This window comes from Rhipicephalus microplus, chromosome X, assembly GCF_043290135.1.
Source record: "Rhipicephalus microplus isolate Deutch F79 chromosome X, USDA_Rmic, whole genome shotgun sequence".
NCBI lineage: Eukaryota > Metazoa > Arthropoda > Arachnida > Ixodida > Ixodidae > Rhipicephalus > Rhipicephalus microplus.
Genome location: NC_134710.1, coordinates 325,535,053 through 325,607,141, shown reverse-complemented (window position 1 = coordinate 325,607,141; position 72,089 = coordinate 325,535,053). Strand labels below are relative to the sequence as shown.

Sequence of the window (72,089 nt, the reverse complement as noted above, 5' to 3'; positions counted from 1 at the left end):
GTTCTGAATAGACATAGTCTTTTACAAATTCTAGTGAACTAATACCTATCTTGAAGCGCTGTACTATTCCGAGGTCGTTGTAGACTACTTTCGTTTTCTGCGGATTAATTTTAAGACCTGCCTTTCTGCTCTCCTCATCTAACTCCGTAATCATGAGATGCAATTCGTCTCCGGAGTTACACAGAAGCGCAATATTATCATCGGCGAAGCGCAGATTATTAAGGTACTCTCCATTAACTCTTATCCCTAACTCCTCCCATTCTAGGCCTCTGAAAACCTTCTGTAGCACGCGGTAAATACCTGTGGGGAGATTGTACCTCCCTGTCCTACACCCTTCTTGATTGGCATTCTGTTGCTTTCCTTATGAAACACTATAATATCAGTTGATCCCCTGATTGATTGATTGATTGATTGATTGGTATATATGCGGGGTTTAACGTCCTTAAACTACCATATGGTTATGAGTGACGACATAGTGGAGGGCCCCGGAAATTTTCGACCACCTGGGGCCCTTTAAGGTGCACTCAAACTGAGCACACGGGCCTACAACATTTCCTCCTCCATCGGAAATACAGCCGCTGCAGCCGGGATTCGATCCCGTGACCTGCATTCAGCAACCGAGTACCTTAGCCACGAGACCACCGCGGCGTGACACAGTTGATTCCCTGTGGATTTTTTCCAGGATGTTTCTATATGCTTCGTCGACTCCCTGATTTCGCAGTGTCTGCATGAAAGCTGATATTTCTATTGAAATAAACGCCTCCTCGTAATCTATGAAAGCTATATGTCTAGTGGTTGGCCGTATTCTGAATATTTTTCAATTACCTCATCGATAGTATGACTGCGGTCGATTGTTGGGTAGCCTGTTCGAAATCCTGCTTGTTCCTTTGGTTGATTGAATTGTAATGTTGCCTCAATTTTGTTAGCAATTACCTTTGTAAGTAGCTTGTATATGACGGAGAGCAAGCTGATCGGCTTGTAATCCTTCAAGTCCTTGTCATCGTCTTTCTTATGTATTAAGATGATGTTAACATTCTTTCAAGGCTCTGGTACTCTTCCCGTCAGGAGACACCTCGTAAACAGGGTGGCTTGTTTTTCTAACACAATCTGATCTCCATATTTCAGCAGATCTGATGTAACCTGATCCTCACCAGCAGCTTTGCCTCTTTGCATACTCTCCAAGGCTTTTCTGACTTCTATCATTGCTAGTGGAGTGACATATGGGTAACTGCTAGTCCTTATAATAAGGTCTTCGTTGTTCCGGCTGCTATACAGATCTCTGTAAAACTGCTCCGCTATTTTAACTATCCCATCCATATTGGTAGTTATTTTGCTTTCTTGTCCATTAGTGAATACACTTGATTTTTGCCTACCCGAAGTTTCCTCTTTACTGCTTTGACGCTTCTTCCATTCTTCAGAGCGTGTTCAATTGTCTCTATGTTATACCTTCTTACCCTTCTTACATCAGATACCTTACTCTTATTAATGAACGTTGAAAACTCTTCCAACTCTATTTTGTGTGTTGTACTTCAGGCTTTCATGCTTTGACGCTTTTTAATGGGATTCTTCGTTTTCTCGAATGGCTTGCCAGTGTCCTGTCTAACTACTGTACCTCCCACTTTCACTGCACACTCCGTAATGATCGCCAGACTATCATTCATTGCGTCAATGCTAAGGCTGGTTTCTTCGATAAGAGCCAAGTACCTGTTCTGAAAGGAGACTATGAATTCTTGCACTTTACCCCTCAGTGCTAGCTCAATGATTCGCTCCTTGCGTACAGTTTCTGTCATTCTTTCTTCAAGTCTTCGAATCTTTGAAGCGACCGTGATTGATATGATTCATTCTGTTGTTAATCATATCAATCTATGGTTACTGCATCGTACCTTTTCAATCACTTCATCCTGCATGATGCCTGGTTGTGCACTCAATATAAAGTCTATTTCGTTCTCATTTTCGCCATCAGGACTCCTCCATGTCCACTTACAGTTTCCTCGTTTTCGGTAGAAAGTAAGCAAAATCCGTAAATCATTCCGTTATGTGGATTCTACTAGTAGCTCTCCTCTGGCATTTCTAGTACCGATGCCATAATCTCCTAGTGCCTGGTCTCCAGCCTCCTTCTTTCCTAGCTTTGCATTAAAGTCTCCCATCAGTATATTATACTGTGTTTTTACCTTACTAATTCCCGATTCCACGCCTTCATAGAAGCTTTCAACCGAAGCGTCATCAAGGCTGGATGTAGGCGTGTAAGCCTGTACCACCTTCATCTTGTATCTCTTATTGAGTTTAATTACAATACCTACCATCCTTTCATTATTGCTATATTAATCCTCTATATTTACAACTATGTTTCTGTGGATAAGGAATCCCACTCAAAGTTTCCTTCTGTTAGCCAAGCCACGATGGCACAGGACGTGCCCATTGTGCAGCTCTGTAAAGGCCTCATTGGTCTTTCTATCCTCACTGAGCCCTATTACATCCCAAATAACACACTCAACTCCTCGAATAGTACAACTAGACTTGCCTAAAGAAATAAGGTTCAAGCGTTAAACGTTGACAAGTTCAGGCTTCAATGGCGGCCTGTCCGGATTCAGAGATTCGTTGCACCCGCTGCTGCGTTGCAGATCTGACCACCACCGTGGTGAGTTGCCTCTCAGCCGCTGGGGACTGAGGGCCGTGAGTTCATTGACGTATGCATGGGAGAGGTAATTACACCCATGTTTCAAATTATCAAAAGGCATTTACTTCTTTCTTTCTTTCTTTCTTTATTTGTTTCTTTCTGTGCCAGTACAGAAAATGGAGCGAAGGCAAAAGGCTGAAAGCCTGACAAAGGGCCTTCGCTCCAAATAGAGTGAGGCAGACAGGCTGACATAAGAATTTTGCAGGATACAGAAAAAAAATACAAAAATATACATAAATACATAAAGTACATGTGCAAATACTGTAACACGTACAACAGTAATGAAGTGTTATTTATAGTAAACAGAAATATACATAACCATCTCAATGTTTTAAATACCAATAGATATATGTTGCGATTTCTCATCGCTATTGCAAGAGATATACAAAAATAACAATATACCTAGGGAAGCATAGGAAAAGAACACACGCATAAAAAGCATCAGATACAACTTAAGCAGAGAGGACACATAGAACGATAGTCAAGAAAATTCAATGTTGTTCTCGATCAGTACCATCCTGATTGTATGCTTCGAAACCGTACAATTTATATCTAGGAGGCTGTCGATTTTGTTTAAAAACGTGGGTATCTGAAAAGATGAGTGTTGTCGTCCGTAGATCGTTTGAGTCTTCCGAGTCCTTCTAGCGTAAGCACGAAAATCGTACAGAGAACCACGAGAATCCACTGAATGATAGAGTCTATTACGTTTTATGTACTGAAATAACTTAAAATAGTCCACCTGGCTTGCTTTGAGCATGCGATATTTCGAAAATAGCGGTTCTGTCCGCAAGTCACGTATAGGGCCACGAAAGTCTTCAAAGATTCTCAGAACCCTCTTTTGTAGAATAACCAATTTAGAATAGTTTGTTAGTGTTGTAGTCCCTCACACAAGAGCGCTGCAAGAAAGTCGTGAGTAGAAGAGAGTATAATAAAGGATGTTTTTCAGCCACAGTGGTATGAGAGAATTAATCTGTATAAGCAGCCAATACTTTTACTTAGTTCTGACTTTAACTTTGCTATGTGCTCATTCCAAGATAGGTCTTCTTGAAACCAGACACCAAGGAACTTTTGGCTGTTAACTTGTTCTAATGTGTGTCCCTGGTAGGTAATAGTCATATTAAAATTTCTTGGTTTATTCACGGGCGCAAACAGAATTTACTTGGTCATATTTGCGTTTAAGTACAGCTTATTAAGTTTTAACCATGACGAGAGTCAATTCAAAAGAACATTCACGTTCTCTTTAAGGTCGACAAGTGAAAAACCCTCGAAAAAAATGTTTGTATCGTCCGCGTACATTACTAGTCTGGGGCAATCTGGAATGTGGCAAAGATCATTGATATAAATTATAAATAGGAGGGGACCCAGAATGGATCCCTGCGGCACTCCTTTCTTGACCACGACGTAGTCTGATTGCACGTTATTTATGCTCACAAATTGGTGTTGATTTGCTAAATAGCTTTTCAATAGGTCGTGTGCAATTCCTCGTATTCCACAGGAGCTTAACTTATGCAAGAGGATGTCATGACATACGGTATCAAACGCTTTGCGCAGATCTATGAATAGCCCAACTGTATATAATTTTTCTCAAAATTTCCTATTATGTGATCTTTTATTTAAAGTAATGCAAGCTCTGCTGACTTATTTTTTTGGAAGCCAAATTGCGCATTATTTATAACAGTGTATTTATCAAAAAAATCCTGGAGCCGCTTGTTTAATGTACTTTCGTAAACTTTCGAAAGAACAGGTAGCACTGATATGGGCCGATAATTGGTCATGTGTTTCGAATTGCCGCCTTTAAATATCGGACATACGCGAGCAATTTTCAGCTTATCTGAGAAAATGCCCGTATAGAAAGAAAGAAAGAAAGAAAGAAAGATTGATAATATACGCTAAGGAAGCAGATAACACATCGGCCACGTATTTTATCGGCACAGGTTTTATTTCATCGTATCCTGCTGCACATTTTTTTTACTTTCCTAATGCTTTTTTCAACTTCGGTGCATGTGACAGGTGGTAACAGAATTTTATTGGGAATACTGTAACTATTTGTCAACAGATGTAGGACCTCACTATCGGTGTAATCTTGGGTGTCACAGCATTTTACGAAATACTTGTTGAATGCTGTTGCTGCATTAACATCACTAAGGACACCCGCTTCTGTCTCTATGGAAGTTACATTGCTGCGAGGTTTGTGGCCCAGCAGGTCTCTGACCTCATCCCAGATTTTCCAAGGTCATTACTTATTCTGCTGAAAACCTCTGCGCAATAGTTTATTTTGGCCTGTTTCAACTCATAATTAAGTTGATTTCTGTACTTATTGTATTCCTTCAGCATATTCATGTCGCGGGACTTGACAAATGCATGGAACATGCGGTGTTTCTTCTTTATTTTTTTATGCAAGGCATTTGAAATCCAAGGTTTTCTTATTTTTTTGCTCTGTTGTTTTTTCATAACCTTCGGAAACGCAATATCGTAACATTGTTCTAGTTTTCCAAAGAATATCTCATATGCATCGTTTGGGTCTGCTACCTGAAGCACACACTCCCAGTCCTCTTCAATAATTCGTTGACGAAATACCTCCAGCATATGGTCATTGATTTTATGAAATACCACCTTTTCATTATTATTAGCTTGATAGCGATCACGTGATATAAGAAAGGCTAAAAAATGGTCAGATGATCGCTTATTTCTAAAGAAAGTGTCCCAGCGACACACGATAAAGAGCATACGTTCGTGATGCAGATATCAAGCAGAGTTGCCGTTTCAGCTGTCACTCACGTGGCTTTTGTGATAACGTTTTCACAAGCGAAATAGTTCATAACCTCTGTTAGCTGTCGAGCTGAGGCATCCAGTGAAAGCATATCAACGTTGACGTCACCCATGATCGCAAAATCTAAACCCGAAAGGCAGGAATAATTCAGCACATTTTCAATCGACTCCAGAAATGCTGGCTTGCTACCTGTGGGTGGCCTGTAGACCACGGTTATAAGTGCCCTAGGCAGGCGCATCATTAAGCATTAAATGTTTTCGTTCACACTGAAAAATTGAGGAATAAGTTCATGGTTAATTGTATCCTTCACGTAAATGGCCACACAACCTCCTCGTCCTTCAGTACGCACAAGGCCATTATAAGTATAACCTTGAAAATAAGGAGGATGTTCGCCACTCGTTAGCCAGGTTTCCGAAAACATAAGTACATCAAAAGCAAAAGAAAGCTGAGAGAAGTAGTCATTCAGCTGATCTTTTTTATTACGTATGCTGCGTACGTTCACATAAAACAATGTTAATCACTTGTGAGCGTCTTGCAGCAGTGAATTGAAAGAGTCAAGCTCATAATAGCACACTTTTGCCATTTCAGTAGTGTTTCGGCAACATAATAACCCCTAATACAGTTGTCATTAATTTATTCTGCGATAGCTGTACTGTCACTGACAGCCTCTGCTGTCATTTTACTTAGATCGTTAGTAGTGGCTACTCTGAGCACCTGCGAACTTTCGTTTCGACGGGCGAACACCTTCCCATTTGTTGTCCAGACAAACTTCCACTTCATCTCCCTTTTACGTTGTATTGCGGCCCCAAGCAGTCGTTTACCATTCCTTGTCAAGTGTTCATTAACGTACACTGGGGATGACACTTGACTTCCCAGTACCCCACTGTCGATTTTAGCTTTCTTTGCCTTGCTTAGCAAGGCATTCCGTTTAGTTCTTATCACAAAGCGAACAACTATGTTGCTTACATCATGCCGAGAAGTGGGCACTCTATGACATGTGTCAACCTCATCCTCAGAAATTTCTTCATGCACAATAACTCCAATTTTCTTAACAGCCTCGAATGGTTCTATTTCGGCAGGAACGCCCTTGATTTCCAAGTTATTGGAACGCTGGTACTGCTCGACCTCTTCGACCCTGCTCCGCAGTTTGGCATTTTCCACTTTTAGCTTCTCGTTTTCTTTCAGTATCTGACGAAGGCCGTCTTTGAGGTTCTTTACTTTTTTCAAACGGTCCCTAATCTCTCGGAGCTCTTTTCTTAATTCGCGGCGTAGGTCGTCGATGGCCTTTGCCGTGTCACGCGAATCCTTCGCCATCGTAGGGTGGGAACAAAATATATGCAATGCACTCAGACAGAGCTGTAATCCGTAGAAAAACAAAAAACAATGAACTTTGTCCGGCGGCAGTGCACAAAGGTAAGAAAAAAATAGCGGCTGCAATATTGCCGTGTACACTTATCTCACCTGCAAAAAGGTGTATCTTTTAGTGCATAGTTCCAGCGTGCACTGCTGCCGGACTGCAGAAGATGCGATGTTCCCGCAGGCTTTATATCTCAGATGGACACGATTCCGTCTGGTGACGACGTTCTTGCGATGACGAGATCTTGCAATCTTGATCACAGAGCGGGCGACAGTTTTCTGCCAGGTCATCAACTTCCTTGCTTGCGGCGATGTCAGAAGCTGGCTTGCGCAGATGCTCGCAAGAAGTGCCTGCAAAAAGGTGTATCTTTTAGTGCATAGTTCCAACGTGCACTGCTGCCGGACTACAGCTTTTGAGCATCAACTCTTCGCTTTCGAGCATCACTTCTAGCTTTCGAGCATCAACTCTTCGTGAGATAAGTTCTTTACATAAATTTCAAAGAACCTGTTGAACGAACCACTCTCATGGTCATTATAGTTATATGTGCTTTTTGCTTTTTATCTACAGCTTTCACATAGCTGAGGTTAACAGGATGCTTGCAGTATATGCTGCTGAGGTCGGCGATGACCTTTCCTATCAATAAATCTTGCCTGCTTTCAGCTAGTTTGAAAAAAAAATTTGCGCTATTGCACCTAATGTGCCAACCTATTTTGACAATACAGCATTATGCAGTACATTATTAAGAAAGCTTGGATATCAAAGCGTGTTCGTGTGCCTCTTTTTTTAGATCTGCACTCTATAAAACCCACCCGAGGTAACATTGTTTGATACTCAAATGAACTACGCCCACAATATGCACCAGTCTTTGTGTGTTCTTTTTCTGAAGTCATCTTTATAAGGTTCTTGAGATGAAAAATCGGTGACAACACCGCTTGAGCGCTACTGCATATGCCTTTTCACAATTTTTCTCATAAGCTGGCAACTTGGAACGCACGTGGCAGCTGCACCACGGGTGTCGATGATCGCGATGTCGATGAAGCAGATGGGTCTAAGTAATGCCTTGCCTATATTATGAATGGATATTGATATCGAGTGCTTCGCTAGACGTTCCATCAGTTGCCTAGAGTCGGGCCACTAGCCTGCTTTGTAGCCACGTGGCTGCAAATGAATGCATTAAAAAATAACGTAGCCTGTTAAATACAACTGCTGAGAAAAAAATGCTAGCGCTAGGATCTGGTGAGAAATGTTAAATACGGCACATCTTGAACATTCTGTAGGCTGAATAGCAATATGATTATTATACAGGTAAAGAAAAAATACTTAAATACGTTTTCTATTCATTCACTGAAAACAAAGTTTCTGAAATAGAACCACCTGGTGGTAGCACCTTGCGAGGAATTAGTGACATTGCAAGATGTTTCAGCGCGCGAACAAAGGAAAAAGGACAGGGTAGACAGAAAGAGCGCGGACAGGGACAGAAAGAGCGCGGACAGGGTAGACAGAAAGAGAAAGAACGCACAGCGCTCTTTCTGTCTACCCTGTCCTTTTTCCTTTGTTCGCGCGCTGAAACATCTTGCAATATGACTACGCACCAACTAGCCCAAGTTTCCACTCTTGTGAATTAGTGACGTTTGGAAAACTTTAGACACCAAATTTCGCAATCGTCGAAGCACAAAAGAGCGAGCTTGAAGTTGAGCTGACATACGAAATGAAATACTCTTCAACTGCGAAAATATGCATTTGAAATTCAGCGGCAATCTTTTAAAACAAGATTTTGCTTTAATGCTGAGAGACACTCAAGAAGAGAGGAGTAACGGGCAGAAAACCTTGGTGAATTGTAAAAATTAGACATTTATTTTTATAGTAAAGTTGCAGCCTCGGGTACAGAATACGTAGGGGGATCTTAAATAATAGCCCACCTGAAAGCAAAAAACCAGCAAACATCTTATAAAGTTTATTTCGAATATTTGAGATATATCCGAAATACCACAACAAAAACGAGTTTTATTTTATTGAGATTGAGTGTTTCCTTTATGGAACATTGCGTTTGTATCACGATTGTACTTTCAAACACATCGCGTCCACTCCACGTTTATTTATTTAAAAACGCTCCTCTTAAAGCATGAAGCAACGGTTTCTTCGAAATAGTAATAAAACACATAACGAAAGCTACTTTTCTTTTAAATAAAAAAGAAATTGAACCAATACAGAATAATGCATAAGTCGGCAAAAAAGTGCAATTCAGCACTACTCATTCATGAAATATGTTTTGCCCATATGGCTCACTTAGACTCAGGCTCATTGAAACTTTCAACACACACACTTGCTAGAATGCAGAATTACTAAAGTGTTTTAACCGGACTTACTCGGGCTCAAACTCACTATAACATCAGTCACTTGGACTCACTCAGGCTCACGGTTCTATCTGGGTCCGAGTGAGTCGACTCATGAGTCTGTAAGCATGTGATTACCTTTTTTATTATTAATATGTTATATAAAGAACTGTTAGTGCACGAGACGCTGGCTATAGTGACTAGCCCTTGAGGAAATATTGAACGCAGATCACAAACAAAAGTAAAGAGCAATACATAGAAAATAAAACACCCGAGCACACATATGTGATAACACACCCAGACATATCAAACAACAACCACACAACGAGATGAAAATGTTTGAATGTCAATGAATAATATCTCTTTTAACGCCTTCACTTAAATTGCATCCAACTGCCACAAAATAACAGTCAACACGTCCGGTTCTTACGGGCATGTATTCGCTCATGTGCACATAATCGTAGACATGTCATCCACTTCAGCACCCACATATGATGGGTCTCATATAATACTGCACATAACAAGTACAACATGCGTTCCACGAATATTAGTTGGTTATTTCTTAGTATTTTTCAGCAGTTTTACTATGTTCGAAAAACCAATTTAAGGATTTGAGTGCGTACATCTGTAAAGCTCCGGTTGGCCGTGGGCCCAGATGTTTCCTTATACTGAACGGTCTGCGGTCTAATGCCAACAGTTCCGATTTAAGACGACGTCTCGGCATGCCATGATGTGGCCAGTCAACGAGAAGGTGATATATGTCTTTATCTATAAATTCGCGTTCGCATTCAGTAGTTTCAGCTCTGCCGATTTTGCGTAAAATGTTTTGTGTATGCGGTGCCTAGCCTTAACCGGTGAATAAGTATTTCCATACTTCTATCTAATGCTAACGTAATTTTGAATTTGATAAAGGAATCAATACAAGATAAACCACAGCACTTTGTAGTTTGGCCCGATTAACCAAGTAATTTTTCTCATTAGGAAAGTTTTTGTCTTTTAGCACCATGCAATGCATTTTCCAAAATAGGTAAAGAAGCAGTTACATCTTTACGTTGTGATTGTCGTGCCGCTTCATCGGCACCTGTGTTACCAGAAATGCTTTAATGGCCAGGCATCTACTGGAATTGATTCTCATGTAGCACCTGGTTTGCTTTTCTCATCTCATTAAGTGTTTCGTAAGTTACACTACCACTGAATACTGTCCTGTTTGTACCGGCGAGTGATGTTATTGCGGCCTGTGAATCACTGAATAATGCCCATTTTCTCGCACTGCAGTCGAGTTTATAAACGGGAAAACTTACAGAATAGCAAATAATTTTTTTGTGTATTGTGCAGTGCTCTTAAACAGAAATATTTGGCGTATTCGGTGCTTTACTTGGTACCTTTTGATTTCGTACCTTTAAATAGATGTCGTAATCCCCTAAGGACATTCTTTCTGAAACGGATCACTCATGCGATATTCAAGAACCCCACACGAAAGTGCTAGCAGGGGGCGGGGAGGCAGAAGCGAGGAAAAAGATCAAAGCACTTACCCGCTCCACCTGACTTCCACTTGACCACTTGACTCTTTAGTTGACCCCACCTGAAATTCTTTATCGTACGCCCTAATCTGAGAACACGCCCAGGGCCTACAGCCCTTTCGCCTCCGTCGAAAATGCAAGCAGTAATTATGAACTCTGAAAGGATAATACAGAACGGTACAGAAGTATACCACATATTCGCTGGCGCCATAATTGAGCTCTAAATTTCGAGAAATGAACCCGCCAGTTTCTTCTTGATGAGCATGTTGCTGCAATGTCGAGAGCAACGTGGAATGTATACTCTAACGGCACTTCAGCAGCAAACCCAGAATTTGAGAATAGCTGCCGGACATTGCTTAGTGCTTGCTTTTATACGGAGACTGCTCAACCTCTCGATCAATTCGTATCTCTTATTAACCTACTAACAAATGAAGAATGTCCAAGTGTGAGAGGTGCTGTTATACAAAAAGAGGTAGAGCTGAACTTTGATGAATTACCTTCATCAAAAACACAGTCTTGATGAAATATCAGGAGAATTTCATAACACATTTGAGGGCCATCTATGTTCCATTGTAATGAAAATTTTCTCAAAGCCAGGTAAAAATCTAGAATCCTCTACAGCCCTTTACCAAAAGTCACACAATACTGATTCCCAAGAATACTCATAAAAGTTACACCATGCCGATAAATACTGTTTTATAACTTTTTAATTTGTTTTGTAATTTGTATAGTCAGAATTTTCGAGGCAATCTAGTTCTGCAGGCTTGCTCGCAAGGGCAAACTTAAAACCCCTTTCGCAACGCAGGATTATCTCGCGACTAAAATTTCTTTACTAATTATATCATGGTCTATTCCGCATATCACGATCCCATTACCTGCTAGACCCGCCTAAACACTCATCGCGACTGAACCATTCTAAAACTATCCACCAACCTTTCAGTCGTGTTAACGCTCACAAACATTTCCTTTTGACGTTAGCTATCCACCATTGGAATAGACTAGATGATAATATTGTGTTCTGTAACCTCATTTCATCATTTATGAACATAATAGAGTGTGTCCAATTTGAATTATGAGCTGTTTTACAATGTATCTTATTTTGTTATTCCGTTATGTATTTTCTTTCAATGCTTAGTATGTATTTTCTTGTCTTCACTCCTGTATGGGCCGTGAAAAGCCTGCAGTATGTTCAAATAATAATAATAATAATAATAATAATAACATTATGCAATGCGAACAACAAAAGTTTTGCCAAGATTTTAGGTAATATGAGGCAGTTTGTAAGGACAATCGTTGTTGGACTCCATCAAATATATGGTCTGAAGGGTCGTTCTATAGAGAATGCCATCCACATCACTCGCATTATTTCCAATTTTTTCTCACACTCTTTCTACCTACTTTTATAAGTGCAATGTAACCTCGAAAATGCACTTGATCGTGTTTTTCACTCTTGTCGGCTTTCTCTTCTACAGCACGCTAATGTAGGCCTAACTTCGCTAAACAGAGTAATACTTTGTTACCGAAATTCAGCGCTGAAGTTTTGACGATGTGGAAAGCGCTGCCCTGGCGACTAAAGCGCATACTTTATGCCGCTCCCGCAGACGAGAGTAACGGCTAGTACAGGTGATGTGGGAGCAAATCGCCGAAACAAAGACGAAAGGGCGCTGGCGCTAATTCTGCGTATTCAAGAGCCGTAATGTGTAGAAATGAAAGGGGACGTATTCCTTGGTTGCTATGCAGGGTAGCCCGAGATTTTCGGGCAGTTGAGTTTGCTCCGAGCTTGCTTTGCGGAGGCCATGACATGAAGTTATTGCGAAGCGCGTGATAGCCGCGTTGATAAAAATGGTTACAGGAACGCGCGGGGCGTTGGAAACGCATGCGGCACATTTGCGGCAATTATCAAAGAAACACCACGTGCGAACCATAGAATTTCCCAGAAAACACTTAGAGGGAAGTAAGGTGCCACCGTATATGCGAATTTCTTGAGGGACCCCGTTGGAGCTCTGGGAATGATGGTATATGCGTCTACGAGGCTAGTGTTGACTGGTGTTGAGCGAAGCTATGGCTCAAAAGTGAATACGGCACCGTAAATAAAGCTACTCTAGAACTACAGTGTCTAGAAATATACTGCCAAGTGTGCTGAGCGCGGGTTAGGAGATGGCCCAGCAGCTGATGACTGCCAGCGGCGCCCGCATGGTGCGCTGCTGTGCGAGTGGGGGCATTTGCGTTCAATCCTTGCGCTCTGCAAGCGCTGCGAAGCTTTCAGGACGCTGAGCCCCGCGAGGCCAACCATTATTTTCCTGCATTTTCGGAGTGTTATTTTCATAATGCTTTATAAGAGCTACTCCATTTCTTTTACAGTTCTGGCGCTTTGCAATACCAAATGAGGATTATTTCGTGACATAGATCTCGTCATCGGCTACTGCCCGCAAAAAAATAGACAGATCCCACGTAACTAGGGAATCAATACTATGCAAGGTGACTCTGTTGTAGTTTTTTATCAAGTGAAACATTATGAAGTGGCTCCAAATATATACGAGAAACGAGATAGTCAACACTGGAACCAGCATTGTCGTTTCACGAACGTTTGGCTCTTGCAAATTATTTCGAAGACCTGGCGTGGCTCTGTATTAGAATACTTGGTTTCCACACAGATTGCTTGGCTTCGATTTTTCTGCTAGGACCCAAACGTTTATTATTTGCATTCGTAGGGTCAACGTTGCCAATGTCAGCTTAACGCTCACGCGTTAAAAAAAGCTATGGCGAGAAGGGTTTGATGGTGTACGTGACGGGATTGTGAAGTTATTCATGTCAGGACCAGCGAGTCATATTCATGAAACCATCTTACGCGCCCACCTTAATTTTAAGTTACCCTAAGTTAAGGGTGTGATCGTGAGGGCACCCAGACGTAGTCGATTTGATAGACAGATAGATAGATAGATAGATAGATAGATAGATAGATAGATAGATAGATAGATAGATAGATAGATAGATAGATAGATAGATAGATAGATAGATAGATAGATAGATAGATAGATAGATAGATAGATAGATAGATAGATAGATAGGCAGACAGACAGACAGACAGACAGACAGACAGACAGACAGACAGACAAGCAGACAGACGGACGGACGGTTGGATGGATAGATAGACAGATAGACGGATGGACAGATAGACAGACAGACTGACAGACAGACAGACGGACGGATAGAAAGACAGACAGATAGATAGATTGACAGACTGACAGATGGACAGATAGACAGACAGACAGACTGACGGACGGACGGATGGACATATAGACGGACGGACGGATGGACAGATGGATGAACGGACGGATGGACAGATAGACAGGCAGATGAACAGATGGACGGACAGACGGACGGATAGACGGATAGACAGACGGACAGATCGACAGACGGACAGACGGACAGATAGACAGATAGACAGACGGACAGATAGATAGATAGATAGATAGATAGATAGATAGATAGATAGATAGATAGATAGATAGATAGATAGATAGATAGATAGATAGATAGATAGATAGATAGATAGATAGATAGATAGATAGATAGATAGATAGATAGATAGATAGATAGATAGGTGCTCAAAGTGGTTGCAGTCCCCGAAGAAATTAATTTTAAAAACTATTGACAGTATAACAACCAGAGTTATTTTTAAAAATGTGCTGTTTTCTTGAGAGCAAGAAATATCACAGAAGACCCAAAAACCTTTACCTCTTAGCCTGCATTTCATTACGATTTGAGTGAAAACAAAGAATGATAACATGCCCAAAACGTTGTTGGAAAGTGAGTCCGACGTCGAAATGGGATTGATTGATTGATATGAGGGGTTTAACGTCCCAAAACCACCATATGATTATGAGAGACGCCGTAGTGGAGGGCTCCGGAAATTTCGACCACCTGGGGTTCTTTAACGTGCACGCAAATTTGAGCACACGGGCCTACAACATTTCCGCCTCCATCAGAATCGAAATGGGAGAAAAACCGTGTCAATGATATTTGAAAGAATATTTTCAACTTTTTTTAGATAAATATTGATATTTTAAATTATGCCTAAATGGCGATTTTATTCCCGACACCGTTCACCCTAATCCGAAAAGATAGTTTTATGGAGGCACTTTCAGAATGCTTTTCTCACACGACAGCCTTCGGATTACAACCTTCTGTCTGCCCTCTTGATCTTACTTTTTGATTCAGGAAACCGCGCTGAATCCGTTAGTGGGGGGAACAAGACATCTTTTTCTTGTTCGACCGACAACTTCTTTGACACAGCGGCCCAATACACGTCCTTTCTTTGCATTGCCGCTTAGCTTTTAACATCTCAGGGTGCTGCAGTGTACATATGACGCCGTCGGTCCTCACAATAAATCAGATGGTAGCTGTAACACACTAATTTTGAACGCGGCGAAGCTCCGGAAGCATCAGGACGAGATGGATTTTGCGCGTTCGTGCACCCTCTTGACACGCAGCGCCACTTGTGACATCTGAGTGCAGTCATCACATGTGGGGCCACTCTCTCTCGTACAGAATGCGTGCGCTCAGAATACTAGGAAGTATATTTCTAGACACTATACTAGAAGAAAACGTTTATAAACGGATCTCATCTATGAGTATTGAATTCTAAAGTAAAAGTTAGCTCACCTTGATGGCACAACCAAACAGCGAAAGATACAGACGACATAAAATGGCAAAAGAAACGCTAACTTTGTCGTCTGCCGGCTAAGTTTAGCGGCCATTGGTTAGTTCTTGCGCTTCGCAAAATTGTGCATCGACGCAGAAGGTTCAAGTGTTATATAAAACACACTTTTGTGCAATGACAGTAGGAAAGTTTATTACGTGCTCTTTCAGTGAGCAATGAACCATATTAACGTAAGCCAGACACGTCTTCAAGGTATACATATCCGAGCCAAGTGCAAATCTCATATCCTGTTATTCTCTTGCATCCAGCAGCTCAGTAGCATCATATTTCCTTTTAGGTAAGTTTGTGAAAAACTCTGTGGTGTGAACACGTAAGGGCAAACACTCAGTCAGCATTTTAACAGTGCAGCCAGTTGCGTACCTACTCTTTTGCGAGTAGAGGGGCAACATAGCCTTGTAACAATTTTATTCTCTCATGGAAGCATAATTGAGTAATTACAATTGTGGTGGAAAACTACACCTTACTTGTTCGTTTCCACAGCATGCAGCCAAGAGTGACCACTGTCAAAAGTGGGGGGGGGGGGGCTCAGCGCCCCCATCCCGCTATCTTTTTGCCAACTCCCGCTATCTTTTGTCCCGCTATCTTTTTGCCAACTCAACACGCGCCGCCCACAGACGTATTTATGGGCGTAGGTACTTTTTCGGACAGAACCTTTCGTTCCACCTGCAGCATAGAAGTTTCCACTCTCGAACGCAGCAAGAGTGCACGCGCAGTGCTTCTGTGTTCCTCGTTTCGCTTCGATTATGTATTGCAGGTAAGTATAAAGACAGGCGGTCAGCAGGGGCGCTCGCATCATGGCGGCGACGCGGCTGTGATCGGATACATCGTGAGTGCGGTGAAATTGAGTGCTATACATAGTAGCCACGGGGTGATATTACTTTTACTTCTGCGGCCGTGTGTGCATAGTCTGCGCGAAAAGCTGATAGATTAATCGTGCTGCTCGACGTCAGTACTGCTCCTCAGCAAGAGCAAAAGTGGTGGGCGTACCCGATCTTCGCCGCGGGCGTCTGTGAATAAAACTGATTGACGCGTGAACTCAGATACAAACTCGTTGATTTTGAGAAGGCCTGAGTTCAACCCGGGAGTGTGACGGTGCCAGTGTGACTTTTAAGCGTTTGATGCGGCGAACAGTAAGTGACACCTTCTTTCAATTAAAAAGAATTTGGTGAGCTACACTACGTGTGCAAGGCTGGAGCCATAAAAGCTTTTGATAACGTAGCTTCTTGCAGCTTTTTAAGTTCGTCATCTACTCATGTGAGGGGTCGGCTGCGAAGTGAAGACCGCATCAGCTCTGGCTCAATCTTATTGTACAAACTGGCTGAGGCCTAATGACCACTGCACTGAGGTCTTTACTTCATTATTAATTTATCAATTAAAATGTATTATCTCGGGCTCAATTGGCAAGGTCTTGATGAGTATAGAACTAATAAACGTAATTCTGATTAACAGGATACTAATTGTCAACATACTAGTAAGGGCTAGTTAGCATGGTTTTACTTGGTGTGCGTTTGAATAACGTCACGTTAATTATCATAGTTTAGGCACCACATAAACTAGCATGCTTTAGATAACCCTGCTCAAGCTTTACGTGGCTTCATTAGCACGGTATTTTTAAGATATGGCGTAGTTACCTCGGCCTTACCAAAACTTGGCCTAATTAGCTTGGTCATGGCAAATGAGTTTGGTGAAGCTTCAGAGGATTTTATTGGTAACTCATGAATCGTGGGTCCGTCCGTCTGTCTGTCTGTCTGTCTGTCCATCTATCTTTCGGTCGGTTGGTCGGTCTGTTTGTCCGTCTGTCTGTCTGTCCGTCTGTCCGCACCTGCTGAGTGAACCATCGAACTATAGGCGGTCCCGTACCCTAGGAGGAACAGACTCACGTCTTTAGGAGCTTTGCCTCTAATAGCTAATTAGCCGGCCGCACAAGCTTGGGTGTTTGCTGGAGATGACCACAAAAACAACGCGCACTGGCCGAGCAGTGCGCTATGATGTACAGGCTGAGCATGATGATCATCACGTGACTCGGGTGTAGCTGCGGTCTAGATCTTCTAAGACGTTCGGCCGGTGCTGATCTCAGAGGCCCTCGTGCTGATTATTCTAAAGCAGACCTAGTGCAGGCATTAAAAGCTTCAAAACAAATTCAAACACCCCTTCCTTCTAAAAAATATTATTACAAAAATTTTCTGACACTTTTATTGCGTGCGCGCGCTTCTGCACTCACTGGAACGACAAACAAATGAAAGAAGGTGCCTCTAGTCTGAAAACACAGCCCAATTTCATCGACTGTCCTTGACGCGATAACTGGCTACATTGTGGCCAATAAAATGCACCACGCTGAGGGGTAAGCTTGAATTTTTTTGTACTGTTTGCTCATTCATAAGGGGATGCCGCCAGAACTCGGGATGATTCAGCGTTTCGCAAAACTCGGGCGAAACTCGTCCGACCCTTTCACCCCTGTGTGCATTTTTAAAGACAATAGCCTTTCCTGGGGACATTCGACGTCAAAATTTTGATTTCTCCATCTTTCTGTTTGCCTGTCCGTAAATTCTCTGTTTGTCCGCGGTAAAAATTTACCAAATGGCACCAAACGATACCTCAAACGGCCAACCCCATTCGCAGCACCCACCAATATTGCTCAAGTTTCAGCATTCATACTTCTGCGATTGTCAATTAAAAAGCAATTTTTGTGCATATCTGAGGCACCATAACAACAAGTTGATGTTTTTTATGTGTGTCACAAGTAATTCTGAGGACCGTAGCGTTTATCAAGGTGCGCCGACAGTGCAACGCGGTGTAAAAAAAGGCAAGTGTTTCCAACGTTTTGCCAAGATAACACGGTGGTGGCACTTGCCCGCCGCTTTGCGTTCTACACCTTATCGCGTCCGAGACAGCCGCGCATCTTTCTCCGCAGGCGCGCACGCCTTCCTTTGTTTTCAAGGACAACTGCCAGATGGAACTCATGTCTAGCGTACCTCGATGCGCTCGTTCACCTTCGCTGCAAGGATCGAGACGATCTAGCGCAGTGCTTATAGAATACAATTCACATATTTTATCGCGCAGAATAACGTATAAACGTTTTTGTTTTCTCTCTACACGCAAGACTATCGTCTTTTGAGGACACTTGGAGTGAAACAGGCATATACGGGGCCAATTTTTTCTTCCTAATCATATCAAAGAACGAAGGCGGCGTCGCGTCCAAATGGTCTGGCGAGCAAAGTATGATCTTCTTTTGCTTTCCTGCATATCTAGTGAAATTGTGCTAGCTTCAAAACCGAATCGCGCGTGTGTGCTGTGGACTTATTCGATAGTGAAGACAGCCACAAGTGGAAACAAGGGCCAAATAGCCGAATTCAACAAGGTTTTGCCGTAACTAAAACAAGAGTATTAGGCAGCAATTGGCATATGTACGAAAATGTTTTATCTGACCACCACCACTCAACTCCATTCGATGCCTCCACGTGAAGTGAGTTATATGATAGGTATGCAGTCTGAATTACTTGAAAACAGGTAAGTAGAAGGAAAGCTGCCTTATACTCAAGGTTTGTGTGGGGGCACGTTCGCCTAAGCGGCTGAACTGTTATAAAGGATACGCTCGCGATGAATACTCGATGCTTTGATGCCTCTACTTAACTTAATTTGTGCTAAGGACAGCTTCTTTGTTATGAATAAAGCAGCGGACTACTTGAAGCTTATCTTTCTGGAGCCAGCAGACACGGTAAGCTTCTTTGTTCACTGGCTACCGTAGCTAAATAATATCGGAGAAGTGTGAAATGTTCAATGCCTTGCTGGAGAAGTATGAAATGTTCAATTTTTACTTGTCCTTAGGTTCTCCTCACGCACATTATAGCTTTTCGGAAATCCTGTGTCTGCTTAAAATAAAGCTGTTTTTTCAACATCGATAATTGCTTGGCTTCCGTGTGCCAAACAAGATATTATTTTGATTGATATGTTGGGTTTAACGTCCCAAAACCACTTATATGATTATGAGAGACGCCGTGGTGGAGGGCTCTGGAAATTCAGACCACCTGGGGTTCTTTAACGTGCACTTATATTTTGATGCACGGGTGTTGTTTTTATTTCGCCCCGATGGAAATGTGATCGTGTGGTCGGGAATTCATCTTACACACTCAGTGTGGTGGCACATGTGCTATGCTGCCACGGTGGTTAGCTTGATGAAAGTCTACGTGCATACACACCACGGACAAGGGCGTACATAAAACGTCAAAAAAATCACCAGGTCTGCTCAGAACGCGCAGCACAGCCAGAGCGAAAGCTGGAAGAGAGGCCTTTCATAGCCTTTTCTAAACACTCTCGGACAAATGCTTGAAGCAAACTTTCCGGGTACCCACTAAGCTATAAGTAATCATAACGTCTGGGTAGTAGGCTGGCATTTACTATGCTATCATTCGTCATTTTCGTGAGAAGCTTGGTATCCGCCAAACACTTGCAAAAGAATTTGTGCGAATTTTGTGTTTGATGCAATAGTTGACAACGAAGAATCCCAGCTGGATGGGGTATGTGTTACAGTTATTAGGTGATGAAGAACAAGCTTTCGTAAGGGGTTTGGGCATTGGACAACGCACTGGTTACGCAATCTGGATTGTGTGACGACTGGTTGTTCCTTTGCTGTTGAAAACGAACGCTTTATTACTCATGTTAGGGCACTTCCTTTCCCCACTTCAACTTAACCTATACTCTGTTCCAGAAGTTCTGTGCAGCACTGTGGAAGCTACAGGCCTTCTCGACCAATCAGGAGGGCGAGCACATCTGAGTGTATCCTTCCGCGCCCCTTCAACTGCTAGCGACGTGCGCTGCAGCGAAAGCGGCAAGAGCGTCTCGGGACACTGTGCAACTGCGCATTGAGATGAGCTGTAATTGTGAAAGCGGTTAAATATTTTCCTCGGCACCGTAAACGCGCGCGTCTTCGAGATACTCGCACGTAAATTTTTCAGGGATAAGGTTCAGTGGCTCATGTTTTGGTAAAAAGCACCACACTAGCGAAATTGAATATGAAAGCACCACGCTTCATCAGATTTCGTATACGCATGCCTATGGGCATGCGAAGGGCCGCTTGTGTTCGATACGAAATGATGGCTCTATTCCCGGTGCTTTACTTGTCTCTCTCTGCGTGGTGTAACAGTATGCAAGCCGTACTTGAGCACAGATCGTGTCCTAATACGAAGCGGATTTCTCGCTAGGCATGCAGAGTTCGCTCTGAGGAACTCATGCTCAACGGTTTTCGGTGTGTCGTCCTTCATCTCCGGTGTTGTAGCTCTCGCAAGATCGGCGCACTCCGTCCTCGATCTCGTCTGACCGTTTCCATTTTTCCTATCTCTCCTCAACTTCCATATGCGGGTTCTATTTTTACTATCATCCTCTATTCTCTTCATATCTCTTTCACTCCCCCTTTCCCACCCCATTCCTCTGCCGACCTGTTGGGGTGGCCTCGTAAGTAGAGACAGCTACGGGTGGGCACTTTTCTCTTCATTTCCTTCTGATAACCACTCAGAGAGAGGAGTGCAAAATCGCACAGTCTATTGCTGCATCTATAAATAAACCTCCATAAAGGACGCGTAGCGTGTGTGACTCCGCTACCTGTAACGTTATCACGGGGTGCACTTGCGATTGTGATTGATCCTGAGTAATCAGGCTAGACGGCTCTGAAAGCGACCTGCTTGATACGCGGTGCAACACTGATTGTTTCGAGCTGTGTTCAGTTAGTACTGCACTTGTCACTTAAAATACTTGTTTGAAAATGGATGTTCTGAGTGTTATATTATACGCGTAAAGTGTGCACTATCTTACCAAATAGTGCATATTTATGTGATGCAACAAGACAGCTGCTTTCAATTAAATATTATGAAGCAGTCACTTGCATGTTGGCAGTGCCATAAAGCTTATTGTCGAGGTTTGGTAGAGATAATTTTGTTAAATAAATAAGGTTTGTGAGTTGCTCTGGACGGCCTGTAGGCAATAAGTATTGTAACTTCAGCAATTCTTCGAGCAGATCATGTCCATCTGCTGCCTTAGGCCCACATTTTCGCCCATGATGGACTGCTTGCGATTTTAGTACTACACAAGCTTCTCAGGTGGTGCTCTTTATTCTCGTAAACTGCGTGAGTACACAATAGGACCTTTACCTTTTAGAAGTGGGCGAGTTGTTTTATGCTTGTATACCGACAGCGCGACAGAGACGAAGAAAGCAGACACACAGACGCAAATAAGCTCTGGCTGACAAATGTTCTTGTTTATAACTACAATCAGCACATTACAAAATGCATCGCACATAATGAAAGCTCAATTAAAAATGAAATTGTTTTGTATTAAGGCTCATTCGCCACTTGTCACACAAGTTGGTTGTGTTCGTTAGAGACACACCAGTTGGTTGTGCTCCTGAGTAAAACGTGGTCTTCACTGTTGTTTATTTCCTGACTCATTACACAATCACCTGTGAAAAGATTAACTGTACAATCTTTGTGTGTTGTTTTGTCATTGATGAAAATAAACAAATAACAGCGGGCCCATTACTGAGCCCTGTGGGATGCCTTAATTCACCGGCACAAGAGCAGATGAGATGTTTTCAATAATGACAAATTGGGACCGATCAAATAAAAAGTTCTTTTATCTATGCAGTGATGGGACCGTCATCAATCACAGCAGTAATTTTGGCAATTTTAATAGGGCACACACAGTCAAATGGTTTACTGAAGTCTAATATAAGTGCGTCTGTTTGGTTATGGCTGTTAATACCTCATGCGAGGTCTTGAACCACCTCTGTAAGCTGAGTGACAGTCGATAAGCCTCTTCTAAAACCATGTCGAACATCAACCAGAATGTTTTCTTAGAAATATGTGGTTAAGTTTTTGAGTACAATGGGCTTCAAACTTTTACATGACGTGCTGGTAAGGAAAAGGGGTCTGTGGTTGGATGGTTCATTAGTGTCTCCTGACTTGTGGATCGGTACAATTCTTGCGATCTTCGAATATGCTGGTAGGTCAAACGTTGAAAGTGACTTGCAGAAAATAAGTCACTATCGACGTCAGCCCTACCTGCAAATTTCAAGATCGCAAAATTGTACCAATCCATAATTATTTGTAAGTTTACTGTGAAGTCAATCATGCCCTACTTTTTCATAAAAAGAATCACAAGTAAGATGCAGTATGTGTGTGATTTGTGACTGGTTGTATTTTCTGTGAGCCAACAAATAGTAAAGTTCTTTGCGTCGCTTCCATAATGTAACACGTGAAGTGACTCGGCAAATATGGTAATGCCTTCGGAAAACAAATTTATCGCATCCCAGTGTTTCTTCTTGTTTCGTGGCAACGTTTTGAGTGAACATGCACACAAAGAAGTAGTGTTCACATATGTGGACAATGTGCCTGAATGGGCTACCTCAATCGACTATTGGGTAAAAAAAGTATGTTCTTTCTTTAACCAAATATAAACTTGTCAACAATCAAGCATTCAGAGGAAGGCTTGATTCCCAGAACACTGACCGTCAGACCAAGCATAATTGAAGGTTTACCGATTGTATGCAAGCCATTTACTGAACATCTTAGTCTGAAACATCATGAAAAACACAACAACAATGCAGTACACAGATTAAACCAACTAACAATTGAGTCTTCATTAACACTTAGCAATAAGCTGCAAATAACGAACATGCAACAACACTGAAATGGTACTGCTTATTTAAACTGTGCCAGTGCTACGCCTGTGTCGTGCATTATTGTCCTACTTTTGCACTCGCCGTTTCACACTTAAGGTTCACTCATTCCCTGTGGTAGTGGCACTCCGCACGAACTTCCACTTGGATGTAGTGAAGTGTGCATAGCCCACTTCACGCGGTGTATACATTAGCGCCTCAAAGAAAGCCAAACTTCAATAAATGCTCCCTCCCCTCTCATTTACCTAGCTACTGTAACACCTGTGTTTGCTTCTGTGCAGTTTTTCAATGGTACCACTGGTATAATAAACAGAGGGCACGGGTTGCACTAAATAGCTGACACTTTTTTATACATCAGATGTAAAGGTCAACAAAAGCACATTCTGTCCTTCAATTGAATTAGATGTGGTGAGAAGATCGAATGCACATATTTAGTGCCCCTCAAGTGTACCAGTACATGTGTGTTTGCACCTTCAGGCTTTTTTAAATTTTTTTGGCGACATGGTAAGGTAACTAGTTCTGTTATTCTTCCAGCTAAGAAAGACTTGAGCACCCAGAGGCCATCCTACTTATTCTCAACTGAACATTACTCCAGTCACACCATCTGCACCTTCTACAAAGTTTCCATCTTTAAAAGTCACTATCAAACTACAAAGAAAATGAGCCCTTAAATTTACACTTCTTTCCTCATTCGTAGCAAGCGTCTCATTCTGGCAGACTTGGTGCCTTCAGGTAGTATGCAAGAGATATTTGGTCAGCTGCCAGCTTGGATTGGGATCACGTGCTGCTTGACACCAAACAGGTAGAAAAAAAGTGTTCCACACTCGCCCTCATGGCAACAAGTGGCGCTTACCAATGCTCCCAGGTTTAATGCACACATATACCCCCTAAAAAGTGGACGGCGGTACGACCGCTACCGTGGCTTAGTGGTAGAGCATCGGACGTATTATTCGAAAATCGCAGGTTCGGTCTCTACTGGTGGCAAGCTATCTTTTTGTCCACTGTTTTTTCTTCACATTTCACATTGCAATTACTTTTATTAACATTCCCCTATGCCTTCCTTGGCATCATTGCCTAATAGTTCTCATTGTTATTGTGTCTAACGCAGCTTGTTCAACATATACTGTTTTGCCGTTTCGTATGTGTGAAAGTAAGACACGCCAGGATACAGTGTCTCAAGAGCTTTTATATCTTTTTATACGACCTCTGCTATCAACTTCGGTCACTTAGCATCAGCATGTGGACATGTCAATATGAATCAATGTGATTCCAAACATGTTATTATCACCTTTATTTATGCATCATTTAAGACCCCTACTACAATAATGCATGAAGGTGGTCTATATTAGAGGAAATGAAGTGCGGAATAAGTTAAGGAAAAAGCAATAACATTTAGAGGGATATACGTGGTCAATCACGGGAACTTAACATTGACAACACATGGAGTCACAAGCAATGAAAACAATGCCAAGGAAGGTATGGATCACTAAAAAACAGACCAAAATACATTGAAATATTGTCTCGGTTGAAAAGTATTGTAAATACGCAGTCATGATCCAAAAGTAACTCGATTGAGCTTGAACGCTTGTACAGTAAGGTCGTTTATTAGGTATGGTAAAAATACAAGTAATGAAGCTGCAATCTTCTTAGGGTGAGCAAATTACGCGAGTAAATACGTTACACCATCCGCGAGGAAATCGCAAAGCAACCCAAGAAGATATCCGCGTGGGAAGTGAACTCGAAGAAGTGAAGTTTTTCTATGGGTAACTTTTTTGCTCAGTCATGGTGAAATGGCATGTAATACTTACAAAGGAAAAGCCAGCGGACATAAAATAATAGATAAAAATTACCTGTATGTTGTATGTGTAGTGTAATTATGGGCTGAAACACGGCAGGGTTTCTCCTATCTACCTATCTACAGCATTACTATCAAGCCTTACTTTATTTCACATTTATTTTCACGCCTACACACATGTAATGCAAAGTACACCAAAGTACGCAATATGTTCATACACCAAGTCAATATTTGTTGATCAGATGCATGGATTACGTAGGGGAGTGCCTTGCGCCCCCCCCCCCCCCCCACACTGCCGACGCCTCCAAAGATGTTCCTAATAAATTAATCTTGTGTTGTCATCTGTTTCCAGAAAAATGACCTGACTGGTTTGCGAGCCCTCAAGACTCGCATTCAAAGGTAGCATATCATAGGCGCCAAAAAAGTACCGATTACCTGAGGTATCGACGTTAAAGAGATTTGGCACGCCGAAAACGCAAATTCTAGGCTCATGAACTCACTCGAATTCACTCCGACTCTGACAGAGACATGATTCTAAGTGAGTCCGCGCGAGTGATATTTTGGCGAGTGTGAGAAAGTGTGGTTCAAGAAAGTTTTCGTGAGTGTGGGTCCGAGTGATTTCGGTTCAGGAGAATTTTGGTGAACTTGAATCTCAGCGAGTCCATAGCGCAAGATGTATATAAAGCACGAGTCTGAGCGAGTACACACAGCACGGGAGCTGTACCTGTAGCTGCCACGAGGCAAAGCAACCATATAACAGTCGAAAACACAGGGGCAACAAGAGATGACTTTCAAGTAAATAGCACAACACTGTGTGCACTTTGATGCTTCAGCTTTAAATTTCCCACTACGGCATTGATTACTTTGAAACACACAGCACTGGGAGCTGTAGCTGTAGCCGCCATAGGGCACAGCAACTGTATGACACACGAAGAACACAGGGGTGGCATGAGATTGCTTTCAGGTAAATAGCAAAACACTGTCTGCATTTCGACGCTTCAGCTTTTAAGTTGTTATGTCGGAATCAATGGCATTAAAACACACAGCACTGGGAGCTGTAGCTGGCAAAGGGCGCTGCAGTCGTGACTGGGAGCACACAAAGTGCTCAGAATATTGCCGCGAAGGCAACACTGGCATGGTGTCGCAGGGAAAACGGTGCATATGAGCACGGATGACTGATGTATTTGAAGTGCGATGCGACACATGAGGAATGCAGCGGTGACAAGATGGGCTTTGAAGTAGGGTGCACCACATTACCTGACACTTCTGCGAGTAAGTTCTCAGTAGTTGTTGTGTTGACATTCAGTGGCATTAAAACACCATGACAGCTTTTTGAAAATTATGTGCAAGGCTACACGGTGACAGTTGCCCAAGATGTTGCAAGTGACATGTCTGATAAGCAGGTGACCGCGATATCGCAATATGTGTGGAACTGTCTTCAGGAACCAGTCAACGAAGAGGCTGATTATCATCTTTATTCATGCTGCTTTCATCACTGTTCGTCGTGTAAACATCCAAGGCCACTACGGCTCGTTGTTTGTCATCAATGACATCATAAATAATGTGATCAATCTTCATCATGTCATCCTCCGCTTTTATTACGTGGCTCACGTAATTTTTCCATTTTTTGTGCAGTGACTTGCTCTATGCCTTTCCAAACAAGACGATCGAGGCCTTCCATCTTGAACTGCGTATTAGTTTTTGCAACATAACCTTTAGCATTACTCCACACCAGCTCAATCGGGTTGAGCTCCCAGTGGTATGGCGGCTAGCATGTGACAGTGTGACTAGCATCAGCCGCAATGCAGTCAAGGCGATACCTATTACTCTCCGTTCTTATGGTTTGAACAAGCTTTATGAGTTCTGCCTTCACCATGTCACTGCTACCGGTCACCCCCTTCAGAGAGAGCCAGGCCTCAATGTCTTTTTCCAACGTACTCATACGGGGTACCTTTTCAAGCTTCAAGGAATGATAAGATGCATTAGCAAGCACAATGACACTTTGTCGCGGCAAATACAGCAGTAGCTTTTCTTTAAACCTCTTTCCGTATTAGGCGTCGTTCATTTCATCCTGATATTCACCTGTTCCCTTTTTGGCTCGAAATACTTCACCAGCAGCTGTGATGAAGCCGTCCTCGTTGGTACAGTGAGTAATAATGAGGCGACCTCCTTAACCACTGGGGTTAGGCGGGCCTGTCATCAGGTTGGTTTTCCTGGCGTGCTCAGTGAACTTAATGGTCTCGTCGACCCACTCACGGCTTACAGTGTTGCCCTGTGGTCACCCAGGCTACATCAGTGTAGAAGATGGGTAGTCTCTGGCGTCGAACCTCTTCAATTTGGCGCAAGTATTTGCGTCAGCACTGGATGATGTTAGTGGCCTTCATCAGGCGCGAATTTCGGAAACGCTTCTTATAGCGGAAGCTTACCTAGAGCAGCATCCTATGAATAGTTGTGGCGGACACGAACGGCAGCGAGTCGTACTTTGACGTATGTGGTGAGCTTGCGCTCCATCGAAATTTCCCGCCTTTCATAGAAACCGTGCATGACTCTGCGCAACAAACCAAGGTCGAAGTCGTCCAGCAGCTGCTCTCTATTGTGGCCCCTGCCACCGCGAAACAGCGTTTTGGGTGGAATTACTTCGCCATGCTTATCGTGCTGCGCTACCCACTTGTACAGCGCACGCTCGGTGACGTTGGAGAACGCAGCCGTTCTCTTAATGAGAGAGCTCATGCTTGCACTTCTGCCACCCTGTTTACGCAGTGTCCCGAGCACATTTAGAGCCAACTGCTTCCCTCCCTTGTCGTAAAAGCTGATCCGGGAAATATATCGCACAGGTGAACCAGGTGCCGCCATTTCGGTAGAAGTGACCAAATCTGCCACCGCGGAATAATTACAACCCAAGACTGGGTCTTCCGCGGCGCTGTGGACGTCCGGGTTGAACGGACTACTCATAAATGTTTAGACAGTGTGATACCATTTTTTCGTACTTTGTAAGTAAAAACATAACACATACGAGCCACAACTGCGTTATTTATTTCGTCACTTGCGTGTTATAACACGTACAAGCAAGAACTCTTTCTCCAGTATCATCGAGCCACAAAAATTGTTTTCTACAGAAAATGCGACAAAATGGTCACACAAATCACAGCTACAATACGCAGAGAAGCCTTCAAGTAAAACTTCTCCGACGAGACCGCTTGCAAAAGTCACGAGGCCAAACAACGGGCTACGTATACGGGGCACATCTCACTTCGCAACAACCTGAGTTCGAGGGTCGTGTAGCCTTGGCTCTGCTGCCCGGAACTTCTGGAACAGAGTAAAAGGGAAGTTTGCGAACGAACCCTAAGCACCTGCGTGACTCAGTGGCAGAATAATGGGGTGGCATTGCAGTGTACCCAGGTTTCAATCACACAATATTTTTCAATGTTTTTGTTGGGTTGCTTTTATTTCGTGCGATAGCGGTAACGGACAACGGCGCGTGACAAGTTGTTATGACCGGCTGAGCAAGGACATCGCCTCCAAGGAATGCTCGTCGGCGTACCGTTTAAAACGCTGTCCGTGCCTCGCAGAAACGCAACAGGTGTCTGTGTGAGCTGCAAGAAACGCGCGCCATGGTGACGGAGACACACAGCCCGCGTTTGAGGAAATACGCGTGCACGGACGAACGATATCAAAATTCATAGCACATCGACGGAGTGAATGACGATACGTGGACTGAACCGTGCGTGCGTGCTTGTGTCCATCCATCTGTCCGTGCTTGCGTTCGTTCATCTGTCTGTCTGTCTGTCTGTCTGTCTGTCTGTCTGTCTGTCTGTCTGTCTGTCTGTCTGTCTGTCTGTCTGTCTGTCTGTCTGTCTGTCTGTCGACGAGCACGAGCACGAGCAGCCGCAGCCTACCGCACTCGCTGCTACGGTTCCTCCATGCCCCACCAATTATCCGACACGTACGGTGATGTTCCAGGATTGTGAAACATGCACTCGTTCTTCGCGCACCCAAGCACAGCCCGCGCAGCAGCCAGACGAACAGTAGTGGTGCCGTACCATCTAGAATATCCTCACTCAACTGCAATTTGCATGTATTTCTATGAGAAAGCACCGTCTATTATACTGTTCAGAAGATACTGCCTGTTACGGCTCACGCAGGACTAGGTTAGACTAAGAGTAGGTATGTACTAAAAACGTGTCACGTGTTCACTCGGAGGTCTCTCTCCCTGGCCTTCGTTTCGGCATGTCACGTCTCCTGTCAAGGCGCGTCTCGGCGTCTGATGTGTTGGACGTTTGTAATTATTCAAATTATTCGTGCGTTTTTGCCTTAAAGAAGCCTCGCAACAGTTCAACTTCCTTGGCGCCTGGGTGGCTGCCTGTGCTCTACTCTTCGGTCTCATCAACTGGTTGCAGCGGTGATATTTGGTTGGATTTTGTGGTGTTCTTTCCTGATACTGATGCTGGTGTGTGCTCGCTTTCCGTAGAGGTTCTCCAATGTGTTGTAGATAGATGGTGATTTATATTCAATGTGGCAGATTGGTACTGTTTTGCGAAGGCAGTGTTTATTATAAGTACCTTCACAGCATTTAGAGCAACATAAGCCTGCACTAGGTGACCATGGATTTCAAGAGGTGGAGGAATCCAGATTTAGTGCTTTTACGTGAGAAGCTGGGTACTGACGCGGCGATGTACATAGGAAGCCACATTTGACACAGGCGTGCAGTTAAGGATTCCGGCGTCGATTAGGACAAGGTTTGCAATGGTTGGTTGGTAATATAGGCAAGGCGTAAGAAAGCCGAAGAACAAGAGTGGCTTGTGTTTGAGATAGAGACAACCAGGCATAAAGAGGAAGGTGCAGTTATTGGAAAGGTATGGAGCGATCCAGGCTTTAGCTTTGAATTGTCCTGGCAAAACGCGGCGATGGTCAGAGTACCATAAATGTAAGAATGGATGATAGACGAGGCACGACAAAATTGAACGCGTGCCTGACCTAAATGGTGACAGCGTTGTTTAAATGACCCCCATATCTTGGCACCGCCTGGACACATAGACAAATTTATACTTTGCCGCGCTTGAGGAGGTGTCCAGAAAGCGACAGGTTCGTCGGCTCACCTAGAGCCCTTTAGCACGCATGGTCAACGGACTACCTGTAACGGGCTGTTTTGCTATATGAGCTTCTTAGAAAGTCTGATCCCCTCCGCGTTGCTCAAGTCGTCGGAATGCACTTGACACTGAGCCGAGTGCCGGAGAAAAATCCTCGGCGACGTTTCTCGCATTCCAAGGATCTTTCGAGTCTTCATTTCCGGTGCACCACGGACTGCCCGGAAGCAATGCCTTCTTAATGAGTCAACCTTCAACCTGGCCAACCATATGGGTCCACTTTGCGCGTGGGGTTTTAGGTCACCGCACATTTCCGGTGGCCCCATGCTGTCTCCTAGCGCAGTGTGTGCTGCCCCCTACCTGTGCGACAAACTGTGCGCGCCTTTCCCCTTTTTCTGGGAGAGCTTTGTAACTTTGCCTGTTTGTGAGCGCAGTGAAAGATGACGACGATCCCATTGGACGGTCCTGGACTGAATTGTCTTCCCTAGTAGGAAATATTGGGACGACAGAGGATATAAAATGCGAGTGCAGAGATGCTTGAGCATGCTTTTCCTTTTGGTCCTGTATCACACTACCTAATCATGTAAATAAACGTTCCAGTTTTCATCTCCGGTTTCTGGGTTCACCTTTTCGCTGACGCTTGGATGACTTCGAGGGCCGATGAAGTCCCCCAGTCACAACAGTGGATGGCAGCAGTGAGATGATGTGCGCAGGAATTCTACTCCGGCTTGGTGAGTGCATGAACTTTTCTCCTTGAAACCTGCCAAGCTTAACGTGGTTCTTCCTGGTTACTAAGGTGTTGGAAGCCTCTTCACGGGAACTTTGCTTTAACACTATCTCTTGAGAAACTTGACGGTGGAAGAGTAGACGTCACGGCTTGAAGAGAGTTACACAGATTGGACCTAGGTGCGATATACAGGGAAAGCAGGATTGATTGTCCGAAACACCTAAAGAAAACTGAAGTCATTGAGGCAATAGAGGCAAGCGGAAGAGATGACGAGAAAATCAAGGACTTGTGGTAGGATATCCAGGAAAAGAGAACACGAGAGCAGGAATAGGAACAATGTAGGATGAAAATACGAACGTTAGAACGATTGCACGTGTGGGGGGTGCTGACACCCCCTGTAAAGTTGTTTGCGCCGCGTGGAAAAAGTGTTCCGCGCAGAAGCCGTACATTGGGGATGATAACTATTGAGCAATAGGTGGCGTTGTGTTCGCGAGTTGTGATCACCACTATCATCATCATGGTTGGTAGAGCGGTAGCGCCGGCAGAGACGCCTGGCGGAATGCAAGCTTTGGTGGTGGGCAAGAGAGTTGAGCGAGTCGCTTTTGGCGTGGGGCGGTCGCGCAGACGGTTGCCTCCCGCGGTGGGTCTGCATTGGCCGGCACCACGGGCTGTCTCTGGTGGGACCGCGTGGTGAGTCAGGTGTTAGCGACACCGCCTTGTTTGTCATGTTGTTGAGTGTTGTTTATTATGGTGTAAGGATGTCTTAGCGTGTTAATTACAATTGATGAGTAATGATTTGGCTGGCGATATCGTCGCTGAAAAAGCAGTTAAATAAAAGTGTATTGTTTGGTTTGTTCTGACCACGTCTGCTGTGTCCGTTCGCTCCAAGAGCACGGTAGTGGCACTCGCCAATTCAAGACCCCACACTGGCGGCCAACGTGGGGCCTGAACCCACGACCCTGAGATTTGGAGTCTCATGCTCTACCGACTGAGCTAGCCGCTTCTGCGTAAGCCGTACATAGGACGGAACCACTACACACGAAGCCAGAAGATAGCAGGAGTTGGAAAGTGAGGCGTGTCACAAAGCAGCCTTTCACGCAGCGCTAGATGAGGTTCGCCGAAAGGCAATAGGAACGGAAGTGCTTCGCAAAGCAAAATAGAACCAGAAGACGTGTAAGGCTAGAAAGCTGGTCGTATGCTACCATTGTAAGAGCCTGGTCACATTGCAATCGGCTGCCTAAGGCGTAAAAGTTTTCTCTCTTTGGTGGGGAGCCAGAAATGTCTGGTAATTGAAAAAGATGATGATCCGGTGGCTGAACACAAATGCGCGTGTGACGAGGCATCAAAGTCTCAAGAATTGAAAGTGAGAGACAAAAGTGTGCTTTTATTGTCAGCCTACGTAGTGAGTGAAGGACCGTACAAACTACCCGAAAATGATCTGCCGTGTCACAAAACCTGCCAAAGCATGGTCTTCATTTTTCGAATGACTCGGATATGCTTTTCAAGGGCCTTTGCTCTAGTGAGTGTCCGGCGAAAGCTCTGGCGCATCCGACGACTTGTGTGTCAACTCCTGATAATCGAGGAGCAGAAAGCGCGAGTGAGAGGCTGGTAGACTGTGTGTGTCTAAACGAAGAGGCGCTTCGCATGACACAAGATATGGAAGGCCGTCAAAAGGAGCAGGAGGCCAAATGCGAAGACGCGCGAAGAGGAACTATCACGACATAAATAGATCCCGTCATGTGGAAGGCGAGGTTACTAGCTTAGAAAGTGAAGGATGCACCCTTGTGTCAGAAGCGTCAACACCTTGGATTGCTGAGGATAATAAGCTAGTTGAGCCTCCGGGACTTTGGGAAGATGTCAAAAGTAGCGTGCTTGTGAGTTCTAGTACAAAGAGTGCGAGCGTTCATTGCCGCCCCGAAAGAAAAAGGCGCCGGCGAGAATGTAAGTCGAGAGGGAAAGGTCAAACTTGCCAGGAGTGGGCTGAGGTAGCTGAACGCAAACGCTATGCCTTGGGCTCTCAATACATTAAACGCAATGTTAGGACACAGATTGGGAAATGACCCAAAGAGAAACGATTGAAGGTCAGGCTGGCGGCCCCGCAAAAGCACGCTGGAAGTCTGAGTTTGAGGGCTCTGCTGAGATGGAGATTGGGTGGGAAGCGCGTGACGAAGGAAAGAATTTCAAAGAAATTGAGACGCCGACGTGGCCGCCAGGCCCCGGAAACTCTCAAGTTCAAGTGCTCACCTGTAGGGGGCGAAAAATCAACCGCGGCGCCTTTCTGCTTCAAACACCCAGAGTGCATCTACTAACCTCTCTCGCCACTCGCGCTATTGCACTTTCTTGTAGAGGCGCCTTCGTCGGGGCCAAGTTTTATTTTAAAATGATCAAATACTACATGTTTGCGTACCGCTACACATAAAAAATATTTTGTTCTTCTAGCAAGTAGTTTTTCTTAAACATGTGCTGCGTCATGAACTTTTTGTAATAATTTTTGATCCAGCTGACTCGATGTCAGTAGCAGCCTATCGACATCATTATCCTCATTTCAAAGTTTGCGGCGGCCAACGGTTGCGACGGCAGGTAACGGCTCGCGGTACGTTCGGAGGTGTCTCGGACTGTTTTGTTTCGCTGTAAATATTTTGAGCCTCTGCCGACCGACACGTTCTTTCTCATTCTGTTTATTTTGACTCGTTAAAATGCTTTCGCGAAGGGAATTCGAGTGACTTTCGGGGAACGAAGCGACCGTTGAAGCTTTCATCAGATGAACACCCGTTGCAAGCCCGGGCCAGTAAGTAGAAACCACTTCAGTTTTTTAAGGATGGTCGCTTGTGGCGCTATTTGGTTCAGATAAACATATGTAGTTTTTTTTTGGCAATGACTGCGTAGGCGTCACATGGTGGCTGCGCATTGCAGTAATAAATTTTAAAATTGTTGAACATATAAATCTGTAACCGGAAACACGTGCGTTACTTGCGGCGTGCATGGCTTCGCGTGGGAGCGAGTCGCTGAATCAATAGTTAATTCTGAAATTCTATCACCAGGTAACACCAACCAGGCTATTGCGATAAAAGAAGGCAAATAAATCACTGTCGCCTCGCATGTGTCTTCTTAGCTAGCCCATATCTTAGTGCAAAAACCTACTAGTTAATAGTTTACTGCAGTTGTGTTGGAGAAACATCACATAATTATGGGTCTGGTTTTGCTATAGTGTGACAAAGGAAGCGTCACATAAATGAGAAATACTTCTTTTTCTGCCACAGCCTCCTGCCACACCTGACATGGAAGCAAATGTGTACAATGGACAAGGAACCTGCTACATGACATGCCTTGTGAAGAAACAGCCCTGAGTGATATACGTGTTATGAGGTGCCACTACATATATGTATAAAATACTGCTGTTTACTAATTAACTGAGCTTATTTGTTTACTTTGGAAAATTTCATGCATTGATTATTCAATAATTTTATGCATTGATATCTGGTGATGTTACTTCTTTTTCCAGACTGCCATGCAATGACAGGATGACTACCCCCGAATGTCTACTCTGCAAGCACGTTGAAACATCTGAATGCCCACTACAACAGGTCGTCTCTAACTTCACACATGTAATGCTGTATTTGTGAATGTTTTACCGCGCATATCGTGGAGAGGTGCTTTAGATTGGCTACAAGCATTGCCTGTCTACCATGGCATGGAATCTACACTCCAATAATGTTGAAGCTGTAACACTATTAGTTAGATTGTGTTGCGCTGCTGAGCTCAACAACACACTGTTTGATCCCAGCTACTGTAGCCATATTTCGATGGGGGTGAAACGCTAAGACGCTTGTGTGCTTAAAGGTTAGTTCGATTCGCCTGCACCACATGATCCATTTTACAAAGTGCTGCACCTCGCCATTTGTTTCAGGGGCGCAGCAACGGAATCTTCTAAATCTTGCCATTCATTACAAAAAGCGCAGGAGAGGTACAGCACCAAGACTATTTCATGACACTGTACCTTCTGCTCTGACGGCGCTGGTTTGGTGCAGCGGCTCGCACACTGAACAAACAACATAGCATTAGACGTAGGTGCTGTACCCACCCCTATAAATGCGGCGTGTTTTGCCAAGATGTTTGCATCTCATTCAATTAAGTGAACAAAATTAAGGATTCCACCTTGTCGGCACCTTGTCATTCACTTGTGATGCCGCACAGGTTCTGAACTTCTCGTGCACAGCTGTGAACCAGTTCGGATTGGTGCAGGTGAACTGACCACTAAAAAATGGAAGCTTGAAAATATAAAAAAACATGTTAACATAAGGGGTCAAAGCAAATGTTCCGACAAGCCGTCTTGTCTCCAGTGAGGCTACAATGTCATTTGTTTGAACCCCTGGAAGCCAGAATCGATCTAAATTTGCCCACTACTGTACGACTCACGATCACTTCATAGTTGTCATGTGAATTGTCAGAAATTATTATTTGCACTACATAGTGAACACACCCACAGTGATGGGCATTAACAGGCTTTCCGACATTTAGTTGTGCCTTGTGACAGTTTATCAACAACACCCAGAACTGTTTTGTCTTTATTAACTGTGTTTAGCTCATACAAGTTTACAAAAAGATGCACCAAAGCTCATAAGACTGCACTCAATTGCTTTAGCTTTGCACATATGTTCAATGGGCTCCTAAAATATTCAATCATAAAGGTGATGAGCAGTTGCAGCACAGCTTCCTCAAAGATGTGAATGCTGTCATGAAGAGCAAGATTGAGTTCATTGCATGTGGTACTGTTTTTTTTTGGCAGAAAAACGTTCCAGATTTCTTTGTGCACATCTGCTTCTGTTTAAGTTAAGTTGTCATAACTATAGTGTCTACCACTAGGAAGTGAAAGTCTGTGTACTACGGTCATAAAAAAAGAAAATCTAGGAAATCGCACAGGTAGTTGAAACATACATTATCTTCACTTATCTACAGCCACACTGCAGATAGTACGTATTTGAAGTCCTAACCTCTAAAAGTAGCAGGGAGAAAGCAACTTCATTTTCAAGCACAAGTGTACTTAAAAAGTAAACATAATAACAAGTGTGTATTAAATGTGACCTTTATTGATCCAGTATTCGGACAAATTCACATCATGTACCACCAATTGATTTCAGGAGTGCTTGCTTGCAAGAGAGTACTCAAGTTCTATGGATATGCCTATGCAAAAAAAGAGATTGTGCTCAGGGCTGAGCAGATAGTGTGATGTAAGAGTACCACCAAAGATGTACAAACAACAAATTTGTACAATGCATAGCTGAAACTTATTTTCTTAGAATTGGGCCTTTTCGATCAGTAAGCACACACCTCATAAGTGTCCCTTTAGCATACATGTTCGCCGCATACTCAGCAGACTGGTCATTACCTGCGACGAGAAATTCTAGCTGTGGTAACTGTGTAACTTAACTCTAACAATAAACGTACCAAGCCTGAAATATTTTTTGGCCCAACCCCTAAATACATAATACTATGATATGGGCTCACGGCTGAGTATTAAAATTACTGCCTACCCTCTCGACACGACGCGACATTGCAGAATTGTGAAGTACCTAATGTAGCATTGCAGAGCAAGAATGATTCAGAGATGCACGTATCCGCAATTGTTTTTTAACAAATTTAGAAAACAGTTTCCGTTTTCTAAACTGGTAGGTGTTCTGTGTGGCCACTCGGTCTCATCTCCTTCGGGGTAGACGAGACGTGGAAGCAATACGAGGTGGCGCGTAGACAAGAGTAAGCGCAAAGGCCGTACCCCACCTCAGCGAAAGGGTGCCCGCTTGACCGGGAGGCGTACATTGAGAAAGCTCTAAACGTCAGTATGCATGTATGTCACTTAGGTGCCGCAGCACAAATGTCACCGATACTGAGGGCTCCGGACATGTTAGCCTTTTCTCCCTCCATCAAACTTTGACACTTCGAAAATTGTGGAATACACGTCTCCCCAGAGCTCGTTTGAATGGGTTCGTTGGGAGACGTCCTCGGAAAACCGCAGGAGTAGTAGGTATTGTTATCGTGAGAGGATCTTCATTCTGTAAAGTTTGGTATTTTGTCGAGGTTTCCTGTGATAAGAAGTCAGATCAAACTGATTTACTTAAGAAAGCCAGTGTTTAATTTGTTATGTTATTCCATATTAATTTTCATGTTTTGTTTTGAACATTTACTGAATTGTACGCTTTTACAATTAGTCTGCCGAGGCCAGGCATGGAGACAAAGATATAATTTATCTGTTCAGTTTCACAATCTTCTGACTCGTCATTTGCCTTGGCCCTAGGTGGCTTGCGTGTTGAATTAGATGAAATGGAGGCAAAGTTCTTCAAAGCGTTTGGGGCGTTGGCTTATGGTTTTGTTTGCGGTCATTCTGTCTATGCTCTAGCGTCGCTGTTGCTTTGTCTATAACGGGTTCAGCTATAAGATTCCAGCAAAGAGTTCAGTAGCCTGATATATCTCGAGAGAGGTTGTGCTGCATTTGCGCTGCTTGGGTACTGTGTGGATTTGATCTCTAATATCAGTCCCAGCCTTCGTCCTGCGGAGACACCTCTAATGGGAACTACAACTGACAGACCTGCTGACTCCACTTGGGTGAGAGAAAACCTGAGCTACAGGTGTTCCAGAGCTGCTGCACTGCCAGGCTTCTTTGAAGTGCAGCGTTGGGCTACCAATCTTCGAGTTCCTTTTCCAGCGGCGGACGAGCACTTGGCACTGCTTGGACATGTGGAAGGACTTTGACTTTGCCGCGCATCCGGAGGTGTCGAGAAAGCGACAGCATAGTGAATTTTTTACGTCTGTCAGCTCGCCGCAAGCTCTTTGGGCCCGCACAGCGGACGGATTACCTGGAAATACCTGTTTTGCTGTCCGGCAACCTACAAATACTGGTCCCCTCTGTCTTGCTGCAGTCGTCGGAATGCACCTGACAATGAGCCGAATGCCGGACATACATCTTCAGTTAGGTTTCTCGCATTTCAAAGGCCTTTCGAGTCTTTATGTACGGCGCACCACGGACTGTCTGGCAAAGATTCCTCTGTGATGAGTCTACGATGAACCTGGCCAACTGTATAGCTAGACTCTGTGCGTGGGGGTTCCAGCTCATTCGCACCTTGCCAGTGGCACTGGGCATAACCTGGCGTATTGTGTGTACGGCCCCCTCCCTGTGTGACAAAGTGGGCGTGGCTTTCTCCTTTTCCTGGTAGGCGTTTTTCATTTTGCTTCTTTGTGAGTGCAGAGGAAGACAACGATTTCATTGGAGGGTACTGGACTAAAATATCTTCCCTCGCAGGGAATCTTGAGAAGACGGAGGATATAAAACGTGAGCGCAGAGACGCTTGAGCTTGTTTTTCTTTCTGTCACGTGGGACGCTACCTTAATTCTAAATACTTTTTGTCATATATGATGCTACCTTTTCCACTAAATACTGGAACGTTGCACCTACGGGTAAAATGCTCTAGTTGTTAGCTTCGGCTCCTCAGTTGGCCTTCATCCTTACCCTTGGATTGCTCAGAGTTCCGACAGTCTCCCAGTAGGAACAGCGCTCATCGCCAGTCCGGGAAAGCAGGCATCGCAATCATGGAGACAAACAAGATGGACGACTCACTCGTGAAAAATACTTGACTTCACTGTGTTGAGTGAATTCGACGTCTTTGATTGAGCTGGGAAATAGTGTGCGAGCACTCATAAAAGTAGAAAGTATTGAGTCAAAGGTGCTATTGCCTGCACATAGCGATATGGATTGGCATGATGGTGGGAATGAAGAGAAAATTTGTGACATCATCTACAATAAAGCAAGAAAAAGTGATGGAGGATAACGAATTACAAATTCATGGCACTCAAACTGGGGCGAAAAACCGATCAATTTTTGGTGGTGTCTGAGGTTGCAGTGCACACTTTTTCAAAGGCTATGGGTATGTTAGAGCATGAGCCAACGAAAATTGCGTTATGTTAAGACGTTACAACGCAGACGTGATTTCTTTCGCTCCGTTAAAAATTGCTCGACACCAACGAAAATCTTGACCGTATCTAGATAGGAAGCTTCTCGGAACCGTATGGGGACCTGAGGACTTCGGTGAGGACATTGCTTTGCTCTTTCCTGCTGAATCTGCGCGACTAGTCGACTTTGAATCTGCAAGGCTTTTGTTTAGGCTTAGGGAGGCCCAGCGGCCACACTCGCCTGAAAAAGAAGACGTGCTGGTGGCAGATGTGAGCGTTTTATCTAAGCCATCTACGGGACTATCGCGCAAGACCACTTCCGTGCCAACTATGCAGCAGCAACGTGCAGCTGACAGTTCGACGATTCAAGGTGCAATGACCAAAGACTGTACACTTCGTGATGAGAGTATGAACCGACGAGAGGTCGTGCAGGTAGACAGTGGGGACCCCATGGACATGCAGTTTTCTGGCAGTCTCGCGAATTCAGCAAAGCGAGGTCCTCCTGTCGTTGCGCACCAACAAGATGCCATCGCATCGGAGCAACTACCGAAGAAGGTAAGGGCCACCCCTGATAATGCCTCCACGCTCTTCGATTCTCAGTTTTACCCAACGCCCACCACTCCCCTATCTTAGCGAGTTCACATATGCCCCCTCTCATGCTACGACATAACTTCAGAGCCCACCAAACATGTTCAAAGGGTCATTGATCATGCCCTTGAAACAAAGAAATACAAAAGGTTCGCAGCCTACAGATCGGCCAACACGATTAATGTACTCTTGGCACCTCTCAACGATGTGCAGAAACTATTCTCTTTAACATCTAACCACTGTGAGAAGATCGCGATCTGCCTGGGCAGTGCTACTTTGCATCAGGCCCTAACAAGCAAAAGCGTGTTGTCTATAGCATTGACCCTGAAGACTCTCCGGGGATAATTTGTCGCAAAATGTACTCCCCAACGCAAGGGTTCTTACGGCCAGATTCATGGGCGAAATTCCTTAATAACAGTGCAGGTCCCCCAATGTATTCCGGACAAGTTTTACTACTATGCGTCTTTGTTGCACCCCAAACCCTGCCTTCCTCGGGCAATTTCCTGCTACCATTGCTTTCAACGGGGACAAATACAAGTATTTTGCCCACAGCGCACTATTGACCCAGAAAGGTTCATGCCTGAGGGCCAACCACGATTTCGATGTGGCCTATGTAAATGCCATGAGCACGACCAGACAAGCATAAATTGTCCGACTAAACAGAAGGCCACAGTGATGTTACGAATAGCTACACAAAAATATATAGTAAAAGTAACAATCTCTTCGAAGTTCTTACTGAAGAGCCGGAGTCACTCACGGCAGAAGACACACAAGGCTCCGAGACACAGCTGTACTCTTCTTTGGTTACACAAGGCAGACATACCCAGACAATGAAACCAAAGTTAGCTGAACCACTGCTAAATCGAATGATGGTCATGATGATGACGATCGGATAGACTCACTGGCCTAAGAAATTGAGAGGCTACGCAAAAGTAAAGAATTGGTCACTGTGAGGCGCCAGAAAACAGGGCCTACACGTAACGAATCACTGAGTGCACATTCCCCAGTTACGCTTGCAGCCCACCCGACAAAACGAGTCAACCAACCTGTTTGAGCAGCAGTTTTGGATCACCTTGCTCAATGAACAGCACTCATGCAGGATTGCTTGCATCATGACTAACTCTCTGCATGAGCTGGCACGTGACGGAGTTCTTCAATGGAATTGTCGAGGCTTAAGCTGTAAGATAGGTGAAATCAAAAACAAGCTTGAATACAACAAGCTACATGCATGGGCACTACTTATTCAAGAGCAAAATAAGCTGTGCTCTCTGTACAATTTCAATGGGTATCATAACCCGTCCACTACAGATAGGCATGCTACGACTATGGGTTCAACTCCGGGAATAGCCGCAGTGTATGCGTCATCGCGTATTCCTAATACAATGATTACTATGGCACCATGGTACAGTGGCAATCAAGAAGTTGTCGCTGTTCTTACACGACCATTGAGGACTCCTGTCATACTAGTGTCTTTTTATGCCAGACCTCAGCGCACACGTCATAACTTGGGATGGATAGCACATCTTCGTTCTACGTATCCTGCGATTGCTTTCCTCGCAAGTGGAGATCTCAATCCTCGACATACAGATTGGGGATACAAGCACAACTCCCAACTAGGATGCCATGTTAAAAACATCATGACTGATGCCACGTTTACTCTGTTGAACAATCACGACGTGTCTACCTGCTCTGTAGGTACAACATTGGAAACGCACGCACCAGATCTCCCATGGTGGTTTGGTCCTGGGACGCCGCGATGGCGAGTGGAGCCGGATACCTGGCGTAGGGACCATATTCCAATCATTATTGGTTTACAAAGAAAGATGCATAAGAAAAATTGGACGACGCGTAGCGATCATGCATTGGAATAAATTTCGGGAATCGTCAATTGATAAAGTTTCCAAAGGGCTCACATAACTTCTTCCCTCTTTACAAGAACTGCTCCGCCGTAACACAGTCACGACCAGCGTTGACGAAGAACAATCTGAACCAGACCTCGCTCTTTTGAGACTTTGGGTGAAGCGACGCCAGGCGGAGCTGTACGCGTCGAAGATCCAGAAGAACCAGGTAGCCCTATACATGCCAACTATATAGCAGCAAAGGCGCGTCGGCACGAAAAGCAGTTTTCTCGACAGTGGTGGTATGAGTGGTGTAAAAAAAACTTGAATCTGGCATGAGAAAAGAGCCCTTTGGAGTACGTTTCGATTGAGGGAACTCGGTCACAAGCAACCTGACCCAGCAGCGAGCGTTAAGGTTTTGATGCAAACTACGCCACAACAATCGCTAGAGCAGGCTGCAAGAGCATATTTCCCGAAGTAAGGCTCGCGCATCTTCTATAACCTGCCCCCAAATCGATGAGGTTGAGCCAATTGCCGAATTCGTTGTATCCAGTCCTTTCGGCATGGCCGAACTAATAACGGCGATTGAAATTTCGCACTGAAGAACAACACCTGGTCCCGACAGTATTCCTTACGAAGTTTTCAAGAACATGGAAGGTGAAGCTCTCGATGCACTTCTGCAAGCTATTAATAAAATATGGGAGACTGGGCACGCCCCATCTGATTAGAAACAATCAGTTCTCGTCCCGATTCCAAAACCCGGAAAGTCTCCAAATAACCTGCAATCCTTACGCCCAATTTCATTGACTGCTCTGTTTGCAAGCTTCCTGAAAAGACGCTGGCCACACGTGTTTCCTGGTGGCTTGAGCAACACAACAAGTAACATCCGGCTCAAATTGGGTTCCGTTCTCATTTGTGGACTGAAGACGGTCTTTCTATCTTGTCGAATGACGTTTTACAAGTTTCTCCACACAGCTACGCAGTACGCACTGCAGTAGCAACGGACGTTACGAAAGCTTACAACATAAACCATGACGTCAATTTATCCAACCTCATCGAGCTCGGATTTCCACTGCGGGTAGTAAGATTTATTTACTCTTTTCTTCACAACCGCACGTTTACGATTAGAGTAGAAGAAAGCCTTAAGGTTGCTTCATATCCAAAAGAGTTGTCCCGCAAGGATTCGTTTTGGCTCCTCTCCTGCTCAACATTGCTCTATTACCTCTAGCATTGCAACTACACCGATTTCCACACATGAGATTTCTTATATACCCTGATGATGTGACTATGGTCTGTGCATAAAGACGTCTCAAGACAAGCACAACAGCTTCTGAAAGCCCTATGTTCTTAAGAGCCACACTCGGAATGCAGGGTTAGACATGTCCGCCCAAAAATCAAGCTATGTTCAGGTGGCTAACAAGGCAGGACGCAGAAAACTCAAGCACTGCCCCTTTACAATTACACTAGGTGCAGTGAATCCTGAGGCTTCGGAGGTCCGCATACTAGGTATTGTTATTCACCCGTCCGGCAGAGGAGTGCACTGGCTTCGCAAAGTCAGAGTTCCACAAAAACACTTCATCTGATTCGCCGCATTGAATCGAAAGCAGCTGGAGCTCGTACACATGTAGCTCGACAGATCGTCCACACAGTTCTGCAACCAAGAATTTTACACCAGGCGCAATTTGAATGGTTACCTTTAGCCCAGGTAACACAGTTGGAGAATAATAACCGTCACGCTATGCGCACAATAACAGCGTTACCTCACATCACTCTCATACCAACTTTACAGGAGCACGCCCAACTTAACACAATTGCTGAGCTAATTGCGCAAGGAGAAGCAAGCAGCTCGTGAAATCAAAAGGCAACTTGTGCTAGTTGTTGCTACGTTGAATGCTCCCTTTAAACGTGGCTCTCGCATTGACAACCAGCCCGAGCCTATGCCTCACTGGGAATTCACCACCATCACATCTAGTAAAACAACAAAGTTACGGCACTCCGACACATTACTACAATTGACTAACGCTCCATTATCGTGGCCCCATGTGCTAATACCTGCAAACTGTATACAGATGCTGCTATCCTACAAGACGGCGGAAGGAAATCATTCCCGAATACTACGCATAGTTCTGTCAGTAGCCACCAGCGTAATCTATCTACGGAAGCCACTCCTCTTGTAATGTAAGCTCAAGCCATTCATGACGCAATCCAGGGTGCTACCTCTACGCTGCCCACAATTAGGCAGATTGACGTATACACTGATTCCTTAGGAGCTATTAAAGAGCTCAAGAAAGTAACAAGGCGATGGAGATCTACGAGGCGATTCATAAGCTGAACCATATTACAGCTACTTGCGTAAAAAAGAATTGAATTCAAGGCCACGCTGCGAACACACACAACATTGCTGCTGACCAGCAGGCGCACTGCCCTCCAGACATTTACCTTCCAGCCATTCCCTTTCCACCTAAGGCCCTAAACTTACTCCACACCAGTAAAAATGTTATCCAGCAGGATACACGTGCTCTCATTCCACCGTGTGTCTCCTCTTTCCCCCCTCACCTTACAGGGGCGGAAGGAGTTGTGCTTAGGAGGCTTCGGGCAGAGGTGGCCCTTACACCGGCCGTTATATCGTCATGGAACTGGTCACATTTACGAGTTGGTGATACGTGTCCGTTTTGTCCTACTCCAGCGATGCAAGCAGAGGCATACCATGTTTTATGGACATGTAAAGGGTTGCAGCCAGAACGCTCTCGTAACCTCCTTCAAGCCGGCCTTCCTAACAGCGACGCAGACAGTTACAACCGATGGATACATGAAAACAGATTCCACAGGCCACTACTTCACTCCATACACAACACCGGCCTAACAACACATATTTAACAAAAAATATTAACCCTTAAAGGCAAGTATTTTTCACAAATAAAAATTATGCAGGTCAGGTTCCTTCAGACGCTGCCGTTTGCGTGCGTGAGAAAACAACTTCTTTGGCTGGAACCCCGGCATTACTACGTTGTAAAGGGTAATTCTTTGAAGAATGCGGGTGATATAACGCGGGTTTCAAGACATGCGTCTCAAAGAGCTCATTTCAAGATGTGCTTTTGCCTGGGGTCCCTTGATCATGTGCATAATGTACCCTCCTGGTTTGGGACGCGACCATGTAAGCGTCAGGGTAAATGATCAGTCACCACCGTGGTGCAGGCTTTTGTTGTACAAAAATGTTTAAACAGAAAGCCTTGTAGGCTTACACTCGGTGAATCCCTGGAGGGCCGAGTGCTCTCAGTGTCGGTGTTTTGTATGTGTGCGCCCACCCCCGCTAAAAACAGGCAGGCCGCACCGTGGTGGTCAAGTGGCTAAGGTACTCGGCGGCTGACCCGCAGGTCGCAGAATCAAATTCCGGTTGCAGTGGCTGCATTTTCGATGGAGGCAGAAATGTTAGAGGCCCATGTGCTCAGAATTGGGTGCACGTTAAAGAACCCCAGGTGGTCGAAATTTCCGGAGCCCTCCACTATGGTGTCTCTCGTAATTATATGGTGGTTTTGGGACGCCAAACCCCACATATAAATCAATAAATGCAGGCAGAACGGAAGCCTTGCTGTGCCTAGTGGTTCACGAAGAGCCATTCACTGCGGAGTGGGGCCTTTCTTTGGTGGTTCATGTACCTTCGACTTGTGTACGACCAGGAAGCGGTGACTAGACCTCTATAGCTGTGGGCGGTCCCACGCAGCCTTGTCGCAAACGATTGCTCAAAAACGAGCGGGCCTCGAAATTATAATGCGTCGAGCATACCAGATGCCGTTCGGACGCGACAAATGCCAGCGTCAAAGAAGAAACCAAGCATCAAACGACTCCTCGGGCACGCCGCCTCTCCCCCTCAAAACCACCGTAGCCGCGCCGACCAACCTGCTCGAATTTGTCGCCGAGCGATCTACGGAAACATCTCGAAGGAAATGATCGTGGTGATACAGATTTGCATCACGTTCCGAGAGAGGTCCGCCCATACCACAGCCTTGACTGCGCAGCGCCGGAGAAACGACTAGAAACTTCTGAAACCTAGGGCGAGTGCATATAAGCCAGCAGCGGAGAGAGCCGAAGGAGGAGATGAGAGTTTTCCGCTGCCAGGCTAAGGCGTGCGTCTTCGGTGACAAAGCAGGAGATAAAGAGGTTTTCAACCTACGGGGGAGACTTGTATCACCAGCTGGACAACAGGGCGTGCTTACTGCCCGTGGATTGATTGATTGATATGTGGGGTTTAACGTCCCAAAACCACTATATGATTATGAGAGACGCCGTAGTGGAGGGCTCCGGAAATTTAGACCACCTGGGGTTCTTTAACGTGCACCCAAATCTGAGCACACGGGCCTACAACATTTCCGCCTCCATCGGAAATGCAGCCGCCGCAGCCGGGATTCGAACCCGCGCCCTGCGGGTCAGCAGCCGAGTACCTTAGCCACTAGACCACCGCGGCGGGGCGTACTGCCCGTGGTCGAACAAGTGTTTTGTAGTCGCAGCGCCTGCGTGGCCGACGTGCGTGGCTGAAGAAGTTTTATTGATTATAGTTTTTCTTGGCGTACTTCGACGCAAAAAATTGGTCTGTCTGTTTGTCTGTCTGTACAATCATCTGTTTGTCCGCCAAATAGATATCCCAAACGGCCAAAATCTAACCCCATCCGCAGCGCCTATCAATATTGATCAAGTTTCAGCGTTCATATTTGTGTGATTGTCAATTAAAAAGCAAATATTGCGCATAACTGAGGTATAATAACACTTCAATAGACTGCGTGTCTTTATACTAGAGAAGGCATACTTCAGTTTTTCTAAGTACCGTATTTTTTATCACGCTGCGCTGACATGGAAACGCTATGAACAAAAAGGCAAGTGTTTCCAACACTTTCCTAAGACGTCGCGGTGGTGACACCTGCTCGTTGCTTTGCGTTCTGCATCTTATCACCTCCGAGACAGGCGTGCAAGATAGCGCTCGTGTATCACGTGCCTCGATGTGCTTGTACGCCTTCACTGCACGGATCGAGGCGCCCTAACGCAGCGCCTCTAGAATACAATTCACCAATTTTCTCACGGGGAACATAAAAAAACGCTTTGTTCGTTTTCTCGAGACGCAAGACTAACGTCTTTCGAAGACATTTGCAGTGAAACATGCAGACACGGGGTAATTTTTTCCATTGAAGTGCAGAAATTTGGGGATGCGAGTATCCCTGGGAGAGAAACCTCTGGTGCGACAAGTTGCCAATCGGCGCTGGACTTTGAGTGAGTGTTTCCTTGCAAAGAATAAATCAAGCTTTGTTTTAAGAACTTTGGACTGAATTTGAAATCAAATCCCATTATGAAATTGGTGTTTTCATTTACCGAGTTTTTTACAGCGAAAGCTCTCATGAGATCAAAACGTGGGTCACATGCGGCGTCGTAGTGTTTCGCCGCCACTGCCACCAGTTTCCACAACCAGTATCACAAGAGATAAGAAAAAAATTTACTCATAAATTCTAGGTAACAATGAGATTTGAACCCGAGTCCGCTCCGCGCCTCCCTAGTACTCTACCACAGCGCGGCTACATTGCTTGGAGCTTGTTTGCTATTTTGCCTTAGGCAGGCTAGATGTCGGGAAAACAATCACTTTAATTCAGAAATGAATCATTTTATAACAGCAAAGGAAGAACCAAGCGTCCCACAATGCCAATTGTGTAACGAGTGAGCCGTCCAGTGCTTCAACCCCTTACAAAATCTTGTTAATCATCACCTATTTCATGCATACCCCCTTCAGGCATAATTCTTTATTATCGTCATCGACTGAGTAAAAAGTGCATAAAAATCATATCAAGTATGTAGCGGGCACCCCGCTTGAGTGAAGAATGACGAAGGATAGTATAAAAAATGCCGGCCTACTACACAAAAATATGATTATTTATGCCGTAGTGCGTACACAGCAAATGTGTTTGTAGCAGTAACCTAGTGTTTAGCAGTGGCTCTGCAATGCCTCTCTTCTAGCCTTCGCTGGGACTCTTCTGCGCGTTGCGCGCCTGCCTGGTCGTTTTAAATGCGAAGCATTTAACAGCGAACTTCAGTGACTTTGAGCCTATCTATCTATCTATCTATCTATCTATCTATCTATCTATCTATCTATCTATCTATCTATCTATCTATCTATCTATCTATCTATCTAGCCGCCTACGACTTTTAGCTCTCTTGGCGGAAGGAGGAAGCAACAAAAGGGAGAAGGCAGGGAGGTTAACCAGAAAGACATCCGGTTGGCTACCCTACACTGGGGGATTAGGGAAGGGGACAAGAAAGACGAGAAAGAGGGAAGAGAGGGAAAAGAAAAAAAGGTGGGGGAGAGACTGACAGTAATTTCACTGCAGCGTGTAGAACTCTATCGCATGTCAGAGGCATTACCACAAGCCTGTCTTTCTCAGGAAACACAGCAGGGCTTTCACTACCTTGTGGGCTGTCGAGGCATGTGGACGTTGCTGTAATAGCACCTGCACAGAAAGAGGCCGATCATCCAGTCGCCGCAATGCGTGGGCAAGTACTTGTCTATCTGAGGCAAATCGAGGACAATGGCACAGCAGGTGTTTGATATTTTCGTCGGTGCCGCACACATCGCATGCCGCACTGTCAGTAATTCCGATTAACGTGGTATAAGCTTTCGTGAAAGCAACTCCCAGCCAAAGGCGATAGAGAAGCGAAGCTGCACGTCGATGTAGGCCGGGTGGAGGCCGGAACTGTAGTGAATGGTCGAGCTCGTGCAGTCTTGTATGTCGTATGCTTGGTGTGTTCCACTCAGTCAGTGTGAGACTGCGGGCCAGTTGACGAATCTGCCTCGCTGCATCTGCTCTTGAAAGCGGAATCAGAATGCTGTTCGGTTCTTTATGTGACGTGCGAGCAGCATGATCTGCAGAATCATTGCCGTCTGTACCACAATGCCCAGGTAACCACTGAAAGACGATGTCATGGCCTTTTTGTATTAAAAGGTGGTGAAGTTTCACGGTTTGGTAGGCCAACTGGTCGTGGCATCTGCGTCGGAGAACTGATATCAGGCACTGTAACGCTGGTTTTGAGTCAGAAAACACAGCCCATTAACCTGGTCTTTCTTCTGAATTGATGAGTTCCAGTGCATTGCGCAGAGCCTCGAGTTCTGTCATCGTTGACATTGTCACATGTGAAGTCTTAAAACAACGAGTTACCCCTTGTGATGGTATAACCACTGCTCCACCTGAACTAGGTGACGTAGTAGAGCCATCCGTGTAAATGTGCACGTGGTTACTGTAGTTTTGTTCCAGTAGGAATAGACTCAGTTCTTTCAGAGCATGTGTCGGTAAGTCCAATTTTCTCCTCATTCCTGGAATCATTAAGTGAACTCGCGGCCGGCTCAAGCTCCAAGGAGGAAGCAGTGGCTTTGATGCAGGTGCGTATGTCTCAGCAAACGATGAACGATGCTTGTAGACAACAGTGCCGTATGTGATGCGGGGCCTTTTAGCAGCTTGGCTCGCCATGTGGTGAGAAGGGGTCCTGGCATAATGCCTGAGGTGCATACGCATGGTCTCGGTAATAATATGCGTCTCTATCGAGGGATCTTGTGCAATGACAATGGTTTCAGCCGTTGAAGCACTGCGGGGTAATCCAAGGCATATCTTAAGTGCTTGGGCTTGAATGCTCTGAATTGCGCGCAGGTTGGTCTTGCGGGTGTTAGATATTGCAGGTAAGCTGTACCCTTAGATTCCAATAAACAGCACTCTGTACAGTTGTAGCATGGATGGTTTGGGCACTCCCCAATTCTTTCCTGCAAGGAATTTGAACATGTGGCATGTTGAGATCAGCCGCTTCTTCACATAGTTCACGTGTGGAGTCCACGACAGGTTTCTATCTATTATGACTCCCAAGAACCTGTGGCTTCTGCTGAACGATATGTATTCTTCATTAATCGATATGCTGTAAGCAGACACTGGTTTCTGCATGAACGCTACCACTGCACATTTTCCGCAGGACACCTCGAGGCCTTGTTTACGAAGGTAGCATGACGTCGTTGTAGCAGCCTTCTGAAGGCGGGTGCGAAGCTGAGGCCTTGTCACACCTGATGTCCAAATGCAGATGTCATCAGCATAGACCGAAAGTTCTACAGTGCTAGGTAGCTGCTCGACTTGACCAATGAGAGTTAGGTTGAAAACTGTAGGGCTTAGCACTCCTCCCTGAGGAACTCCTCGGCTGCTGTAATAATCAGGTGTTGGACCATTCGCTGTCATCACGTAAAATGATCTCATCTGTAAGTAGCTGTACACCCACATATATATCTTGCCACCAAGACCTACTGTTTCTAAAGCACGAAGAATGGCTTCATGAGTGACATTGTCGTAAACCCCCTTAACGTCTAGAAACAGGGCGGCGCACAGTCTCTTACAGGCTTTCTGGTGTTGAACAATTGTCACCAGATCAACAACGTTGTCGATTGACAAATGACAACGCCTAAATCCGGTCATAAATACTGGATAGATTTCGTAGTGCTCTAAATACCACTCCATTCGTGTTAGAATCATTCGTTTTATTGTTTTTCCCACACAACTGGCAAGTGCGATAGGACGGTATGAGGCAATATCCAAAGGAGATTTACCAGCCTTTAGAAGTGGAATGAGGCGACTTGACTTCCATGCCTGGGGAACCGTACCAGTCTGCCAGGAGTCGTTGTATAGGCGTAAGAGTGCCTTCCGAGCTTCGTCTCCAAGATTACAAAGGGCGTGATAGGTAATGCCATCAGGTCCGGGTGCTGAAGAACGTCTGCACAGTGCCAGTGCCGCCTCTAGCTCATCCATAGAAAACTGGCATTCCATACGGGGATCACGTGAGGGTGGTGGGTTGTCAAATGTTCCCGTTCTTGATACTGCGAAATTGGAATCACTGGCAATTCTTCTACGGAAAGATTCTGCGAAGTCAATCTCTCTGCATCGAAGGTGAAGTGCCAGAGATGTAAGCGGGTGTCGCTGACCCAAGGTTGTGCTAAGACCACGGACAGTTCGCCACAGCAGTGATAGGGGCTTTCGTGGATCCAACGACTCGCAAAAAGATGTTCAACGTCGCCCAGCCAGTTTATCTATGTGGCGCTGCATTTTCTTTTGAATGCGTCCAGCCAGCCTCAAATCATCCATGCACTTTGTGCGTCCGTACCTTCGTTCTGCACGACGGCGTATTGCGCGAAGTTTCTCAAGCTTGATGTCAAAATCGGTGCGCTTGTGACTAGTCAAATGTGTATGCGTGGTATTCTGCAGGACATCCTTTATCGAGTCCTCTAGGTTATATGATGAGCCGTCGGTACAGCAGCCTTTCATTAACATTTTGAATTTCGGCCAATTGGTGTATTTGAGGCCTCTTGATAACTTGGAGCTGGTGAAACCTTCTATACACAGGTAAGTTGGTATATGGTCACTGCCCCGCGTTTCCAGATCCGAAAATCTGTGCACTTTCCTGGTAAGTGAGCGAGAAACCAATGTAAGGTCCAGGCAGCTGCTACAGGCTGATCCACGTAAATATGTTGAGCTTCCATTGTTACAAACGCAGAGTTCGTACTCCGAGGCTGACACCAATTTCTTCCTCTAGAGTTGTCCCTGGAGCTTCCCCATAGGAAATGGTGGGCATTCAAGTCGCCAGTGGTCACCCATGGCCTTGGAGACGATGTCAAAATACCGTGTAAGCGCTCGCAATCAAGGCGGCTTGATGGAGATAAGTAAGCTCCGATAATCGTGAAAGCAACCTTTTCCTTCTTCACAGTAAGGCACACATACTGATTCCCTTCATCAGGCGAGACTCTGTGGTGAACGTAAGTGAGGTCATGGCGCATGAAAACAATAACTTTGTTGCAGTCTCTGCGAGTGGAGGACATAAAGCACTAGTATTCTGAAAGCTTGATTGAAGCACACAGGTTGTGTTGACAAATCACGACAATGGGGAAGCGGTTCACAAATACAAACTGCCTAAAGTCAGACATGCGCGACTTCAGTTCTCTGGCGTTCCACTGAAAGATAGATGCATTCTTGACTTCCGCTCGAAACGACGGTGCCTCGCTGGCCATGGTTGTTCCTTAGAGCTGCAAGCACCGGACTCAGGGTGTCCAGCACAGGCAGTGTGGTCTGCGCAGCTGAAGTCTTCATATTACTCAGTAGGACACGCATGGTACTCATCAGCGATTGCAGCAAGCTTATCACTTGATCTTCATTCATCGCATAACTGGTTTGAGGGGTCGTCGAGGGCGGCGGGGTTTGATGCAGCTCCGAAGTAGGTTGACTTCGTGGAAGTGAAGGCCACTATTCGGAAGGTGTGACTGCTGTCCTTTTCTTCTGTTTGGCAGTATCCGTCTTCAGTGAGCTCGGTATTTGTGGGTCAGCCTCTTTGATAGAGGATGACATCTCTCTATCGGTAGAGTAGTTTTTCCGTGATGGTCTTCGCCCACGACGCCGTCGTCGGCGTTGTGTAGCGGCAGCTTCCCTGTGCGTTGAATTGTCCCGCACCATACTCCTGAGTACCGCGTGCTAGTTTCGCATCCGTTGGCAATCTTTGGATGAGGCCTCATGAGCGCCGTGGCAGTTTGGACATCGTAACTCGGTGGCACCGCAGGCGTCTTTTGAGTGAGACTCAGCGCTCCGCGGACACACAACTTTGTTCTCACAGACACGTTTTACGTGTCCCATCTTGAAGCACTTGTAGCATTGCAGTGGCTTCGGTATGTATGAACGCACTGTGTGGTGAACATGGCCAACTTTGACATACGAGAGAAGGCTGTCTCCCTCGAACACAAGCCTCAAGCAGCGTGAGTTGCCGATTCTGGTAATGTGCGTGATGCGGGTGCCTTCTGTCGCTGGCTGTATTAGTATTGGCAGGTCATTTGCTGAGATGGAAAGATCTACATCATAAATAACGCCTACAGTGCCATTACAACGTGTTGCGATCATTGGCCGAACTTTCACGTTGCCGATTTCTGTTATGTGCCGAAGGCTTTGCAGTGCGCTACGGTGCATAACGTCTACAGCAAAGACATTCTTCCGTGCATTGATCCTGACGTCTTTGATCTCATTTGGCGCGGTTTCCTCGAGAAGCACAGAAAGAACTTGCCTGTTGAGGAGTGGTAAGTTAGATGCAGGGTCTTCGGGCATAAACACCATGGTGTGCGGCCACCGCTGTGGTGCAGTCTTAACGGTGGAAACACTTGCCGACGATGCCGTTTGCAGCAGTCTTCGTTTTGTATATCGATTCATGACGACCATGAAGTCATCATCCGATGACTCAAAGCCGTCCGAGTACAAATCGGTTGCCTCGCTGTCTTTGTCGCTCGACGCGTTGCTACGCTTCCTGGACGACAAAGCCCGGCGCGACGGTTGCACGCCTGGAACATTCTCAGGTGTGTCCTGAAGCATCACCGCAAAGGAGGGAGCGGCAGCTCCCGGGATTTCCAGGAAAACAAATTGAAAATACTGAGACACGGGCAAAAGCGTTCTGTGAGAGAAACACTACGTAGTTGTCCATCTAGCTGTCATGGCAATTTTCATAATGGTATCGCTACCAAACATGATGTGCCATAACACGACTATATGACGAGCATAAGTGACTTATCATGACATAAAAATCATGATATATTGTCATTAACGTCATGATTTACATGTCATGGTCTTGCTGCGCTTGCAGTGGTTTAGTTCACATGACATATTGTAAAATTAGTATGGTATGACATGACTGCATGGCGAACATAAGTCACAAACTTTAACGTGGAAATCATGACATGCATGTCATGTAAGTCTTGACTACACGCCATGCTTATGGTGTGCTCGCGGCCGTTCCGCTAGCTTCCCATACGCTAAATTTGTGTACGGGACGTGAATAAATGACGAAGGTAATTACACGTCCAAACATGATATTCTTGACATGCGTGTCAAGTAAAACATCACTAAATGAAAAACTCATAACTCGGCGGGCGGCCGTTACGCTAGCTCCACATATACCAAATTTGATATCACGTGACATGAACACCCGACGAAGGTAAATGATATTTTCAAACATGATAATCGTGATATGCGTGTCATGTAGATTATGACTACATGTCACGCTCATAGCGTGCTCGTGGTCGTTTCGCTAGCTCAACGTGTACCAAATTTGATATTACGTGACGTGAATGGAAGATGAAGGTAAATTACACGTTCAAACATGTTAATCAAGATAAGCGTGCCATGTAACACATGACAACACGCTATGCTCAAAGCGTGCTCGAGGCCGTTTCGCTAGCTCCACATATGCTGTACGGTGTACCAAGTGACGTAAATATATGACGAAGGTGAATGACACGTTCATACATAATCATCATGACATAGAAGTCCCGTACGGCATAATTTATGACCGCCTCGTTATGTTGAACTAATTTTAAAGTGACAGATTAACTTTCCTCATTCGTGCGTCACATATCAATGATTCTGACTGCCCGTGAAATCTGCCATTTTTTCTGTTTTTTGTTCCGATACTGGTTACAGTTAACGGCGGCAGCCCTGGCAGCGGAGGCGGCGGAGGACAACTATGGCGCCGCACGTGACCCGTGCTGAGATCTCATAACAGCTTTCGCTGTAAAACTTACGCGCTACCAGTTCCTGTTTTTTGTTTGCGTATTATACTCAGGAAGTGGGCAGAGTAGTATCGTCGAAGCACGGAATTATCAGTGGGGGCATGTCAGTCAACAAAACCCAGCACGCAACCAAGAAACTATGACGAGGGAGTCCCAATCATAGCACAGCATTGTGCCTTCGATGACATATGCATAGACGCAGTCAACTTTGCAGAACTTGTCTCCATTTTCCTGGCCCCACCGTGGTGGTCTAGTGGCTAAGGTACTCGGCTACTGACCTGCAGGTCACGGGTTTGAATCCCGGCTGCGGCTGCTGCTATTCCGATGGAGGCGGAAATGTTGTAGGCCCGTGGGCTCAGATTTGGGTGCACGTTAAAGAACCCAAGGTAGTTGAAATTTCCGGAGCCCTCCAGTACGGCGTCTCTCATAATGATATGGTGGTTTAGGGACGTTAAACCCCTCATATCAATCAATCAATCCCATTTCGACGTCGGACTCACTTTCCAACAACGTTTTGGGCATGTTATCATTCTTTGTTTTCACTCAAATCGTAATGAAATGCAGGCTAAGAGGTAAAGGTTTTTGGGTCTTCTGTGATATTTCTTGCTCTCAAGAAAACAGCACATTTTTAAAAATAACTCTGGTTGTTATACTGTCAATAGTTTTTAAAATTAATTTCTTCGGGGACTGCAACCACTTTGAGCACCTATCTATCTATCTATCTATCTATCTATCTATCTATCTATCTATCTATCTATCTATCTATCTATCTATCTATCTAGCCGCCTACGACTTTTAGCTCTCTTGGCGGAAGGAGGAAGCAACAAAAGGGAGAAGGCAGGGAGGTTAACCAGAAAGACATCCGGTTGGCTACCCTACACTGGGGGATTAGGGAAGGGGACAAGAAAGACGAGAAAGAGGGAAGAGAGGGAAAAGAAAAAAAGGTGGGGGAGAGACTGACAGTAATTTCACTGCAGCGTGTAGAACTCTATCGCATGTCAGAGGCATTACCACAAGCCTGTCTTTCTCAGGAAACACAGCAGGGCTTTCACTACCTTGTGGGCTGTCGAGGCATGTGGACGTTGCTGTAATAGCACCTGCACAGAAAGAGGCCGATCATCCAGTCGCCGCAATGCGTGGGCAAGTACTTGTCTATCTGAGGCAAATCGAGGACAATGGCACAGCAGGTGTTTGATATTTTCGTCGGTGCCGCACACATCGCATGCCGCACTGTCAGTAATTCCGATTAACGTGGTATAAGCTTTCGTGAAAGCAACTCCCAGCCAAAGGCGATAGAGAAGCGAAGCTGCACGTCGATGTAGGCCGGGTGGAGGCCGGAACTGTAGTGAATGGTCGAGCTCGTGCAGTCTTGTATGTCGTATGCTTGGTGTGTTCCACTCAGTCAGTGTGAGACTGCGGGCCAGTTGACGAATCTGCCTCGCTGCATCTGCTCTTGAAAGCGGAATCAGAATGCTGTTCGGTTCTTTATGTGACGTGCGAGCAGCATGATCTGCAGAATCATTGCCGTCTGTACCACAATGCCCAGGTAACCACTGAAAGACGATGTCATGGCCTTTTTGTATTAAAAGGTGGTGAAGTTTCACGGTTTGGTAGGCCAACTGGTCGTGGCATCTGCGTCGGAGAACTGATATCAGGCACTGTAACGCTGGTTTTGAGTCAGAAAACACAGCCCATTAACCTGGTCTTTCTTCTGAATTGATGAGTTCCAGTGCATTGCGCAGAGCCTCGAGTTCTGTCATCGTTGACATTGTCACATGTGAAGTCTTAAAACAACGAGTTACCCCTTGTGATGGTATAACCACTGCTCCACCTGAACTAGGTGACGTAGTAGAGCCATCCGTGTAAATGTGCACGTGGTTACTGTAGTTTTGTTCCAGTAGGAATAGACTCAGTTCTTTCAGAGCATGTGTCGGTAAGTCCAATTTTCTCCTCATTCCTGGAATCATTAAGTGAACTCGCGGCCGGCTCAAGCTCCAAGGAGGAAGCAGTGGCTTTGATGCAGGTGCGTATGTCTCAGCAAACGATGAACGATGCTTGTAGACAACAGTGCCGTATGTGATGCGGGGCCTTTTAGCAGCTTGGCTCGCCATGTGGTGAGAAGGGGTCCTGGCATAATGCCTGAGGTGCATACGCATGGTCTCGGTAATAATATGCGTCTCTATCGAGGGATCTTGTGCAATGACAATGGTTTCAGCCGTTGAAGCACTGCGGGGTAATCCAAGGCATATCTTAAGTGCTTGGGCTTGAATGCTCTGAATTGCGCGCAGGTTGGTCTTGCGGGTGTTAGATATTGCAGGTAAGCTGTACCCTTAGATTCCAATAAACAGCACTCTGTACAGTTGTAGCATGGATGGTTTGGGCACTCCCCAATTCTTTCCTGCAAGGAATTTGAACATGTGGCATGTTGAGATCAGCCGCTTCTTCACATAGTTCACGTGTGGAGTCCACGACAGGTTTCTATCTATTATGACTCCCAAGAACCTGTGGCTTCTGCTGAACGATATGTATTCTTCATTAATCGATATGCTGTAAGCAGACACTGGTTTCTGCATGAACGCTACCACTGCACATTTTCCGCAGGACACCTCGAGGCCTTGTTTACGAAGGTAGCATGACGTCGTTGTAGCAGCCTTCTGAAGGCGGGTGCGAAGCTGAGGCCTTGTCACACCTGATGTCCAAATGCAGATGTCATCAGCATAAACCGAAAGTTCTACAGTGCTAGGTAGCTGCTCGACTTGACCAATGAGAGTTAGGTTGAAAACTGTAGGGCTTAGCACTCCTCCCTGAGGAACTCCTCGGCTGCTGTAATAATCAGGTGTTGGACCATTCGCTGTCATCACGTAAAATGATCTCATCTGTAAGTAGCTGTACACCCACATATATATCTTGCCACCAAGACCTACTGTTTCTAAAGCACTAAGAATGGCTTCATGAGTGACATTGTCGTAAACCCCCTTAACGTCTAGAAACAGGGCGGCGCACAGTCTCTTACAGGCTTTCTGGTGTTGAACAATTGTCACCAGATCAACAACGTTGTCGATTGACAAATGACAACGCCTAAATCCGGTCATAAATACTGGATAGATTTCGTAGTGCTCTAAATACCACTCCATTCGTGTTAGAATCATTCGTTTTATTGTTTTTCCCACACAACTGGCAAGTGCGATAGGACGGTATGAGGCAATATCCAAAGGAGATTTACCAGCCTTTAGAAGTGGAATGAGGCGACTTGACTTCCATGCCTGGGGAACCGTACCAGTCTGCCAGGAGTCGTTGTATAGGCGTAAGAGTGCCTTCCGAGCTTCGTCTCCAAGATTACAAAGGGCGTGATAGGTAATGCCATCAGGTCCGGGTGCTGAAGAACGTCTGCACAGTGCCAGTGCCGCCTCTAGCTCATCCATAGAAAACTGGCATTCCATACGGGGATCACGTGAGGGTGGTGGGTTGTCAAATGTTCCCGTTCTTGATACTGCGAAATTGGAATCACTGGCAATTCTTCTACGGAAAGATTCTGCGAAGTCAATCTCTCTGCATCGAAGGTGAAGTGCCAGAGATGTAAGCGGGTGTCGCTGACCCAAGGTTGTGCTAAGACCACGGACAGTTCGCCACAGCAGTGATAGGGGCTTTCGTGGATCCAACGACTCGCAAAAAGATGTTCAACGTCGCCCAGCCAGTTTATCTATGTGGTGCTGCATTTTCTTTTGAATGCGTCCAGCCAGCCTCAAATCATCCATGCACTTTGTGCGTCCGTACCTTCGTTCTGCACGACGGCGTATTGCGCGAAGTTTCTCAAGCTTGATGTCAAAATCGGTGCGCTTGTGACTAGTCAAATGTGTATGCGTGGTATTCTGCAGGACATCCTTTATCGAGTCCTCTAGGTTATATGATGAGCCGTCGGTACAGCAGCCTTTCATTAACATTTTGAATTTCGGCCAATTGGTGTATTTGAGGCCTCTTGATAACTTGGAGCTGGTGAAACCTTCTATACACAGGTAAGTTGGTATATGGTCACTGCCCCGCGTTTCCAGATCCGAAAATCTGTGCACTTTCCTGGTAAGTGAGCGAGAAACCAATGTAAGGTCCAGGCAGCTGCTACAGGCTGATCCACGTAAATATGTTGAGCTTCCATTGTTACAAACGCAGAGTTCGTACTCCGAGGCTGACACCAATTTCTTCCTCTAGAGTTGTCCCTGGAGCTTCCCCATAGGAAATGGTGGGCATTCAAGTCGCCAGTGGTCACCCATGGCCTTGGAGACGATGTCAGAATACCGTGTAAGCGCTCGCAATCAAGGCGGCTTGATGGAGATAAGTAAGCTCCGATAATCGTGAAAGCAACCTTTTCCTTCTTCACAGTAAGGCACACATACTGATTCCCTTCATCAGGCGAGACTCTGTGGTGAACGTAAGTGAGGTCATGGCGCATGAAAACAATAACTTTGTTGCAGTCTCTGCGAGTGGAGGACATAAAGCACTAGTATTCTGAAAGCTTGATTGAAGCACACAGGTTGTGTTGACAAATCACGACAATGGGGAAGCGGTTCACAAATACAAACTGCCTAAAGTCAGACATGCGCGACTTCAGTTCTCTGGCGTTCCACTGAAAGATAGATGCATTCTTGACTTCCGCTCGAAACGACGGTGCCTCGCTGGCCATGGTTGTTCCTTAGAGCTGCAAGCACCGGACTCAGGGTGTCCAGCACAGGCAGTGTGGTCTGCGCAGCTGAAGTCTTCATATTACTCAGTAGGACACGCATGGTACTCATCAGCGATTGCAGCAAGCTTATCACTTGATCTTCATTCATCGCATAACTGGTTTGAGGGGTCGTCGAGGGCGGCGGGATTTGATGCAGCTCCGAAGTAGGTTGACTTCGTGGAAGTGAAGGCCACTATTCGGAAGGTGTGACTGCTGTCCTTTTCTTCTGTTTGGCAGTATCCGTCTTCAGTGAGCTCGGTATTTGTGGGTCAGCCTCTTTGATAGAGGATGACATCTCTCTATCGGTAGAGTAGTTTTTCCGTGATGGTCTTCGCCCACGACGCCGTCGTCGGCGTTGTGTAGCGGCAGCTTCCCTGTGCGTTGAATTGTCCCGCACCATACTCCTGAGTACCGCGTGCTAGTTTCGCATCCGTTGGCAATCTTTGGATGAGGCCTCATGAGCGCCGTGGCAGTTTGGACATCGTAACTCGGTGGCACCGCAGGCGTCTTTTGAGTGAGACTCAGCGCTCCGCGGACACACAACTTTGTTCTCACAGACACGTTTTACGTGTCCCATCTTGAAGCACTTGTAGCATTGCAGTGGCTTCGGTATGTATGAACGCACTGTGTGGTGAACATGGCCAACTTTGACATACGAGAGAAGGCTGTCTCCCTCGAACACAAGCCTCAAGCAGCGTGAGTTGCCGATTCTGGTAATGTGCGTGATGCGGGTGCCTTCTGTCGCTGGCTGTATTAGTATTGGCAGGTCATTTGCTGAGATGGAAAGATCTACATCATAAATAACGCCTACAGTGCCATTACAACGTGTTGCGATCATTGGCCGAACTTTCACGTTGCCGATTTCTGTTATGTGCCGAAGGCTTTGCAGTGCGCTACGGTGCATAACGTCTACAGCAAAGACATTCTTCCGTGCATTGATCCTGACGTCTTTGATCTCATTTGGCGCGGTTTCCTCGAGAAGCACAGAAAGAACTTGCCTGTTGAGGAGTGGTAAGTTAGATGCAGGGTCTTCGGGCATAAACACCATGGTGTGCGGCCACCGCTGTGGTGCAGTCTTAACGGTGGAAACACTTGCCGACGATGCCGTTTGCAGCAGTCTTCGTTTTGTATATCGATTCATGACGACCATGAAGTCATCATCCGATGACTCAAAGCCGTCCGAGTACAAATCGGTTGCCTCGCTGTCTTTGTCGCTCGACGCGTTGCTACGCTTCCTGGACGACAAAGCCCGGCGCGACGGTTGCACGCCTGGAACATTCTCAGGTGTGTCCTGAAGCATCACCGCAAAGGAGGGAGCGGCAGCTCCCGGGATTTCCAGGAAAACAAATTGAAAATACTGAGACACGGGCAAAAGCGTTCTGTGAGAGAAACACTACGTAGTTGTCCATCTAGCTGTCATGGCAATTTTCATAATGGTATCGATACCAAACATGATGTGCCATAACACGACTATATGACGAGCATAAGTGACTTATCATGACATAAAAATCATGATATATTGTCATTAACGTCATGATTTACATGTCATGGTCTTGCTGCGCTTGCAGTGGTTTAGTTCACATGACATATTGTAAAATTAGTATGGTATGACATGACTGCATGGCGAACATAAGTCACAAACTTTAACGTGGAAATCATGACATGCATGTCATGTAAGTCTTGACTACACGCCATGCTTATGGTGTGCTCGCGGCCGTTCCGCTAGCTTCCCATACGCTAAATTTGTGTACGGGACGTGAATAAATGACGAAGGTAATTACACGTCCAAACATGATATTCTTGACATGCGTGTCAAGTAAAACATCACTAAATGAAAAACTCATAACTCGGCGGGCGGCCGTTACGCTAGCTCCACATATACCAAATTTGATATCACGTGACATGAACACCCGACGAAGGTAAATGATATTTTCAAACATGATAATCGTGATATGCGTGTCATGTAGATTATGACTACATGTCACGCTCATAGCGTGCTCGTGGTCGTTTCGCTAGCTCAACGTGTACCAAATTTGATATTACGTGACGTGAATGGAAGATGAAGGTAAATTACACGTTCAAACATGTTAATCAAGATAAGCGTGCCATGTAACACATGACAACACGCTATGCTCAAAGCGTGCTCGAGGCCGTTTCGCTAGCTCCACATATGCTGTACGGTGTACCAAGTGACGTAAATATATGACGAAGGTGAATGACACGTTCATACATAATCATCATGACATAGAAGTCCCGTACGGCATAATTTATGACCGCCTCGTTATGTTGAACTAATTTTAAAGTGACAGATTAACTTTCCTCATTCGTGCGTCACATATCAATGATTCTGACTGCCCGTGAAATCTGCCATTTTTTCTGTTTTTTGTTCCGATACTGGTTACAGTTAACGGCGGCAGCCCTGGCAGCGGAGGCGGCGGAGGACAACTATGGCGCCGCACGTGACCCGTGCTGAGATCTCATAACAGCTTTCGCTGTAAAACTTACGCGCTACCAGTTCCTGTTTTTTGTTTGCGTATTATACTCAGGAAGTGGGCAGAGTAGTATCGTCGAAGCACGGAATTATCAGTGGGGGCATGTCAGTCAACAAAACCCAGCACGCAACCAAGAAACTATGACGAGGGAGTCCCAATCATAGCACAGCATTGTGCCTTCGATGACATATGCATAGACGCAGTCAACTTTGCAGAACTTGTCTCCATTTTCCTGGCCCCACCGTGGTGGTCTAGTGGCTAAGGTACTCGGCTACTGACCTGCAGGTCACGGGTTTGAATCCCGGCTGCGGCTGCTGCTATTCCGATGGAGGCGGAAATGTTGTAGGCCCGTGGGCTCAGATTTGGGTGCACGTTAAAGAACCCAAGGTAGTTGAAATTTCCGGAGCCCTCCAGTACGGCGTCTCTCATAATGATATGGTGGTTTAGGGACGTTAAACCCCGCATATCAATCAAATCAATCCCTTTCCTGCGCTTATGTGAGAGTAGCCTTCGAAGAAATCTTTTTTTTTGTCTAAACTATGGTTCAATATTACTGGCTCAACGCCTTTTGGAGCTGTTAGTTTCAAAATGAAGCACAGTAGCCGCGCACCCACGTGCTCTCACAGCAGTACACTGGGGCTGGTCATCTGGGCGCGAGCGACTGAGTTGTGTGAAGACTCTCCAACAGGTGCTCTTTAGGCTCTACGCCTGGTGCCGCCTGTCCATCGATAGTCTCCCATATTCACTGCTTTCCTTTTACTAATAGAGAACAATGCTCTTTCTCGCAGCCGATATTTATTCACTCTTCGGTCCAGCAGGTATGTCCCTTGTCTCCGCTTTTCTTTTCTCTCTTCTTAGAATCGATGTGTATGCATATATTTCTAGTCTCAATATAATCATGGCTTCAAATTCTTAGAGAATGAAGCTGCGAATTTAGCATGTGTGGATAATCATTTTTTTCTTGCATCAACGAAGCCAATAAAATTATTGACGTAGATAAGCAATGTGGTAGCACTTCAGGGGCACAGTTCTAAGACTATTCTAAGAGTTTAGGGCTGTTGTTCTGGCTATAAATGGCGATCTACGCCCGATGAATTTGTCGACATGGGGTAGTTTGTGGTGCCATCAAAACAACTAACTGCACACAAATTAATTCACTCAAGTGCAACCTACTGAAAAGAGAGGGTGGCAGGTTTTGAACGCTATGCTATATAATTTTACACCGCACAACACTTCAATTTTTTGTGAAGTGGAAACGTGCAACAAGTTTGAGACGACAAAATATGTCGATGTAGCTTCATCGTGCTAGTCGTACATACAGAGCTTTAACCGCAAATTTTCAGCGTTTATATGGTCATTAACCTATGACTCTATAAGAAGAGACAATTGGTTCAGACCAGTATGCAGGTATGCTGAGACTTCTGCATCTATACGTGTGGCGATTTGTATCTCACTACTTCACTTTTAACGGCAGTTCTGTCTTATTTCAGGTAAAGCTGGTAAATGTGCTACCTTACCTAGTAGTGTCGCCTAATTTTTTTCGACAATTGTGCCTGTGGGTATTTGTGCAGAGTGTATTTCTCTGTTCTTTTTTTAACGAGTAGATGTCCAGATATTCGAACGAATATTTGTACTTTGTATTACGCAAACATCTTTGCAGATATTTATTAACAATATTGTTTCCGCGACCACTTTGTTGTGAAAATACTTAGGACTCCGAGGCCATGATGTCCTAGATAGAGTGCGTAGAATGCCACTGCCACCATTGACCAAAACATTTATTTAGTGTACAATCTGAGACCTTCTCTGTGAAAACTTGGCTTCGTTCATTAGCCAATTTCACGTCATCGTTAATTTTTCTGTTTTATATGCCCGAAAGAATCGAACATTGTGTTATAAGTTGCAGAGATGTAATCATATTGGGGGATGTTCCCCAGCAAACTGTTAAAAAAACTTCCCGATAAATTCACATTCTTTGTGATATCTCTTGCCGTGAGTTGAAATTATATACCATTTGGTATGCTTCTTATTAGAATGCATAGCCTCTAGAAAACAGGCTTGTTGCAAAGGAACACCAAGCTAATGGTTTCCTCATTAGATTACTTCATTCGAATGGTAACTCCACTAAGCGGTGTATACGAGCTAATTTATATTCAGCTATAACCGTATACTGCATTGGTGACGTGTTCAGCTTCACTGCAATTTGAGTGTATAATAGCAAAAGGCCATTACCTAAAGGGCTTCGTCCCGAGACCGCTGCGAAATATTAAGTGTTGTCTATGCGTCATTGTGTCGCGATACGAGAATGAACGTGCTTTATTCAATTGCTTCAAAGTGCCATGTCCATGCTATTGAATAAGCACTATATGAACGAAGAAAAAATGCCAGGCCTGCGCGGAAGGCGCAGCACAGTCAGAGTGAAAGCTAGAAAAGTGGCCTTTTAGAGCAATTTCTAAGCACTCATTAGGGTAACTGCTCCAAGCACACTTACGTGATGTCCAGTATGGCAATAATGATAAAAATTCTAGGGTGGTAGGCCGGCATTCGCTACGCTATTTTTCGTCATTCTTCTGAGAACCATGATATCCGCTAAACTATTGCGAGGAATGTTGTGCCACTTGTTCATGTAGTGGTTGAAAACGATGAGGAATTATGCCTGAAGTGGGGATGCGTCACAATATAATAGCTGTACAAATAGAAGCTTTAGTAATAGGTTGGAGCATTGAATGACCCACTCGTTACGCTATTCGCACTGTGCGACGACTGCTGTTCTTTTGCTGTTTAAAAACGCTTTATAAGTGGTATCAACACTATTGCTTTTCCAACATGATGCCTGCCTAAGGCAAGTTTGTCGACGAGTCCCAAGAACGAGCGTAGCTGAGTGGTAGAATTTAGGACTGGCACCAAGCGAACCCGGGTTCGAGCACCACTGTCACGGGTGCTTTTTTATAGGTTCGCGCGATGTAGTTGTGGACACCGGTGGTGGCAGCGGACAACTACAACGCTGCGCGAGAAACGAGTTGTAATCTCTTAACAGCTTTTGAAGTAAAACAAAAGTGCCTGGATAGCTGTGTGCTAAGGACACTTGCCTTCAGATCGACGGTACGGGGGTTAGAATTGCACCTCGTGAAGATGTTGTTTTTCTTCAAGAGTTGTTCTTATTTTTATCTCACTTTTCCTCTGTCTTCTCTGTACTCGCTCTCTCACCTATCAGTGTTATTACAGATCACAACGTAGCAGTCAGTAGTGGGTTTAGCAAAATTACTGCGGCACAGGAAGTGGTAGGCGCTGCCCTTCTGGAAGCCACGCTGGTTGGGATGAAAGTTGACAGAGCTAAGAAATTTCGCGATATGTGAAGGAAGAATGTGTTCCATTAATTTTGAACATACACTCATTGATGAAACGGGACTTTTTTGGGCACTAGAATGACCTTCCCCACCTTCCAATTCTGTGGTAAGGTGCCAGTGGAAAGTGATTGCTGGAATATTCAAGAAAGAATGACATTGGTAATGTGCTTTGTACTTTTTAGTATTTTAACGTTGATGCCATCTATGGCAGCTGATGTCAACTTTAGGCTGTCGATGAAGGCAGCGATACCAGTAGCCTCGAAGGTGATATCGCGTATCACGGGAAATTCAAACGGAGACAAGTGAGGAAGATTGCTATCAGGTTCACTGGGGAAAACTGAGCTGGAAACGTCGTTCCACACACGTGCAGTGTAATCTGGTGGGATGGGTTGATTATGTTCATCACACAGTGATATAGTTTTCTATGTGCATGGAATAATAAATTTGCAGAATTGCTTGGAGTTACTTTTTAGCATGTTTGGTAACAAAGAACCAAAGAAGTTGCGCTTGGATTTTGCGGCAATTGAGTCGAACAGTTTTTCGGTGGCGCTGTACTTTTCCCAAGAATCCACAGTGTTTTTATTTGATATGTGGGGTTTAACGTTCCAAAACCACCATATGATTATGAGAGACGCCGCAGTGGAGGGCTCCGGATATTTTGAGCACCTGGGGTTCTTAACGTGCACCCAAGTTTGAGCACACGGGCCTACATTTCCGCCTCCATCGAAACTGCAGCCGCCACAGCCGGGATTTGATCCCGCGACCGTCGGGTCAGTAGCCGAGTACCCTAGCCACTAGACCACCACGGCGGGGCATCCACGGTGCTTCACACTTTGGCAGACCCGTAATGGTGTTTCTTTTTGTTTTTTAGACGCTTCTTTGCTATACTAAACCATGGTGTTTGTGTTCGCTTTTCTACTGTTATAGTGGAAATCAAAGAACGAGTGAGATCATGTACTTTGTTCTTCAAAATATACCAGTTTGTTTAAACGGAGAGTTGTGAGAAGTCTTTGTAAAACCAAGTATAAAAGGCTGCAAGTTCCCCGTTAATGACTACGTAGTTGCCTTTATTGTAAAGTGTTAGTTTTTTATACCTTTTGATTTTGGTGTGTGAAACTGTAGTCTGGAATTCATTATAACGTGATGGCTCAGCCCAGCCAAGATGGTGACAGGTAAAACAGTTTCTGGGTGCGATGTTAGCAAGACGTTGAGGATACACGATGAGTAATCAATTTTGTCTCGTAGGGGTGCAAATGAGCTGTGAAAGTCCTAATGTTAAGCCGGCATTTACGAACTAACTTTCCGCGCTACATTTGGACAGAGTTAAATATAGATCAGACCAGGTTATTGTGCGAAACATAAAATCTCTAAGAAACATAACTGATTGATTTGTAGGTTTAACGTCCCAAAACCACTATATGATTATGAGGGACGCCGTAGTGCAGGGCTCCGGAAATTTCGACCACCTGGGGTTCTTAACGTGCACCCAAATCTGAGCACACGGGCCTACAACACTTCCGCCTCCATCGAAACTGCAGCCGCCGCAGCCGGGATTTGATCCCGCGACCTGCGGGTCAGTAGCCGAGTACCTTAGCCACTAGACCACCACGGCGGGGCATCCGCGGTGCTTCACAATTTGGCAGACCCATAATGCTGTTTCTTTTTGTTTTCAGACGCTTTAGTTCTACACTAAACCATGGTGTTTGTGTTAGCTCTGTTACTGTTATAGTGAAAATCAAAGAATGAGTGAGATCATGTACTTTGTTCTTGAAAATATACCAGTTTGTTTCAACGGAGCGTTGTGAGAAGTGTTTGTAAAACCAACTATAAAAGGCTGCAAGTTCCCCGTTAATGGCTACGTAGTTGCCTTTATTGTAAAGTGTTAGTTTTTTTATACCTTTTGATTTTTGTGTGTGAAACTCTAGTCTGGAATTTATTATAACGTGATGGCTCAGCCCAGCCAAGACGATGACAGGTAAAACAGTTTCTGGGTGCGATGTTAGCAAGACGTTGAGGATACTTGATGAGTAATCAATTTTTCTCGTAGGGGTGCAAATGAGCTGGCAAAGTCCTAATGTTAAGCCGGCATTTACGAACTAACTTTCCGCGCTACATTTGGACAGTGTTAAATGTAAATCAGACCAGGTTATTGTGGGGAACTTAAAATCTCTAAGAAACATAATTGATTGATTTGGAGGGTTTAACGTCCCAAAAACACCATATGATTATGAGGGACGCCGTAGTGGAGGGCTCCGGAAATTTCGACCACCTGGGGTTCTTTAACGTGCACCCAAATCAGAGGACACGGGTATACGACATTTCCGCCTCCATAGGAAATGCAGTCACTGCAGGCGGCATATGAACCCGCCACCTGCGGGTCAGCAGCCGAATACCTTAGCTACTAGCTCACGGTGGCGGGGAAAACAAAACATGAAAGTGAAAAAATACTCGTAATAAGAAATAACAATAACGCAAACAAAAGCTTCAGCACTCGGGTTACTTAACACGCGTAGGAAGCGACTTAAGGCGCACGATATGAACAACTTCACGCCGTGCACTGTATAGCAGAGAGTTTTCAATACCGAGCAAAACGATTTTGCAATCCAGTGTTTTGAGACGACGAAGTAGTACGTACCTAGTTGTACATACCTAGAATAAGCATTTAGTTAAGGGCGCGTCAACGTATCGACGTCCAAACCCACACGCCCCCACCATGTTGGTATTCCTTGTGGCATCAACGAAGATTAGAGTGACGGCTGTTGATGCTCTGCTCGTTCGTGATGCACAGGCAGGCGAGCTGGCAAGCTCCTTCGGCAAGCTGCAAATGAGCGGTGACGTCGAGATTGTCTTCGTCAGTGGGAGTTGGTAGTGTCGCGTCGAGTGTCATTCATGGGCGTCGTTTCTTGTAAGGTCGTGTTGTACGCGAAGGTCATACAGAAGGATGGCACCTCACGTCTTGTGCTCGACGTCAACGTACACTGTCAAGTTTTATGAACAGAAGCATGCAAGCGCATTGCGTACGTGCTTTGGCGGCTCCTTGCAGCGCGTTCAAGAAGGAGCGAGAGCAACCACCGCCTCCTTTCGCGTCATCTGGTTATGAGCTAAACAACCAATCATTGGTGATATGGAACCGGTGGCATCATTGCAACCTCCTCCTGAGTCCTCCACCGTTAGGGCGATCACGCAAGATACCAACATCTTGCGTCACGAGAGCTTCGCTGTGTTATTCAGGCTGTTGGCTTGTTGCCACACTTTTTTTTATTGGAGGAGGGGGTTCGAAACATGAAGGAACCAGCACCTCCATCAGATATCACGTGGTCATGATGTTGACAAAGGCAGCAGTCAGCTTGTTCAAAGCTACTTTATTTAGGTGAACTTGCGCCCGGAAAACAAATAGACAAGATACAAGCAATTCACGGTACACACTGATAGCGGTGAAGAGATCGTTGCCCATATCATTAAACTTGATTGATTGATTTGTGGGGTTTAACGTCCCAAAACCACCATATGATTATGAGAGACGCCGTAGTGGAGGGCTCCGGAAATTTTGACCACTTGGGGTTCTTTAACGTGCACCCAAATCTGAGTACACGGGCCTACAACATTTCCGCCTCCATCGGAAATGCAGCCGCCACAGCCGGGATTTATCCCGCGACCTGCGGGTCAGCAGTCGAGTACCTTAACCACTAGACCACCGTGGCGGGGCATCATTAAACTTTTCATCGCTCAAATGCGTATCAACCCTCGGAGCGTTATCGCAGGTATAGTCGCGTACGCTCTCCTATTACCTTGACCATTCACGTGCTGCGCGTAATCTTAACAGAATCAACTTATACAACCCTGAAGCTTCAAAAACATTGTGGCGCATTCCACGGCGAGCGCTGCTAAGTTTTCGCGTATGAAACCTGAATGCGTCAAAAGAAAGCAATAATCACGCGTGGCAATATCATACGGTCTTCTGGTAAAAAAAACAAAAAAAAATCGTTAGAACAGTGCTTCCCCCTGCGTCCGTGCGACGCCATGCATACACGCACACTACTTAGAATATCTGCAGGTTTATGCCTGCATAACTAAAATAGCCAGCTAATAATATCTAAAGCGTTGCGTGTTTGCACTACGTAAAAGAAGCGATGCGTTGAAATAATCTACTAATCAAACAGGTGCCCCTCATTTTTTTCGGATGCTACTGTTTTAACTTGGTGATTTATAGCTTTACGTGCGAAGTTAAAGACACTCGATGGGGTCATGACACGACTGTCATTTTAACTATCTACTGAATAGTCCACCTTCCCGACACAAGTATAGCAGCTTGTGACAATTACATATGAAATCCCCGAAGTTTAAACTTTAGTACGTGCGGCATGCAGGTCAGCATTGCTCCACGGGTCAACAAAAGTGAACAGGTTTATTGTAGCGGCGTTATCTCAGCAACGCAGAAATAAACAATACCTGCAGTAAAAATAATAATACCTTGATGTTGGGTGAGCTGCTGAATACATGACATGGTGATTTTATCGCTACCAAAAAAAAAACACGTGACAGACAAATGACCGGCAGCTGCCTGACAGCAGTAAAAATAATCGTCTCACTGCCGAGTGTACAAGACAACAGGGGGGCCGAACAAGCTCAATACTGTGACATTCTTTCCTGTCTCTTGGTTGTCACTGTTTATAAAGGATGTAAAAAAAGGCAATCGTATGCCCAATAAACGATCTTTCCTGGTACACACAGTCTCCTGATAGACAACTTGTGTGACGAACCAAATAAAACAAGTCGAAATTGCCGAGGTTGAAGTAAACAAGACAAGAGAATCGCTGCAGAGAGGACCCGAAATAGCTATTTCAATGGGGAAAGAAACAAACATCAGTAAATTTCGCTTCACAACAAGGTGACGCCTGTCATCGCCCGAGAACAAAGTGCATGCTAGCCGATATCTTTTTCGTGGCCCAATCTATTTTTTGTGGCTGACGGGGCGCAGCAACTAGGATAAAAAATTTACAATAGCAGTTCTGGAAAATGATATAAAGAAAACAAGTAGAAGGAGAAATAAGATATCGTTGTATACACAGGTAGAACAAAATAAGGTGGTGCAGATGTTGACATGCTATAGCAAGCCAGGTTGACCTATCATCGGGAACGAATGAACTTTTAGTTTAAAAAAAAGAGGAAAGAGTCGTACGAGAAAATAGACGATTACAATAGAAGTTTTCAATTGGCACAATCCTACAGATCATGCTAGTTTTCGCTACTACACGGCTGTTGTGTGCCAACAAGCTAAATCGGTCCTCGTTCACTTCATTTCGGTGATAAAAAAGTGGAAGACAATTGAGGCAAAGTCAGATAAGCTTACCGCAATAAAAAGGGCGTCTCTCTGCACTAACACGTACGTAAAGTGAAAAAGAAAGAGTGAGCATGGAAGGGGAAAAAGGCGGACAAATAGAGAAGGCAACGCGAAATAGTAATAGAATGAAATAAAAAACCGAGAGAAGCATTGCCGTTTTAACAGAATACTCCCACACAAGAACTTCAATAGTGCGACGGTACACTTATCTGCGGCTACTGATTACGCCGGCACGGTTGGTCTGTCTGCCTCGGAAGTGGGCTGACGTCGAGAGAGGCCAACACGACATTTGTGTACTTTGTGAAGTGGACAGTGGAAAAATAACGTGATCGAAAGTGTCCTCCCTGCTACAAGGATCACAGGCAGCTGTACCTTCCAATTATATTTGGTAGGCGAATGTGTTTATAAATGCGACAGCTACACACACTAGGCAAATTATTTTTTTCAAGTTGATAGTCCAAGTTAAGTAAATAGTGAAAGTTAGTTCAAACAAATTGTCGCATAAACTTCAAGGTATTATTGACTCTTGTCCATATTAAGGCGATAGCCTTAAGGAGCTCGTCTCGCAGAAATTCTGGCGTTGGCGTCGGCGTCAACGTCGTTGGTTGTGAGTGAAAAATCATCATTGTATGCGTGGCCGAAAAATTGAGAACGATGCAAATAGCAATAAATGACAAAAACCTTGAAGCAGAGGGGGGACATCACCAGGGTTCTTTGAGTCAAGTAGAGATCAAACCCGGGTTGTTTGCGTGGCAAGCGGATGTTCCACATACGGCCACGCCCCTGCCTGTGAAAACTGTCAAAAGAACTTCCTCTACTTGGAAATGAAGTAAAAGTAGCTTTCATGCTTCACAAACTCACGCGTCCTGTATACATGTATAACAATAGAACATGAAATATCGCAGTAATAATGTATTGTACAAGCATAGATTGGAAACAGGCCGCAAAATATGCGATCATCGTAAAGGCTTCGTAGTTTGAAGTTTGAAGTTTGAAGTTTATTTTATTTCTTTCTGATACAGAAAGAGGAGTAAGAGCTAAAGGCCGTATTGCCTGACAGAGACTCCTACTCCCATACGCAATCGGCATGCGTGTACAGTTGAAAGCCGGTACCGCACTAAAAAATGCACACACGCTACTCAGTCTATTCCCTTCACACAACTGAGATGCAAAGGGCAGGATACCTTACCGTAAACTAGTTTGTAAAGAAATAAGAGGTCAGGTCGATTTTGTTGGCAGCGAAGTGATGGCAAGGATCTGGCAGTGTTAGAAAGAGATGCAGAGTCATTTCTTGTGAAACAATGGTTGTAAATGCTAGTGATGTTTTCTGGATTTCCTCGATGGCGTCACTGTAGTAGGTGCGTAGAAAATTCGAGAAGCTTTTATCCACTAATTGTTCGAAGTATACGCTAGGAACCGAATGTCGCCATCGCGTTCAACTGCTAAAGGTAAAACTTTAGAATCCGCTAATTTTTATTTTTCGTCTCAAGGAATTTTTTTTCTCACGTATATAATATAGCACCTTCAGATCTTCCTGTCATGGTGAGCATACTCAGGCGGCAAGCATATGCTTTTTCAGGTTGGTTTCTCAGAACTGCCCTTAGTTGCATATAGCTGTGACTTGCATAGTAGGGGTATGTGAGTGGTGAAATTTTTAACTGAATCGAATATAAATCGAATAGTGATCACGTCATTCAAGACTAATATGTATATAAAATCATCGGAACAGTTTTACTAGTAAAACTACCGTGTACAAGACAGGCCGAGAATTCTACAACCTTTTGTTTCATTTTGAACAAATATTCACAGGGTTGAAAGAAAGATCACAGTTACATTTGACTAACAAAAGAAGCCATACTTATGCAAACGGGGGTACACTTGCGTGCAGCCGCCACTAGAGCCTTCGAGGTATTCTCGACAGCGAAGCTATTCAGCGAGCGACGGGAATGGTGTTTGAGTACTATAGCACCTGCTGAGGAGTTGAAGCCACCAGGCAGTCCATGAGGGACATTTTAGCAGCCGCTACTGTAGGCAACGCCCGAGGTGGGGCGGGAACGTGGTGGCGTTCCGCCAGTTCTTGGTTCCTCTGGACTGCCTTTTGTTGGTTTTTGAGACTAGGGCTCCTGATTTGCTCCTCCCAGTCGGACTCACTGGTGAGAGGTCCTCGAGGTAACGCGGGACATAGTCAGAGCATGTGTTCGAAGAACAATATACTTCTGAGCAGTCTAAGCATTGTGACTCTATATCTGAATTGTAATGGCTGAGTCGGCCCCGTGATGGGTACGAACTCGTTTGTAGCATGCGAAAAGCTACATCTTGCGCGCGTTCGAGCTTTTCGTGTGGTAAACAATATTGGCTTCTATTGTTTCGGTAGTAGGAGGTAATTTTGTGAAAGGTGAGTAAAGGATCATTGAACTGTACGTCTGGGCTCAGCTCTTCGGTGGCTGATTGATCGTCACGGCGGGTCAGTTCTCTCGCTCAATCATAAGCCAGTTCGTTGAGGTTGGGTTGCCGTGGGTGGACCTCTTTTCCCATGTGGCCAGGAAACCAACAGAGGAAGTGCAAGCCCATGTATTCGCGTGTT

The 72,089-nt window shown here is 45.0% G+C and overlaps 1 long non-coding RNA gene and 1 other non-coding gene across 2 annotated transcripts; one reads left to right on the top strand and one right to left on the bottom strand.

Annotated features, from left to right (window-relative positions):
- Positions 1–16,005: 16,005 nt before the first annotated feature.
- LOC142777241 (uncharacterized) lies at positions 16,006–22,004 on the top strand. Its single transcript, XR_012887984.1, has 2 exons — positions 16,006–16,134; positions 20,086–22,004. It is a non-coding gene; the product is annotated as an uncharacterized LOC142777241 (long non-coding RNA).
- Positions 22,005–31,582: 9,578 nt separating this feature from the next.
- TRNAW-CCA (transfer RNA tryptophan (anticodon CCA)) lies at positions 31,583–31,653 on the bottom strand. Its single transcript has one exon. It is a non-coding gene; the product is annotated as a tRNA-Trp (tRNA).
- Between the last annotated feature and the right edge of the window lie 40,436 nt (positions 31,654–72,089).